The sequence below is a fragment of the Pistacia vera genome, unplaced genomic scaffold, assembly GCF_008641045.1.
Source record: "Pistacia vera cultivar Batoury unplaced genomic scaffold, PisVer_v2 Contig152, whole genome shotgun sequence".
Taxonomy (NCBI): domain Eukaryota; kingdom Viridiplantae; phylum Streptophyta; class Magnoliopsida; order Sapindales; family Anacardiaceae; genus Pistacia; species Pistacia vera.
In genome coordinates, this window is record NW_022195597.1 from 988,692 (window position 1) to 1,050,975 (window position 62,284).

At 33.8% G+C, this 62,284-nt stretch overlaps 5 protein-coding genes and 1 non-coding gene across 10 annotated transcripts in view; 4 read left to right on the forward strand and 2 right to left on the reverse strand.

The window, feature by feature from the left end:
• The first annotated feature begins 13,294 nt into the window (after positions 1–13,294).
• Positions 13,295–13,401, forward strand: LOC116124514. The gene has a single exon (XR_004127226.1). It is a non-coding gene; the product is annotated as a small nucleolar RNA R71 (small nucleolar RNA).
• Positions 13,402–32,820: 19,419 nt separating this feature from the next.
• LOC116124475 (protein transport protein Sec24-like At3g07100) lies at positions 32,821–41,252 on the forward strand. Its single transcript, XM_031410213.1, has 14 exons — positions 32,821–33,231; positions 33,633–33,698; positions 34,896–34,949; positions 35,034–35,206; positions 35,419–35,605; positions 35,726–35,871; positions 35,950–36,104; positions 36,425–36,506; positions 36,594–36,709; positions 36,842–36,940; positions 38,225–38,348; positions 39,272–39,549; positions 40,216–40,430; positions 40,548–41,252. The coding sequence occupies exons 1-14, from the start codon at positions 32,904–32,906 to the stop codon at positions 40,757–40,759; spliced, it is 2,235 nt and encodes a 744-aa protein (XP_031266073.1). The 5' UTR covers positions 32,821–32,903; the 3' UTR covers positions 40,760–41,252.
• Positions 41,253–44,539: 3,287 nt separating this feature from the next.
• Positions 44,540–51,151, forward strand: LOC116124477 (heterogeneous nuclear ribonucleoprotein Q-like). Of its 3 annotated transcripts, none has more exons than XM_031410217.1 (10): positions 44,540–44,766; positions 46,229–46,264; positions 46,878–47,328; positions 47,413–47,529; positions 47,785–47,925; positions 48,731–48,904; positions 49,115–49,322; positions 49,413–49,588; positions 49,982–50,067; positions 50,834–51,151. In XM_031410217.1, the coding sequence occupies exons 3-10, from the start codon at positions 46,912–46,914 to the stop codon at positions 50,985–50,987; spliced, it is 1,473 nt and encodes a 490-aa protein (XP_031266077.1). In that variant the 5' UTR covers positions 44,540–44,766; positions 46,229–46,264; positions 46,878–46,911; the 3' UTR covers positions 50,988–51,151. The 3 variants fall into 3 exon arrangements, with proteins under 3 accessions (XP_031266077.1, XP_031266076.1, XP_031266078.1); XM_031410216.1 differs by having other exon boundaries at positions 46,229–46,244; XM_031410218.1 differs by lacking the exons at positions 44,540–44,766; positions 46,229–46,264 and having other exon boundaries at positions 46,277–47,328.
• A 552-nt stretch (positions 51,152–51,703) lies between these two features.
• On the reverse strand, positions 51,704–55,972 carry LOC116124375 (DNA polymerase epsilon subunit 3). 3 transcript variants are annotated; one of them, XM_031410097.1, is made up of 3 exons: positions 55,575–55,968; positions 55,136–55,254; positions 51,704–52,132 (listed from the first exon to the last, which is right to left on the reverse strand). In XM_031410097.1, exons 1-3 carry the CDS (start codon positions 55,748–55,750, stop codon positions 51,990–51,992), a joined length of 438 nt encoding a protein of 145 aa, XP_031265957.1. In that variant the 5' UTR covers positions 55,751–55,968; the 3' UTR covers positions 51,704–51,989. The 3 variants fall into 3 exon arrangements, with proteins under 3 accessions (XP_031265957.1, XP_031265958.1, XP_031265959.1); XM_031410098.1 differs by lacking the exon at positions 51,704–52,132 and adding an exon at positions 52,600–52,722 and having other exon boundaries at positions 55,575–55,972; XM_031410099.1 differs by lacking the exon at positions 51,704–52,132 and adding an exon at positions 53,336–53,442 and having other exon boundaries at positions 55,575–55,972.
• A 1,729-nt stretch (positions 55,973–57,701) lies between these two features.
• LOC116124456 (probable calcium-binding protein CML48) lies at positions 57,702–60,747 on the forward strand. The gene is made up of 5 exons (XM_031410189.1): positions 57,702–58,363; positions 58,864–58,910; positions 59,691–59,866; positions 59,985–60,003; positions 60,293–60,747. Exons 1-5 carry the CDS (start codon positions 57,901–57,903, stop codon positions 60,401–60,403), a joined length of 816 nt encoding a protein of 271 aa, XP_031266049.1. The 5' UTR covers positions 57,702–57,900; the 3' UTR covers positions 60,404–60,747.
• A 1,464-nt stretch (positions 60,748–62,211) lies between these two features.
• Positions 62,212–62,284, reverse strand: part of LOC116124370 (glucan endo-1,3-beta-glucosidase 14) — a 2,462-nt gene continuing 2,389 nt past the window's right edge. Inside the window, exon 3 of the mRNA XM_031410090.1 lies at positions 62,212–62,284. This exon is cut by the window's right edge and continues 516 nt beyond it. The gene's annotated coding sequence lies outside the window, so the exon portion shown is untranslated.

The window sequence follows — 62,284 nt, forward strand, 5'->3', positions numbered from 1 at the left end:
CTAATAGAAATCTTGGTCTATTAAATCAATAAGTAGGAAACTATTTCCTTTTATATCACCATATAAGCATGATTCATTTTCTTGCCTTAGTTCAGTACCTCACATAATAGAAATCTGGTACCACACTAGTTAATCCGACCCATTATGCTTTCTTAAAATAGAATTCCTATTATACCCTCACATAATAGAAACTGGGTACAATGGAATTTCTATCCAAGAACTAAGACAATCAATTCTAAGTCATAAATTAGCATCCCTCACATAATAGAAATCTTGGGATCTCATTTTATGGCAAAGAATTAATTGACTCAAATGGAAGGCATAGACTATATTTTAATTAGGGAAGATTTAAAGTTTAGGTTTTAATTTAGGTTAATGTTTAAATCTACCTATACATATCCATAATATGTATCAACTAAATATAAAACATAAACCCAAACTACAAACCTAAAATAAATGTCATGCATCAAATTAAGTTTCACACCTTCATATAAATATTAAAACTTAACTATATACAGGCATAATAATAGCATAAACATACAAGCATATGCATGCTTCAATATAGCATTACATGTTATCAAACATGACAAAAGCATTATGTTGATATAACACACATATATCTATATATAATTATATTCAACATGCCCATCAATAGCATAAATTAAAAACAATTTATAACTTTAGGGTATAAGTAACATTTACCTAAATAAGTAATTATTCAACCCTTATTATAAGACACATGGCATTGAATCTTATCAAACACTAAGCTAACAATTAAACATGCTTATCTTATAAGACACAGTCATATTATAATCATAATCTAATTACTCTTACAAACACATATAACAATTAAATTGTGTTCACACTACTTTCCATATGTGCACAAAGACAATTTTACCCTTAACTCTTTAAGACACAAATTCTTAATACCCTTAATGTCCATTAATCACATATTTAACAAACCAATATAACATAACAAATTATGCCAATCAAGATCAAACAACCCTTTTGCACTTACTAAAAATATGCAACTATTTCTCATATGAACAAAAACATCTCCATGTATCCATGAACATTTTAATCACTATTAAAACATTCATTTGATTGTCTAAACAAGTATGCTCATTAATCAACAATAATTTACAAACTTGTCATGGCCAAAATGTCACATAATCAAAATCATGGAACAACATCAATTTCATCAAAATTGACATAGTTGCATCCATACAATGTCCTAACCATCAGAATCTTATCTTCAAACCATAATATTGACACAGCAACATTTAACACAAAACTCATTTGGCCAACTTCAATCAAACACTAAATTTGCATTAAATATTGATGTTTGTGCCATAACCTTCATGTCTTCAAACAAAAGTCATAAGAATTAATTGAAATAAAAAATTTCAAACCATAAGTCATGGCCGATTTGCTAGTCCACTAAAATGATTAAAAACAATTTTTTATTGCATATTAAGCATACTATGCATGGATTACTCAATTCTTACAAAGCAAGTTATCACAAAACTTCACAAATCAAATTTTGAAAAATTACAACTCCTTCTTCATCATATGAACATGAAATTTTTGGCAAGTTTAGACAAATAAGGATCAAATCCTTGGCTTGATACCATTTGAAAGATGGATGCATGAAGAATCAAGCAACATATGCTATAACAAGTATAGTCATAGTTTAAAAAAAATTTCAATCAAATTGAAAAATAGTAAGGTAGAACAGTTACCTTAAGTCCTGCAACCTTGGAGACTCTTAATTTCAAGAGAAATTAAGCAAAAGAGTATCCACACCAAGGGAAGAAGGATTGACAAGAGGGGAGTTAGGGTTCTTAGAGATTTTTTTCTCTTTTTTCAAATCATATATCATTTCTTTATATAGGAATCCTTGTAAACAATTCAAATTGTTTTGGAATCTCTTAAACATTTCATTTTTATGAGTTGTTAAATTCTTTAAATTATAACATTGGATTACATTTAATCACAATTAACATTTAACTCTTAAATTGTTTACATAACAATTTAACCCTTAAATGTTACAATTACAACCCTTGTAAAATCCAATTTAATATAAAGAAATGATTAATATAAATAACTTTATTACCTTGGTAGGTGCTAGCCAACTTGGATAAACAACTCTCTTTGGCTATTTCTTCATTCTCCTTAGTTTTTTTATGTTGACCTCTTAGGTTCACTGTGGCCTAGCCGTGGGCCCCTATCACGACTATTTCGATATGTTTTGTCATAACTCTTTATGACAAAAAATCACTGATTATGGTAGGCATCTAGCAATGCTCCTAACCCCTAAGTCACAATGAAGATATACTCCAACGAACCTTTACAATCATACATGTTGTATAATCAAATCCTTCCGTGTTTAATCTAATTAAGAATGGATTCATGGATGTCAAAATCCTTATCTTAATTTTAATACATCATACGGACGTGTCACCATGAAACAACCTATGTAACATTTTATTACCCCGGCCGGAGATTCCCTTTTCCAATGTATCTTGACATTTGTCTTGGAACTTGATATCAATCTATACCAAGTCAACGGTCCCATCTTGACTATCACTTGTCCTCACACATAAACAACACATGGCCAAATCGGCTTATTAACCATGGCATGATTAGCCTCATGTTTATACACCATATGAACCAATGCGTTTATGCAGAATCCAACGTGAATCTCAGGTCTAAGGATTAAAAATACCCTAGTACGTATGATAAATCATTGACTACATTTTAAATGTCCATGTGATTCACATAAATGGCCCTATTCAATAAAACGTTCACTAATCGCGTATCCATGCTAATGCCTGATATAACTTTTATAATCACCACACCAAACCATCACATGATATTCCACGGGGCATTCAGCATGCCACTATGTAATATTATTGCCCAATTAATATTACCTATGTAGGGAATACTTTGATGATTTGATCTTCTAAAGATTTGTATCATCCGGACATTTCACATGTAATACATATATATAAATGAAGCAATAAACCACATGTGAAGAACACTTTCTTTTATTGATAAGATAAATGTATACACAATATACATTCACAATATATACAAAACATAATGCCTTGGAACCGATGACACCGATTGGTTCTGGGCATACACTAACAAAACTCCCACTTGCACTAGAGCCAATCGTTGTGTATCTAATACCATCTTCTAAGATGATGATCTAATTGCTTTTGTGTCATTGCTTTAGTAAGTGGATCAGCTACTATCCGCTGAAGGTGTTTTCTGCACCAAAATTTCTCCAGCTTCAACAGCTCTCTCAAAATATGATATTTACGCTGAATGTTTGATTTTTGTGTGCTCTTGGTTCTTTTGCTTGTGCAATAGCACCATTATTGTCACAAACAAGGTTATCGGAAACTCATATTCGGAACCACGTCAAGTTCAGACACAATTTGCGTATCACACACCTTCTTTTGCTGCTTCTGAAGCGGCAATATATTCAGCTTGTAGTGGAGTTGGCGTGGTCGACTGTTTGGAACTTTTCCAACTAACTGCTCCTCCATTACATGTAAAGATGAATCCGGATGTAGACTTTCTATCATCCACATCTGATTGAAAATCAGAATCTGAGTATCCCTGGATTTTCAATTCTGAACCTCCATAACTCAGTATTAAATCTTTAGTCTTCTCAAGTACTTAAAGTTGTTATTAACTGCTGACCAATGTTTCTCTCCTGGATTTGATGATATTGCTCGCAATACTTACACAATAGCAGATATGGCCTGTACATGCATTGCGTACATAAGACTACCACGGCTGAAGCGTAGGGTATATTACGCATCTGCTGTCGCTCCTGATCAGTCTTAGGACTCATATCCTTAGAAGATGTAGTCCATGACCGCAAGGCAAAAAACCTCTTTTGGAGTCTTGCATGTTGAACTTTTTCAACATTTTCTCTATATACATGCTCTGAGATAACCCTATCAATCTTTCGCTCTATTTCTATAGATGCGAATTCCTAGGATGTAATTTGCTTCTCCCAAATCTTTCATTGAGAAAGCTTTTGACAACCACATCTTAACTTCAGTCATCATGCCAATATCATTTCATAATTAAATGTCATCTACATATAATATGAGGAAAATCATGACATGATCTTTTACCCACTTGTTACACCCGGTTCATCCGGATTCTTTATGAACCAAAAGTTTTGATTGTTTCATCAAATCGGATATTCCAGCTTCTGGAAGCTTGCTTCAATCCATAAATGATCTATGCAATTTGCACACTTTATGTCTTCAGCATTGGATACAAAACCTTCAGGTTGTTGCATATATGTTTTCCTCAATAAATCCATTGAGGAACGCGGTTTTGACATCCATTTGCCAAATTCATAATCATAGTGTGCTGCTTGCTAGCAAAATTCTGATGGATTTAAGCATTGCAACTGGTGAGAAAGTTTCCTCATAATCCAACCCTTGTTTCTGAGTATAACCTTTCGCTACCAGTCTAGCCTTATAGGTCTTACCTTTCCATCTACGCCAACCTTTCTCTTGAGACCCATTTAACCATAGGAACTATTCCTTCTGGAGGATCAACAAGTGTCCAAACTTGATTAGCGTACATGGATTCTATTTTCAGATTCATCGCTTCTAGCCATCTTCCAGAATCGATATCTAATATCGCCTCTTCATAAGTTTTAGGATCATCTCCATGATCAACTTCTCCACTGAAAAGATTCAAAATTTTCATGTAGAAAGCCAATATCTCTCTGGAGGTGAGATATTCTAGAAGATTACGGGCTGGACCATTGTGTCATGTGTGAAGGTTCTTGATCTGGTTCCCTATCTGGTATGATCGTTTGAGACTCTTCGAATATTCTTTGAGTTCCTTTTCTTCCTGCCCTCTTCTTCTAAGACTTTCTCAAGGATGTGCATTTCTACTGATTTAATTCTTTGTCAGTAGGGAAGTAATAATTCCTAAACTTTCTTTGGATTCCTACGACCTTTTTCAGATCTTACCTCCAACTTGTCTGTTTTAATTCTTGACTAAGCGGACAACCCCAGACCTTTAATAGTTAAGACTGGTGGTTTGCCATACCATACTCATTGGTGTTTTCGATGACTGATTGTGGTGCTTTAAATATGCCCTGCTGTTTGTAAGGCAACCCCCATAAGTATGGTAAGTCCGTAAAAGTCATCATCGATCGCACCATATCCAATAAAGTACGATTTCTCCTTTCAGACACCATTGTGTTGTGGTGTAAGGAGGGTTATTGTGTAATAATCCCTTTTCTTTAGAAAACTCGAATTCCATACTTAAGTATTCACCTCCACGATCTGATCGTAAACTTTAATACTCTTTCCAGTTTGTTTCTCTACTTCATTCTTGAATTCTTTGAACTTTCAAAAGATTCTGATTTGTATTTCATTAAATACAAATCCCGTACCTTGAAAATCATCAGTAAAGGTAATGAAGTAGTGAAAACCTCCTCTGGCAATTTCATTAAATGGTCCACTACATCGTATGTATTAATTCCAACAATTCTTTGGCCCTTTCCCCTTTATTAAAGGGTGACTTGGTCATTTTTCCTTGAAGACAAGATTCACAGGTCGGATAAGGTTCTAAACCCAATGAACTAAAAGTCCACTTTCTCCTAACTGGTTTATTCTTCTGTCTCCTATATGACCAATCTATGATGCCAAAGTAATTTAGGATTAATTTCATTTCGAGTTCGTTTATTAGTAATGGAATTCATTATGCTATGCCCATTTAATTCTATCACATACAAACCATTTGTATTGATAGCTTTGCCAACAAGTTTATTTCCAAAATAAACTAAACATTCATTTCTATTGAACTGTATACTGTAACCATATTACTAATACGAAACGAAATTATATTTCTAGTGGCTTTAGCAAATACAGACATTGTACAAATACAAAATGTGTCCTGATGGAAGCCTAAACTGCATGTTCCCATGCTTCGGCACGCAACATGTTCCTTTGACCATTCTAACATACTTGATCTTTTGCTAGAGCAGAACTATTCTGCAGATCCTTCAAACAACACAATGTGTGAGTAGCAGCTGATCTATATCCAGGTTGAATTGTTTGAACTAACATTTATTCACAATTCAATGACATAGCATTGGGACATACCTGATCCAGTCTTCGCATGCGAAGAGCTTTAGCCTTCTTAAGACTGTCTAGATAGAGAGGACATTTCTTCCCAGTGCCCACTTTCTTTACACTAAAAGCATTGGCCTTTTTCATTAGATTTATTGGCTTGGGAGCAGCTTGTTCTTAAATCCCTTTCCCTTGGGTTTTGTTCCCAATTCTTTTGAGATTTCATTGGCTTTTCTTCTTTGTCTTACTGGAAGGCTACTTAAACCTCCTGCCCTTTTGCCTTTTCTTTCCTGATCAAAAATTGTTGATCTCATTCACACAATCAGGTTTTCTCTCAATCCTTTGTGAGATTTTGATAAAGGTGTGCTTGGAGGTAGAGTTGGAGACCAAATCCTCCTTGAGGGTATCCGGCATTTCAATTCTCATGGCATGTAATTGCCCCAGATGTTAATCATTTCAGACGGTCTTCTGGTGACACGCTTCTTTCACTTCATTCCAATAAGTGTGAACTTACTTCATATTGCCTTATCCTCGTTCTCACGATACACTCTGCCGACGCGGTGAAATTCATTCAGCATTTTTTCATCTTTTCACACCTTTCTCTGCAGCTCTCCTCCCCGCATGCCCATATAAGAGCGAGCTTAAGTTCTCTTCTTCCTTTATTTCTTCAATTCTGTCCTCCCAGAAAGCAAGCAGGAGGAGGTTCGGCCGGGGTGTTTCTACTACGGTTGCGTTTTCTGACTTCGCTGATTATTTTCAGTTTCGCTCACCCATCCCATTGAATTAGCCTCGCCACTAACTGTTCTTTCATCCGGCATTTTCCACAGTAGATATTCATTCTCCTCCCTATTTTTTCCTCCGGGATGCTGCCAAGCCACATTCCCCAAAACCAAAATCTAATGAGTTTTGTTATTCTATCTTTTTTACGCTAATCCTATCAGCATCCCACTCTTTTCTTCATCTTCTCTCACGGATCACAGCATTCGGCACAAAATTTGTCTGGCTTCTTCATTTCTAGTGGTGGCCAATTCTCTATCACATTTTCATCCCCCTCCCCTAGCAATCTTGGTCCCTCTCATTTCCCTCAGTCGGCCCCTCTCTGTTCTCCCATCTCCGCCCTGCTTCTTTCGTGCCTTCGTTTCCCCGCTCCTCCCCCCCTCCGCCCTTTGTCCCCCCTACTCGTTCCATCTGTCCCCCTTCTGGCTTTCTTCACCTCGCCTTTCTTCTCCCCTCCCTCCTAGCCCTCTTGGGTCCCCTTTGTGCCCTTTCTCTCCGCCCTCCGCACCCCTCCCCCCCCCCAGTGCTCCGTGCCCATTAGCCTCCTCACCTCTCGCCCGCTTGGGCTCCTTCCTTTCTGGCCCCGGCAGACTTCCGGCCTCCTCCTGGCCCGGCTCGGCCTTCCTTGACTTCTGCGGCCGCTTTCCAGTTTCGGGTTTCCTTTTCGGTTCCTGTTGTCCTCTTGCCCCCTATCCGTCGCCTCCTATGTCTCCCTAACCTACCACTCCCCCTGCCCCCCTCCCCCCCCTCCCCCCTCCCTGTCTGCCATCCGCCCTTCCGTTTCCCCCCCTTCCTCTCCCCCTGCACCCTGCCATATCCCCCGGCTACTTACTCTGCTACCCCCCTCCCCGCTTCTGCATGCCTTCCCTATCGCCTGACATGTTCTCCACCCTGACCACCCCCGGCCCTGTGCTCTCCCCCCCTATATGCTCTCTATTCCTTCTCGGCCCCCTGTGCCCTCCCCATCCGCCCACTTGTCCCCCCCTTACTGAACCTATTTAGGGTATCAACGCTCACATTTAACCTAAATCCGGATTACTTCCCCGCCTTCTTGATCCGCCCCTGGCATGCCCGTCTCCAGCCCACCCCGTCAGCTTACATGGCGTATCGTCTCAGCCCCCTGTCTATTCCTCTTCCCCTTCATTTTCCTTTCTCACCCACCAATTAAACCCTTACATTGTGTTCCCCCCGTTTTTCTTTTTTGCACCACCCCGCCACTGCCCCTTCACATTTTAGCCCACAACCTATCTCCTCCCCTTAATGTGTCCCCTACCCTCCCCTCTTTCACACCCTCCCCATCTCCCTCACCCTTCGCCCTCCACGCTCCCCACCCCTTTTGCCTTCCTCCCCCATCTGCACCTATTTCTCCTCTGCCCCCCCCCCCCCGTCTGCCGCCCTTTCCCCTCTTCCCATTCCTGGACCTTGTCTCACCCAGTTGCTCCCCCACCATGCCTTTCCCCTTGTATGGCCCCCATGCATTCAGTACGTGACACACAACCATCCCACGTGGGGTTGCGTCCTTTTCGACACCGCGCCACTGACATGTCGCTCCATCCCCTTCTCACCCTCCCGCCTCTTTTCCTCACCCCACAGCCCTCTTGCCCCAGCAACCTTCCCCACCAGAACCCATTTGGCCCCATTCCACATCAAGCGCACCCTCCCATTGCCTGACGACAATCTTGGGGCGGCAACTACTTGTCCACCCCCCCTACAACTTCTGTTCTCAAAACAAAGTCATACGCAGTCTAGTGCACTACACCCTTTCAGAAACAATAGCAAGGCGACATTTTGCATTGTCCACTAAAATGATTCAACTTAAAAAAAATGTGTTATGGCATATTAAGCATACATATGCAGGATCTACCGTTACAATAAGCGAATATCACAAAACTCCACCCACAATCAATTTGAAAAATCAAGAACAATACCAAACAGCAATTTCATCATGAGGAAAACATGAAATGTATTGGCCAACTGTTTAGACAATAAGGCTGGAAACTTCCTGAGCTTGATACCATTTGAAAGATGGAGGCATGAAGAATCAAGCATTATCAGCGCTAACAAGTATAGTCATAGATTTTAACAAAAAATTTCAATCAAAATTGAAATAAGTAAGGTTCGACAATGTGACCTAAGTCATTAGCAACCTTGAGACTTGGGAATTTCAAGAGACAATAAGCACAAAGAGTATCCATCACCAAGGGAAAGAGAGATGTGACCACAGAGGGAGATTTGGGGTTCTTAGAGATTTTTCTCATTTTTTTCCAAAATGAATATATCATTTTCTTTATAGAGGAATCCTTTGTAAATAATTTCAATAATATCGTTTTGGATATTCTTAAAGCAATTTCAAATTTTTATGAAGTGTAAACTTCCGTTAAAATTATATACATTGGATACATTTAATAACAATGTACAATTAACTCGTAAATTGGTTACATAACACTTTAACCCCTTAAATGTTACAATGACAAACCCCGTTGTAAACTATTTGGATAATCAACTCTCTTTGGCTATTTCTTCATTATCTTAGTTTTTATGTGGAACTCTTAGGGTCACTAGCTGGCCTAGCCGTGGGCCATATCACAGGACTAGTTCGATAGTTTTGTAATAACTCTTTATGACACAACTCCACATGATTATGGTAGGCATCTAGCAATGCCTATAACCCCTAAAGTCAAATGAAGCTATACTCAACGAACCTTTTACAATCATACATGTTGTCTAATACAAAGCTTCGTTGCTAATCCTAATAAGAAGGGATTCATGTGTAATGTCACATCTTATCTAATTTAATACAAATACATACGGAACGTGTCCAATGAAAAACCTTCATAGTAAATTTTAGATAACACTCCCGGCGCGAGGCATTTCTTTTCCAATGTATCTTGACCATTGGTATTGGAACTGAATCCCATCTATACCAAGTCAACGGATCCCATCTGACTATAACTTGTCCGCACCATAAACAACACGTTGGCACAAATCAGGCAGATTAAACACATGGATGTAGATAGGCTACCTGTTTCCCACCATATGAACCTCTATGCGTGTATGCAGAATCCACGTGATATCCCCAGGTCAGGATTAAAAAAATAACCCTAGTCCGCATCTTATGATAAATCATTGACTACATTTTAAATGTCCATGTGATTCATCATAAATGGCCATATTCGATAAACAGTTCACTAACCGCGTATCCATGCTAATGCCCTAGTGATATAACTTTTATAATCACCCACACCAATACCATCACATGATATTCTACGGAGGCATTCAGCATGCCTACTATGTAATATTATTGCCCAATTAATATTACCTATGTAGGGAATACTTTGATGATTTTGATCTTCTAAAGATTTGTATCATCCGGACATTTCACATGTAATACATATATATAAATGAAGCAATAAACCACATGTGAAATAAGAACACTTTCTTTTATTGATAAGATAAAATGTATATACAAACTATATACATTCACATATATATACAAAACATAATGCCTTGGAACCGATGACACGATTGGTTCCTAGGGCATACACTAACAGCAACTTCTCAATCACTTCCGTTTTGGCTTGATCCACTTCAATGCCATTTTTTGAACTTCGGTGACCAAGCACTATGCCTTCTTAAACCATGAAGTGACACTTCTCCTAGTTGAGCACCAAATTTGTATCTTGACATCGCTGCAAAACAAGGGAAATGTTAGAAAGGCAATTATCAAAAGAAGAACCAAAAACAGAGAAGTCATCCATGAAGACTTCTATGAACCCCTCCACCATGTCACTGAATATCGGCATCATGCATCGCTAAAATGTGGCCGGTGTATTGCACAACTCAAAAGACATCCTTTTGAAAGCAAAGGTACCATAAGGATAAGTGAATGTCATCTTTTTTTTTATCTTCAGGGGCAATGGGGGTCTGATTATATCCTAAATAACCATCCAAGAAACAATAGTACAAATGCCCTGCTAGCCTTTTCAACATTTGATCAGCGAAAGGATGTGGAAAATGATATTTTCTTGTTGCTTCATTCAGCTTCCTATAGTCGATACACACCTTCTAACTCGTGACCGTCCTAGTCGATATCAATTCATTGCTTTCATTCGTCATTACCGTGATACCTCTTTTCTTTGGAACCACTTGCACCGGGCTCACCCAAGGGCTATCTGAAATAGGGTAGATGATGCCTGCATCTAAGAGTTTTACCACTTCCTTTCTCACCACTTCCTTCATAGAAGGATTTAATCTCCGTCATGGTTGCACTCTAGGCTTGACATCATCTTTCATGAGTATCTTGTGCATACAAAGAGATGGAGAATTGCCTTTAATGTTAGAAATGGTCATCCAATGGCTGATTTATGCTCTGTTAACACTCGAATCAATCTCTTTTCCTCTACTTTACTCAATTTTGCATTGATGATTACAGAAAAGGATTCTAATTCACCAAGATACACATATTTAAGGTGAGATGGTAAAGGATTTAGTTCAAGCTTTGGAGGTTCTTCTGTTCTTGCCTTTTCCTTTTTTTTTTTTTTTTTTTAATGTCAAAATCTTCAAATTCTGGATCTTGGCTTGTGTTTATCAGTTGGAGTGCTTCCAAATACCTAGCACACTCATTCTTCCTCGGCTCGTCTACCTCGATTGTTTTGGATTAGGCAATGCAAGCTTCTAGAGGTAGTTGAAGGGTGATCTCTTTGATAGTATCCACTATAAGTTTATCCACCAAATCCACACTAAAACATGAATCTAACTCTAATGGAAATTTCATAGCCCCGAAGACATTAAAAGTCATCGTTTCATCTTGGACCCTTAGGATCAACTTTCTTGTTGAACATCAATCAAAGTCCTCCCTGTAGCAAGGAATGGTCCTCCTAGAATGAGCAGTATTTCCTTGTCTTCTTCCATATCCAATACAACAAAGTCTGCAGGGAAGATGAACTTATCCGCTTTAACTAGCACATCTTCAATAAAACCCCATGGATGCTTGATGGATCGATATGCGAGCTGCAAAGATACGGTTGTGGGCTTCACCTTACCAATCCCTAGTTTCCTGAAAACAGAAAAGGACATTAGGTTAATGCTAGCACTTAAATCACATAAAACTTTATCAAATGTAATATCACCTATAACACAAGGGATACTGAAACTTCCTGGATCCTTGAGTTTTGGTGGTAGCTTCTTTTGCAGAATGGCACTGCACTCTTCTATAAGCATCACTGTTTCACCCTCTTCCAGCTTTCTTTTGTTTGAAAGGTTCTCCTTTAGGAATTTAGCATAACTCGACATCTGCTGCAAGGCATCTACAAAAGGTATGTTAATCTACAATTTTTTAAATACATATAGGAGTTTCATAGACTGCTTATCCCGGTTTTGCTTTCTAAGCCTCCAAGGAAAAGGAACAGGAGAGGTATGATGTGCCAACTCTGGCGGTATCTCTAGAAAAGGTAGCTTCTCCTTTCTTCTCTTTTGCACACTTTCTTGATGAAGTTCATTTTCTTGGCTCTGCACTTTCTCTTTTACTATGATTTCTTCATCAATATTCTCCTTAGATTCTCCCTTCTTCTCTGAAGGGTTCTCATCGTTCTTCCTTGATTCAACTTCTTCTATGGCTTTCCACTTCGTAAGGTGATGGCATTTGCTTGTTCGCGTGGGTTAGTCACTATATTGCTTGACAAAGAACCTTTAACTCTCTCATTCAACTTTTCTAAAATTTGTCCCAACTGTACTTCCAAATTTCCGATGGATGTTGCTTTGTTTCTAAAATTAGATTGTGTCTCATTCATGAAGTTTGTGGCCTTTTGCATGAATTTCCCAAACATATTCTCCAACTTTGATACCTCTGCTCTATTGGTTGAAGATTCACCGCTTGTTGATGATTTGGTACTGTCATTTGGTTCGGTTGATTGCCTTGATTGCTCTAGGAAAAATTTGGGTGATTTCTCCGTCCAGGATTGTAGGTGTTGGAAAAAGGATTATTCTGGGGTCTCTGATTTCCGGCCAAATAATTGACTTGCTCTAAAGATGAAGATGATGAAGCAAAGGTGTTCCCCACTTGGTAGTCAATGCTTGCATGGTTACTTGCACACAAATCACATTTTAATTGAGGTGCTTGAATAGAATTGACCTGCATACCTCCTAATTGTTTCTAAAGTACTACTAGTTGGGCTGAAATGGCCATGTAAGCGTTAACTTCATGAACACCCATAGACTTCTTCGGATGTATTCTCTCATTGGGTCTCTGATAGTTGTTACTTGCCAGGACTTCAAGTAACTCATAGGCTACTTCAGGTGTCTTATTTTGCAATGCTCTTCCAGATGCTGCATCCACCATTGTTTGCACATATGGAAGCAACCCATTATAGAAGGTTTGGATTTGCATCCAAATAGGCAAACCATGGTGTGGACACTTCCTTATTAGTTCCTTATATCTTTCCCATGCTTCATATAGTGACTCATTCTCATCCTACATAAATGATGTGATGTCGTTTCTCATCTTTGATAATTTCGCTAGTGGGAAATATTTAGTTAGGAACCTTTGTGCCAATTCATTCCAAGTGGTGATTGTTCCTATTGGTAGTGCCAATAACCATCCCTTTGCTTTATCTCTTAGTGAAAATGGAAATAATCTTAACTTGATGGCATCATCTGACACTTCGTTTGCTTTAAATGTGTCACATATCTCCAAGAAGTTAGCAATATATGAGTTTGGATCTTCATTTGCATTTCCCCCAAACTGTACCGATTGTTGGATCATTTGAATGATTGCCGGCTTTATCTCAAAATTGTTGGCTTGAACCGGTGGCCTAGTGATACTTGGACCACTACCATCAACCATGGGTGCTGATTTGACAAACATACATAGTTAGCAAGTACACTAGTCGCAAAAAGTAATACAATGATGAAGTAGAGTATCGATCCCACGAGGATTGCGTGCTAATTACTGATGAGAATGCAAAATGTCATATTTACCCCCTTAATGTCTTGTATTTTATACTTATTTGTTGCTTAAATGTACTCATTATTATTCTATTTTGATTTAGGATGCAAATGGAGGCGTTAAATGCAAAACGGAACTAATTAGGTGAATTCGAATAGTTTCAACATCGCTTTGTAATCTAGACATAACTCTCTCATCCAAGCTCCTATTGAGATGATTCAAAATGCTATGGAACCCTGAGAAATATATCTACAACTTTCATGTTTTGAGTTTGGAGAGATACTCGCTGCATCAAGGTTGTAATCGGGCTTGAAATTGACGCACCTGCACTACTGATGTTCTGGAACATTTTGCCCTATCATGCAAGTCAAATAAGCAGTTTATTATTTGAAGATTTGAAGACCTGTTGCACACAAGTTACAGCTGGACACAACACTTTCCTATTTTATTTTAGGACTTTATTTTATTTTCAATTAATCATAATCAGATTAGGACAAATGTTATTTTAGGATATTAGAATATTTTTAGGAGATTTAGTAGAATTCAAATACTTGAATTGGATATCTTTAAGAGGAGAGACAGATCAGATTGGGGGATTACATATGCCTCTCCTTCTTCCCTTCTGCAATTTTCTCTTTTGATTTTTCGTGATGGCCATGAGCAGCTAATTTTCATAACTTGGTCGAAGGAAACGGAGGCCTCGGAATCATTAAACTGTGAGATCTAATCTGTTTTTCTTTAGTGTTCAATATATGTTTTGAGTATTGGATGTTCTTTTATGCCTATTTTCATGATTGTTGCATTTAATTACTAGGAGGCCTACTAGTTTATTATTTGTTGCAATCTATTGCTTAATTAGATATCAAATCCGTTATTGTTTGATCCCTCTAATTTCTGAGTAAATAAGAGTTAAGAATTTGCTGCGTCAGGAATTATTAATTCTTAAGAAGAACACTCGACTGAATTAAATACAACCGCTTGTGTTTGTGTTGTTCAGCTTCATCGATCTCTTTAGTTCCTAAGGTTGCCACTAGATTAAACCTTTAGCACTTGCCTAGGGTTGTTTAGTAGTAAGATTAATTAGATTGCCTGTTTCCTAATTAACTACAGCTAAGGAGAGATAGAAAAATAGTTCCAACGGTGAATTCTCAAAGTAGCGATTGATATATGCTTGCATCGATGATCAGTTGTAAGATTCCGATGGTGGATGTTGAATTAGACCAAGGTTCGTTATTTTGATTGATTTCGATAGTTTAATTTGAATTGTTTTTCCTGAAATTGTTTCAGTTTTACTCAAACCCCCCCCCCCCCCCCCTCCCAGCCTTGTTCACATAACATAAAATTCGGTTAGACACTCTCCGTGGGAACGATCTTTACTCACACTACTACATGTGTTTTTAGGTTTTAATCTTGGTTGCCTATGACAACACACCAATTGCTGAGTTTCCTAATTCTATTACTAATTGAAGAATACAAAAATGTTGGAATTGTGGGGGAAAGTAAAGCTAGAATTAAAACACAAACTAATCAACACAAATTCAAATCAAGGCAAAAGAGGTTAAGGTTTGACTTCACTAGGATACTCTAGTTTAACCTATAATTTCTATTGCTTCCAAATTCACATGCAAGGATTATAAATCGAATTCCTTAAGTTGTAGAATATACCTTCTCAGGCTATATTCCCCTACCTATCCCTATTAAGCTTCTGCACCCAACAAAATAGTTCAAAGTCTATCAAGCTAAATGGAATCCTATAAAGATTTCATAGATCGCTAAACCTATCTCTAGCATTTGCTTAATCTACGGTGTTTGCTCTAAGAGGCTAACACATGAATCACTTCTCAGTCTCATCATGCTCAACATTCAATTGAATCAAAAGAAACCAACATCCAACTGCATTAAGAATGAGAATAAACACATAATCCAAGCAATAGAACTCAAAAACAACACAAATTTATAGATTAAACCATTGTAATCCAAGTTACATAAAAACCCTAATCCAAAAGTGAGTTAGTTCATGCTCAAAATAAAGAAAAACATCACATAAACAATAAATATGGAGTTCAACATATTAGAAATTGAAATAGGAATGAATTCTTCCTATTTTGGAGACCCAAATTCTTCAAATCTCCTTCTCCTCTTCCTCTTATCTAAAAATGTTGACCCCCCCAAAAAAATGAACTAAGTCTCTCTTAAATAGTCGGCCAAAAACCCTAGAAACTAATACAATACAAGCAAAACGCAATGTTTTACAAAAACATATTTTTGCAGTTTTCGCCAAAGCGAAGAAGAATCTCGCCGCAGCATCAATTTAAATTTTGTTGAACCATCTGACCCAAGGCTAGCTTGCTACAGTGAAGAAAGAACCTTGCCGCAGCAAACTCTTGCTGAACTTTTATGAAATTATGAAACTACCCTCCGCTTGCTTCTTCCCTTGAGTCTTCTATCTTTGAGAACCCCAATAGGAACAACCTTCACAGTGCTTCCAATCAGCATCAGAATTCCTCCGATTACTAAATTTTGCTTGATTCCGGTTCTAAAAACTCATTTTCGCTCGGTTTTGCTCCAATTGCACGTTCTGGCCTGAAACGTAAAATATATGAATTTAAGTAGCAATTCAGGCACAAAACTTAATAAGAAGTATTCGAAATCCTACAAAAAGCATAGAGAAAATAGTATAATCCTAGGATTATCAACTTGCAATGTTAAAAATGGTTCAACAAAGTTCCACACCTTTACTTTTACAATGTAATGAAATAATATTATGTTTTTAAAATATAACAAATTGAATGTTTGAATGTATGTTGTCAAATTCAAAACTCACGATTGTATTTTCAACATTAGTAATTGGAATATTAGAATCAGGATCTGCACATGGAGAAGCACCTGGAAAACATAGATTTAGTCAGCAAATTTAACTTATCATAATCTAAAAAACATAGGTAACCACTAATATGATATTTTTTACCTCTCTTCCTTTTTAATTTAGACATCCTCTCCATTCTATTTTCCTCGCATATCTCATTTACATTTACATAAGCATTTGAAGAACTTGTTGAACCCTTCTCTGTGTTTGATACACATTGTTTCTGTTTTTTAGATCTCTCATCTAGATTTGAAAATAATAATATTAGAATTAATACTATACCATGCAACAAATTATATAATAGAAGAGCTTAACCAAAAGGCAAAAACAGTAATTAAATATCTCATTTATATTTATAGAAGTATTTAAATAAATTATTGGATCTTTCTTTGTCTTCGATACACACTGTTTTTGCTTTTCAGATGTGTCACCTGGAATTCAAAATAATAATAATATGATTGAGACTATATTACACAACAAATTATATCATTAAAGAAAATAGAAATTAATTCGCTCAACAATTATTTCATATCTATCAAAAAAGTATTGAGAACCATTTAATATACAAAATAATTGTATGAGAATACCAAAATAAATAAGCTACTTATTTTTGTTCGGAAGTTTATTATGGATCATTTTGCTGTGAAGTTCATATGTCAAAACACCAATTTATAGTTGATAAATAACTAAGACAACAAAGATATAGATTGAACTCGTTTACTCTCTAGATAATGAATATATGAAGTTCTAATATTAAATACCTTTTTTCTTTTTGGAGATTGACTTTCTGATTGGCTTTGGAAATTTAGGCCTTTTTTTGTTCCATATAAACATTCTCAATTTTCTATTCTCCTTGCATACTTTTGTTCTCAAATCAACGATATTATTTTTCCAGAATCATATTCCAATATGTAGTTTTCAATCACTTGCAAATATAATTCCTGAATATATGACTGTATAGCTATTGCGTCATGATCCGTAAGAACCATCTTACAATCTTGTACTTGACCAAAGAAAAAAATATATTCTGTTAATTACATTCTTTTTTTTAGCTTTGTCGAGTCCAAATTATTATAATTGTATGCAAAAATTGATAACAAATGATTTACTAAAGTATTTTATGTAAATTTATGGATCGCAAAATGTTTTATTAAAACTTTATAGCATAGAACATTATGGTTTTGCAGCAAGATTTGAACTGAAACAGAGTTTCATCTGTACAGCCAAGCAATAAAATGGTTCGGCAACAAAGAGATTTCCAAACAAATGAGACATTTATTATTATAACTATGAATAAATTGTTGGTTCGGCAATGGTCTACCAAAAGTATATCATGCATTTGTTGATTTGACAACTGAGAATAACTTCGACTCTCACATTATAACCAAAAAGATACTTGCAACTATTACAATTATATTTATATTATGGTATTCTAATTAACTCCTTACAATTCTACAGGCCCATTATATATAAATAAATAATTCGTCAATTAAATTTTGATCTTAAGGAAATTATGATGAACCACAAAGTTTTCAATTTGTACTTTATTGGTTTTCCAAGAATTTATATAAATATTTTCAAAAATTAAAATCGTCAAATTTACCTGTATTGAAAAACTTGAATAATTTAAATTTGATATCACAATCAATATTCAATTTAACAATTGTACAAAAATAGTTCACAGAAAGAATATATTCATTACCTTTAATAGGAACTACATTGTAACTATAAGGAGCAATCGTTTCATCCAACTGTATATAGCTACATTAACGAACAATAAAATAAAGATGTAAGAGAAATACATCAATAAGAAGTACATAAATATTATTATGCATAAATTATTTAGGAAATGAAAGCAGTATGATATAAAGAAAAAAGAAAATCTAAACCTTAAAGTAGATCAAACACATCATACATAAGATAACAGCAGTCTAACGTTCAGATCTCTCTCTCTCTCTCTCTCTCTCTCTCTCTCTCTCCCCTCTCTCTCTCTCTCTTCTCTCTCTATATATATATATATATATTATAATATATATATATTTATATATATATATATATTATATATATATATATATATATCCATGCATATAACTCACCATTTATTTATAGGATCAGATTCATCTCACTTGCAATATTAAAGCAATACATTAATGAGCCAATTAAATTTTACAAAATAAATCATTAGGAAATTAATAGTTCGATATATTTTATATTGTGAAATCTTTATATTTTTTTAAACAATAATGAAACCATGAAGTTCATAATTAATTATAGTTGTAAATTATTAAAGATTTTGTTTATGTTTTAAATGACTACAATAAGTTTTTTATTAGGTGTAATTATATTTGGAGTTGGATATATTCTGCTTGGTTAAAACGTTGTCGTTTAACATGTTCATCATCTTTAAAAGCAAGTAGGGATTAAGGGCATTTTTTCTATTGATTCTGTATCACAGTTGCACTTCAAAAGCTTTCGTATGTATCAATAAATTGAAGTACATTACTTTACTGACTAAATTATGTTTTTTATCTACTCAATCACTGTCAACTCTGTTTTTACTTGCATTAACCAACAATTGTGGGAATTTCAGTTTTTCTTACTGGATTTTTTTTGCATCTCATTTTTTGTCTGATAATGTCACTTATAGAAATTCCTAGCACAATTACTTGTGCTAGTCTTTTGCAATTCCAAAAGCATTACAATATTGGTGACAATTTTGATTTATTACCATGCGATGGTTTTAAGTTTTTTGTAGCTTCGCATCTCACCCCCCCCCCCCCCCCCCCCAAGGTTTTTCACCTTTTTTGAATTTTTTTCTCCAATTAGATCTTGTTCCTCCTTTCTCTTCATTTGTCGCAGAAGTCATGATTTCTTATAACATTACACCCAGTCAGCGCCATCCCAATGCCTGGAAAATAGTTTTGGGTTTTGAAGCTTTGTGTTTGATGCATGATATTCTACCCATGTTTTATATTTTTAACTACTTCTATGCATTGAAAAAGAGGACAAATAGTCCATTCTATTTTATCAAGGGTAGAAAATGTCGAGGATTGTTAACTGGATTATCAAATAAAGTGCGTGGATGGAATGATAGATATTTTCTGTTAGGTTGCAAAAAAGGTTGGGGTGGATTTTTCCACAGAATGGACAAAAGCTAAAATACCCCACCACAATCTCGGTAAAATAGATGTGAACGAATCTGGCATCTAGACATTGGAGAATTTTATTCGCAATCAACAAACATTTGATGTTTTTGATATGTTGGAGAAATACTCGATTCTTCAATTCAAAAGAGGTATTGCAATTTTTTATATGATCAGTTTTCATTTATTTATTAACTGTTTCTCATATAGCTTTTTTTTTCCCCTAGTTATAATGGATATTGAAAAAGCTTTTCCAAATTCAACAGTTTCAATATCAACTTCTACGCCCAAATTGATGGGCCCTATTTCTATGGCACCATCTACATTTGAAATTGAGGATCCATATGAATATATAGAAGAATTGCCACTGATCAGGCGAAGCAAGTGAAAAATGGTGTGTGATGAGGAAGCTCAAGTTTCAATTCCTCCCAACAGTTTAAGGACAATGTCTAAAAAAGATCTTGAAGAACTTACATCAGAAGAGGTGAATTCTGTGATTTAAAATTGATGAATTTGGCTTACTTTTAGTTTATTAAAAATATTTTATATTATTATTGTTGTTGTTGTCATGTTTGTGGAATAGAGAGTTATGGCTTATTTGGAAATCGGGAGGCGATGGCTGGCCTCCGATAAAGTCATTGCAAATTTGGAAACAAACGAAAAAAGATTTGTTGTTCACAAGGCCAAAATCACAGAGGAAATAATGGATTTAAAGAAACAGATGGCAGAAGCTATGAATGAATCGAGGTTTCATAAGAAGAAATTATCAGTTATTGAACAATCATGTTCAAATGCAAAGTTAGAAAATGATGTTCTTGAAAGAAGGGAGAAAGAATTGTTGGACTGCAACAACAAGTTGAAATCTACCCTTGTTGCAGTTGAAAAGGAAAGACATAAAGCTTTTGATGTTGTCTCACGCATGTTCTTGAACACTCGAGAAGTCTGTTGTGATGCATCTAAGTCCAGATTTCCAGATGAAGATTTCAGTTTCGTAGAGAGTTTGATTTTGCAAGACGAAGAGAGAGATTTGGTAAAAGAGGATTGAAACGCCGACGTTTGTGGTAACAGCGATAACTTAGTTCAGACCTTGAGGTTTCCTGTTACTTATGCTTTGTTTACGGATTTGGTTCTTATAGTACTTCCGTCGAATTTTTTGGTTTAAATTTGGATTTTTTGGTTTTTGAAATGTCGGTTTTGCCCAAGGGTGATTCGATTTACATTTGAGAGATGTGGAATGATAACCTCGAAGAGGAATTTGCTTTAATTCGTGAAATTGTTGATAAGTATAATTACATAGCCATGGATATTGAGTTTCTTGGCATTGTTTTGCGTCTGGTTGGGGCTTTCAAGAATATAAACAATTATAACTACCAGAGGTTGAAAGATAATGTCGATATGTTGAAATTGATTCAATTGGGGCTAACGTTTTCGGACAAGAATGGAAATTTACCTAGTTGTGATTTGCAAGTGATTCGGTGGAGTTGTTGCGCCAATGCGGGATTGACTTTAAGAAGAATAATGAGAAGGGTATTGATGTGAATTGATTTGGTGAGCTTTTGATGTCAACAGGGATTGTGTTGAATGATGGTGTTCACTGGGTTACATTTCATAGTGGTTTATGTTTATATTTGTAAAAATATTCCCTGATATATTATTACTAAACTGTGTGTGGAGCTATTGTAACTGCTATACTTGGTTAATGACTGGTACACCCTTAAGAACGTTAATTTGGATTGTATTAGCAAATATTGAAATACTGGTATTATAATATTGCGAATCTATTGTTTAACCAATACAAAATAATTTATATGAGAACAGAGATTTGTTTAATGTATTTTAATATCAAAATACATGTGTGCATGGCTTTATAATCAAGTTTCGACAAATGGTGTAGGTCCAGGTTCTATAGTCATCTGATCAAAACATTCCAATTTGAGATCGATCGAATACTCCCGTGTCTTAAGATCAACAATGATAAGCTTAACATCGTCCATGATTTCAAATAAAGCATCAATCATATCGTTGCATTTTTTTCTTGTACCATTTAGATTTTCTATGTTGTTGCGAACATTGGGTAGTGTTTGTTTGAACTCCTTTTGTCTATCACCCATTGCCGCACCAACATGTTTAAAAAAACAATGAATTTCAATAAATATTTAAACATGCTGGAAATTCAAATTGTGTTACAACTGTATATATATAAAAATAATAGGATAGTATATTTTGTCTAGTTTTATAATACAAAATTTGTATTACCTTCTCTCTTGATGCCTTCCCATTCCAAGTCGCTCCTCATTTGTAGAAAGCAAAGTATCCTCTGCTTTCAAATCCGAAACTACAATGATTATAGAATTCATGACCTCAACCAACAAATGCATGCCTTCTTTCATTTTTGTTTTTGTAGTATTTATATCGGTAACATTGTGGTCAATGTTGCTCGAAATCCATTTAAGGTCTCCTATTTTTCCAACCATTATCAAACAAATTATAGGTAAAAGAGATAAAGAGAGTCTACAAACGTACAAAAGTTATATGAAAAAAAGTTGAGATTGATTCTTATATATACATACAGTTTCGAGAAGAGCTTAAATAAGAAGAGAAAACGAACATATGGAAAACAAACAAAATGAATGCAATGATTGAAGAACCCAAAAATATCCAAAAACCCAACCGAGGTGATATGCATTGACTTGAAACATTTCATTGATTTAATAAATGATTACATCTGGAAAACCAACAAAGAAATAGTAATAAATAAGTATAATGATAAAAACAAAAAAAATTGTTTGGATAGTTTCAAAAGAAACAATAATATATATATAGTTAAAGTCCATTGTTTCATACAACAGTTACAGCTTGATATTAGCATAACAATATGTTCAGTAGACCAATGGTAAGAATGTTATAGTTCAATGAATGATATAATGCTGCTTAGCAACATTATCAAACTAATTAATATGAAATTGTATATTAAACTAAATTGTTATTTTAATTGTGTGATGGTTTATATTAATCAAGTAAATAGTTTTTAAATTACTAATGACATTTTAGTTTTTCATTCCATTTATGTTTCGCCGGTTGGCTTATTTGAATTAATATATTTCACCTAATTTTTGCAATATTAACATAATGTTGTTGGGGTATTCAAAAAATTAAATATTATTTATAAAAAGTACACTTGCTATTTCAAAAACATCGATCCAACTGGTTTTCTAAGTCGACGGATTAACAGTGATTTATGTTTCATTAATATATTCATTTATCTGGTGTTTCTTTGTTTAATGCATTTTCTATTTCTTTAAGCTGTGTTTATGCCCATTGCTGTCCAACATGCTATCAGTGTAATCATTTCGGCTTTCTTTGTGTCGGTGTCGATTTTCTTTCGAAGCATTTGAAGTTTCATGTCGACATCTTTACATTGCGATTAAGTTCTTGTATATCTCATCCCTTTTTTCAGTATTGTTCTTGTTTTTGGTAGTAGTTATCATGTTTTGTTTGTGTAATCTATTGTTAAAATTTGTTTAATGTTATAGTATAAAGTTGTATTTGATGGGCATTCTACGAATTGAAGTTATTTCTATACAATTATAACACCTGTAAAAAAATTTGGATCAAGGGTTATTAAAAATGAAAACCTAGGTTTACCATTCTAAGAAATTAATACTTGAAGGGTCAAAAAGGGGAAGAAAACAAAAAAAAAAAAAAAAAAAACAAAAAAATTGTTACAACTACTTTTACAGAGAAATTTCTTGTTTCAGAATTTACATGTTTGAGATAACGATTTTTTTTTTTTTTTTTGGGTTTACCGTTTGTTTTTCTTGTTAACATGTTTTAGTTTCATATTTGATTTGCTTTATTATGTAATCTTGGTAGAATGGAAAAGATGAATCAATAATCAAATATGGTAGAATCACAAACTGGGGGGAAAGAAAATGCAAAGAATTTATCTTTGAAAACTAAACGAAAGAAAGTTGGCAGAGGTCCCTAGTAGGCGCTCTGCAAGACTGCAAGGAACAATTGTGGATACTCACAATGACAATGTTCAGCGTGTGATAGAATCGGTGGTTTTCACTTACAGCGACCAAGATGTCGAATTATAATCACCTCAACAGATGAAACAAGCTGAACCAAGTAATACAATTGAAAATTTGAAAGGCAAGGTTGACCATTTAATACATTTAATAAAAAATCAGCAAACCAAATATAGAGATTTGTACTTCGAATCCCAAAAGAAGGTATAGAGATTCTGGTAGAATATGATTTGCTTTTCTAGATGATTTCAAATGCTATATCTATTTAAGTATTGTTAATGATTTTAATGATTTTGTTTTCACTCAAATTCAGGTTGAAACCTTAACAAAAGAAAATCATCAATTGGCTTTGAAGCTACAAAATGCATTTGGAAAACTTGAAGCAGTATGACTTCTACAGATTATTAATCAGATACGTTGTTGTTTCACTTTTATAAACTCACAATATTTTTATAGCAAAATAATATGTCTTTCCACAAACTATATTTTATATATGAAATTGGTGAAATGAATTTGAACACTTGAGAAGATCAGAAAAATTGTGTTTATTTTGTTTGTTTGCAAACAAAGAAGTACACTGGATTATGTCTAGAATAGATGAACAAATGGAAGAACATAGTCTTGCCAGCAAATTCAACAGAAGTTCAAGATACAGTCAATGTATCCTCTCAACCAGCGCATAAGCATCAACCTCGTCGCAAAGGTAGACCCCCATCGAGCAAGAGAAAGAATATCCACAAATGAAGACCCAATTCGTTTATGTATTTAATCTATTCAATATGAAATGAATACTTTATGAAAATTTCTATGTTGTTACTTTTGGATTGCTTTTATAGTTTTTATGTGAACTTAAAAAACGTTTAGTTAGCTTTTTTACATGAATATTGCAATGTTATGTTGTTTCTTTTGGATCACTTTTATAGTTCTTTTCCTCTTTTGTGATGCCTCTAATATGTTTGTATAAAAATGGACTAATTATATTTTTAGCATTATCCGCTTGTACAATTGATACTATATTTGCAGACATGTTTTTGACATTCGATGTCAGTATTTCGTAGTGAATTATGCATGATATTTAATATTACCTGAACAATATTGAGATAAACTATTTAAACTTAAAATTTATATCGATCTTCCGTAATTTTTGTAATTTGTAATAATTTTCAAGTTTGACATTGTCTACTAAAACTTTTCTCACAATATAGGATTCATATATTTCTTTAAAATCAGTAACCTCCAGTTTTGAGAACAATCCTGTTCTCAAAACAAACATTTGTTCACACAATTCATTCAAAAACTTTGTTTGTTTAATAATTGAGAACATGATAATCCAATTAATTTCTGGATTACTATATCAAATAACATCAAAGTTATTTCGGCAATTCCGTCGGACATACTCACATCTACATTTTTCTTGTTATAACATTAATGAAAAATTTACTAAAATTAGATGGAGAATGTTCCTATTACCGGACCAACCATAAACATATGTTATACTTATTTTATTCATTTAAAACAATAACAAAAAATTTAATAATTTGAAAACTACAATTGATTAGAAATTTCATAGTTTCATTATTATTATTTTTTTTTAAAATAAAGATTTTTAGATATAAAAGTATATTGAACTATTAATGTTGTGATAATTTATCTTAAAAAATTGTATTTCCTTAATAATGTATTACTATCAATAAACTATAATTCAAACAAATCTGATCCCATAAATAAATATTGACATAAAATCACATGAATTTCAGGGGACAACATGCATTGAATTCTTTCACAGTAACATCTATGAAGTAAGTCACTATCTATTTCGACTCAAAATATCAAAACTAAACCATAACGTTCTATACTAATTGTAGTAAACAATATGTTGAATCTAGAATTATACCTTATTATTAATGACATTTTTGCATTTCTTTTGTTGTTACGCGTTATATAATTTGATGATATTTCATATTCCAAGCATACAACTTGATTGTTCGTAGAGTCAAAGGTTCAATTTTGTTATTCCTAAATGAAGGGTGCGATATTTTTTTTTTTTTTACACGAAATCGTTTGTTCACTGTTTTATACTAATTGTGGTTTAATGTTATATTTATTTATGTTGGCATCCATCAATCAAGATAAAGCATTTTCACAAATGAAGTCTCAATTACATTGTATACTTAATCTATCAAATGTGATATGATCACTTTATCAAGACCTCAAATTTTTTTGGGGATTGCTTTTGTAACCCCTACTACTGCTTTTAACATTCTCATCGTCACTTTCTTTCTGCTCATTTCCTCGTTCCCTCTCTTTCGATGTGTCTAACATGTCTGTACAAGAATTGTCTATCCTGTTTTTAGCATCATCAACTTCAACTCTTGCCACCATTTTTCCAAATGCATCTTTGATTTTTGGTGTCAATATTTCGTATTCAATCACGTCTGACATCGAGGATTGTGATCCATATTCTCCATTATTTGCCTGTTGTTTTTTACAAAACATTGATAACACTTCAATATTATGAAAATTAACTATCTAAGAATAAAAATTATACTGAACTTTTACAATTCTTGCAACTTATATTCATCCTCAAGATTCTCATCAATCGAAAAAAGTTTTGTGACAGTATAAGATTGGTATCCTTCCTTCAAATTCATAATTCTAAACTTGATTTTGAAAATGAACATTTGTCTAGACAGCTCACTCAAAACTTTTGGGATATTCTTCTGATCATTACCTTGTTTGTTCAACAGTTGAGAACATGATAACCCAACCAATCTCTTGGTTACTGTATCAAACAATATAAAAGTTGCTTTGGCAGTTCCATCTGACAGTCTCATTTCTACCTTGTATCTGTTATAACATTAACTAAACATTGTTAAAAATAAATGTCTGAAATTGAATATACTTCTTATTGCATTAACAATACATAATTATAAATAGTAAAAAATAAACACTGATATACCTCATCTGAGGAGATTTCGATTCCTTGTTGCATTTGTCACAATATAAATAGGTATTAATACTAGGAATTTTCTTCTTGCAATAAGTGCAGGAATTGTAACACCAACTATATCTATCATCAACTTCGGTTATCTTGGCCTTAATTGTATACTCCATCACCTATACAATTGTAATTTATGTTCACAAACAATGTTATAATAATCAGTTTAACGTTTTAGTAAATATTGTAGCTCATCAACATCATGCCACATGAGATTGGTAACATGTTTAAGTGATAATCTATTCTCAAACATTTCCTTCTCAATATTTGTTACCTGCTTCTCTGAAATTAGTAATCTAAAATATATTAATTTCATGTAATATATTTTTATTACCTTGGAAATCTTTAATCTTTGTTGAAGTAACTATTATGACAATTGGGTTGGTACTTGTTGATTGCAAATCTTCACCTATTTCTTCACAAAATTTTCCCCATAACGTAATGTCAACTGCTTCTCTGAAATTAATATTAGTGTAAATTATTTAAAGTGGAAGAAGAACATAAAAAAATTAACAAAAGAATTTACTCTGCCATCTGCAATCTGATGTCTCTTTTTTTAGTCTTTGTCAACTTGATCTCTTCAATTTCTCCTATTGCATTCAAAACTCCAACGATATCTGCATATAATTTATCATAGTTGATGTACAAAAATATTTCTCATGCATTTAAAATACAAATATCCAAATTAACTATACCTGATAATAACCTTGTATCATTTGTTCTATTTTGAAGATCATGAAGACCAACAAATTCAAATTTATATTTCAGAATAACAATTCTTGGTTCTTTTATTTCTTGTACAGTCATGATCATGAGAAATTGTATATGGTATATACCGTCAACGGGTCTGTAAGAGGGAGCAGATGGTATGACTTTTATATGTCTATCAAATATATCAACCCTTCATAAAGCTGATTTTTAAACTTTGCAATCCTATTCTTTGGTGTCGAGGCATGAATAACTTGATTATAAAAAACCAATGAAAATCACAAATTTAAACAAACCTGTATAAATCGGAAATACAAGTCTTAACATTATTTTCAGACTATATTTTATACCTGTTGATCAATCAAAATCATGTCAAGGCTCATAAGTTCGTCACCAATTTTTGAAATTCCTACATTCCCTCAATCTAGATACTCTTACAGTGACTATCCAATCATCTCTTGATTCATCAATATCTTTAAGAAAATTATTAGACATTGTTATGACTTGCCTGCAAAATGAAATTCATCCTTAATACAATTCAATAAAAGCAATAAAGATTCCCAACCGACATTTTACAACTAAAGCAAATGTTGTTGTATCACAATTTTAAATAAATAAAATAATGTTTCAATTTTATAATCTAATTCATACTATAAATATTTTTTATCACAATTTAATAGTATGCGGAATTTTTTGTTTGGTACTGAAATTTTAAACTCCAAGAAGAACTTACTGATTTACAATTGTCACTACAATATTGTTCATCAATTTCTTCATTACAATTATGTAGCTTTTATAGATGAATTCATAATCCAACATACACAGCATTGCAATAGAAAGATAAAAACAATTGAATGTATCACATTACCTGTAACAGGAACTGTATCTCAACTATGCCGGCAATTATTTTTTTTTTTTTTTTTTTTTTTTGGGAACAATGATCTAATAACAAAATTATTAGATCATTGTACTTTCAAGTACCTTTATGTATCTCTCTTAATCGTGTACCACAACATAAACAACTACATATATATAGCAAACACATTAATTTCAAGAGTTATGCATAAAACCTTTCACATCCAGATAAATACTCATCACCCTTCACATTAATTTCTCATTAAACATAATACATAGCAAATACAATGTATCAATCTCTTTCAAATAAATATCTATCCACAAAACTGCATCAACTTTAATAACACTTAATAAACAGCATAACAATAATAACAAAATTAAATAATGAATGAGATTTTTTTATTTTTGTAATTTTTTTATGTTGACAGTTGTAATTCTTATTTAAGTTGCATTTGATACAAACTTATACTATTATGTGACATAAACAGTACCATTTATTTCATCAACACTTTAACAAAAACACAATATTAAGAACGACATTAAATATCAGAATATCAAACATCATCATAATACCAAACACATCAATAAAAAGGGAAATACATTAACCCATAATTAAATCAAAATTCTGATATTGTAACCATTAATAGTAATATCACATTGAAAGTATCACATAACAGTACAATACACCCATCAATTTTGGATAAATATATATCTATAGATATTTACAGTGTCAACACAATGCACCTATAAAATTATTAATAGTACAAATCCAATGCATCAAAAAGGAGCAATTATAAAGCTACAAAACACGATATCAATAGACTAACACCATTAAGAACAACAATAAATATGAGAACGCCAAACATCATCAAAATACCAAACATATCAATGAAAAAGTAAGTGTATTAACCCATCGGGTTGCATGATTAGTTTTGTAGTTTGTTAATTACAATTTATCCGCATAAAATACCATGATTCAGAAGCCACACCTTTGATTTATTGAATAAATTACAATACAACAAATGGTTTATTACAATGCAAATCATAAACTTCATCATTTATAGACTGATATTGAAATTTTCAACTGAGAAGACATTGCGCCGCCTCAATTTTTTTATTAATATTATAGTTCGCTAGCTTTACTGATATAAACTCAAAGAGAAATTAAGCCACTTTATTTTTTATCAATATTATAGTTTGACATCTTTAAAAAATTGTCTAACAAATTGTATTGAATCTGCTGCCTAACCATTGTCCATAATTATGATTATTCAAAGCCTGCTATGGTCAATAACTTTACTGTCAAATCATCAATTTGGCCATAGAATGGTAATAAGGCAAATACCGATTGTGATATCATGATTTAAGAATGTTTGGAATTTCGATAGATCAAGGTATCATCGAGGCCTACATGCCATTGCCGAACCATAACCAGGATATAATTAATTGTATTTATAATTTGTTATAATTTTTCTAGGAACCCTACTAAACCATAAATTTGAATACTTATCCATGATCTAAGGATGACCGAAATTTGGATAGCTTCATATATCAGGAAGATAAATAATTCCATCTGTTCCTATATTAGTCGGTCCCAGGTTATTTTTATAGTTAGACCAAGTATTAGGCAGCTTGCCTGATACCAACTTAGAGAGACATTAAGCCACTTAATTTTTTATTGATATTGTAGTTCGACATCTTTAAAAAATTGTCTAACAAAAAGTGTGGAATCCGTTGCCTAACCATTGTCCATAATTATGATTGTTCAAAGTCTGCTATGGTTGATAACTTTACCGTCAAACCATCAATTTGGCTATAGAATGGTAATAGAGCAGATACCAATCCACAATTTTTCCATAAGGTATCATTGAGGTCTACATTCTATTGCCGAACCAGTATCAGGATATGATTGGTTGCGTTTATAAATTGTTATAACTTTTCTAGGAACATTGCCAAACCATGAATTTGATCAGAATTTGGATACCTTGATACAATTCCGTCTTTTCCTATATTGGTCACTTTAGGAATATTTCATTTGCGTAAGTCCAAAGGAAAGGATAGTAAATATTTTGTTAAAGCTACAACTTAGAAAACATTATAAGAACGTCAAGATGGTTAGACCTTCCGGATGCTAATGCAAGGCACACATACTGACAAAAGAAGTAAAAAATCGTCATCCATAATTGAGCGGCATGATTGCTTGGCAATTTGTTTGTTGTAATTCATTGGCATAAGATATCATGATCCGGAAAGCACACCTTTGATATATTACCTGAGTATTAATAAATACATAGATGATTGGGACACATACAGTTGAATACATCAAAATCACCGTATATTGACAACAACCAACAAATCTTTATACCATCAAACGTCAAACCGCAAATGTTCATGCAGACAAAATAACTTGCACAATAACAACTATCATAATCCAGCAACACCGAACTCAGAATAATTAAATCTCTTAATCACCATTACCATCGTGTCGAGATACTAACCATGACACTCCCACAGCACGAATCATTGACATCCACAATGACCAAATTTGATACAATAACATTCCATTTATAAATCACAAAATCGAACCTCAACTGCTATTAGATTTTGCTACCCTGTAACAACAATGCACCAAGCAGCACAATTCGATGATATTTGAGGGCTGATCATGTCACCTAAAAACAGAGTTAGCAAAAACAATACTCACACGAGCCTTGTTAACATAAAACAATCCATAAATGTTTCATGTAGCTTAGTCCCAAAACAAATGCTTACATATCGGTTGGAACAAACAAATAGCATGGCCGAAAAAACAATGCTTAATCTTTAGACAAAATACAAACCATAAACGTTTAATGTTACTCAGTATCAACAATACAAGGAAAAACTAATTGCCCCTCACATGAACATACCAACAACAAATTCTCACTGTTCGCCCAAAACTGTAAGCTAAAAATAAAATCAGCAAACATCAATGAACATATAATTCACACTAATTGATTGCAACCACAAACATACCAAATCAATAACCTTGTCGAAGACTTAATAAACAGAACTTAGTACGGAACACGTTGACCATTGTATGAACACATCAATTTTTTTCCCTGTAACCTGAAAACAAAATCAACGAATTCACATTTTATGCCAATTGATCAGCATAAGAGACGTGCCGAATCAGTGACTCTACCAAAAAAATAATAAACACAAATCCTCATTTCCTTGAAAACAAACTTAACAAAATGTAATCAATCTTCATGTTAACATTGTTAAAGAATAATTATTTATTCGTATAAAAACTGGTACCTAAAAACGGAAATGACAAAAGTTAATTAATCTTCATATTAAAATTATCAAGGAACACACTTACCATTCGGAAGGAATAACAGAATCAATCATTCAAATAAATTGGCCGAACAAAACAATCATTCAATCTAACAATAACCGTTAAAAAAGTTGGGAGATATACTTACAGTTTCGCATTAAAATAGTTAGAAGATATACTTACAGTTTAGAAGAACAAATCAAAATAACAACTCATTTGACAGTGTCAATTGGACATCCTGTCTTTATTCCATGTCAATTCACGAATCTTTGACCTGTAAACAACAACAAAAATATACATAAATAAAAAACCATCGATCAAAATGCACAACAAACATATTATTTTCACAAACTAAAATAACCTATAAACAATTAACAAAAGATCAGACATATTGTTGACACCAACTAACAAATTGCGATAATATACAACTGAACATGCGCCCTTTTTATAACCCCTTATTTAGACCTTTCAAATACCAATGCAATTAAATACGATTTCAATACGAAGAAAGTTTTCCAATGTCAATACAATGCACCTATATAATTATAGATAGCAATCCTAGACAAATGTCATTAAACGACAATTAGTAATAACAATCCAATACACCTATATACTTGTTATTAATGCATATTTTTGGAATGCCAATGTAATGCACTTGTATTATTATTATTATTAATTATTAATACATAACCTCTTTTTTTAATTAATTAATAATTATATATGAAGCAATAAATATCAAATCAACGTGTTAAGATAAAACAATTTGATTGGTTTGTCAATTCAATGTGTCAAAATAGAGTAATTTTAGAGCTTCCAAAATGTGTCACATGACGAACAATCTGCATGGGTATTAAACTTTATATATATATTGAAAACAAATATTATTTATAAAATGTATTTTTAATATCCAAAATCCCATTAATTAATCGTAGTTCAATAAATTATTATATTAATAAAAGTTGAGCAAAAAATAATATCCAGGTCAGCAGTCCATTTATTGATGTGGCGGAACTGCGTAACACCACTGGCTGGTCCTGCGTGGCGCTGTAAATCAGAACTTCGATATTCTCTACCCTACTCTCTTTTCCTCAGTTCTGTTTGTTCCCGAGAAACTGAAAGAAATAGACCCCTCTTAGGAACCATGGCGGTTCGAGCCACGGTGTCACGCTTTCCTGCGGACCCAGACGCACAAGAAGCTTCAGGCCTGCCATGGGGCGTCACGGTGACGCCTTTTGCAAGCAAGGACGAGAACGGCGTCAAGCCGGTTTACGGATCCGATGGGAATTTGCTACCTCGATGCGAGAACTGTTATGCCTATTTCAATACGTACTGTGAACTGGAGCAGTGGGCGTGGTCATGTGCGCTCTGTGGGACCCTCAACGGTCTCTCTTCTCAGGCCATTGCCAGATACTCTCATCCTCAGTCGTGCGCCGAGATGGTCTCTTCTTTCATTGATCTCGAGTTGCCTTGTAAGTCCAAATTGAACCATTATTTTATGAGAATTTCATCTCAGGATCTCGTTTGGGTAGAGAGAGAAATGTAGGCAATTTGTTATTCTTTTTCTTGATAATTAATGTGATTTTCTTGAATCTTACCTTATTGTATTTTGTGTCTGTGTGATTAATTTGCCTGATGAGTGGTGTTTTCTATTTGGATGCTGAGAAAATTTGGCAAAAATTGGAATGGGAAGAAATGAGGCTTTTTTTTTATTCAAGTAGTAATCATCAAAATAGGGCCACTCAGCTGATTTAAGCTTAGTGTGCGCATTTTAGGTTTATATTATGATTTGATGATTTTTTAATTTTTACTTGTTGTAACTTGTAAGTGGCTTTGATTTGATTAAAATAAGTCATATGTTGCCGTATTGCAGTGGAGGGATCAGAGGAAGAAACGATGCAAGCGCGTCCTGTCTATGTTGCTGCTGTTGATTTGTCATGTAAGGTTTTGTTGATTGCTTTGATATATTGTATAATGTTAATTTTTTGTTTTTCGCAGTTTGTTACTTGAGTTAATTAGAAGAACGTTATGATGCTAAGTGTTTGATCTGGGTGTAGTTTTAACTGATGAAGTTAAATGATTGATGTAGAGATGGTTTTTGTCGGTGTAACTTCTATAATACCATAGCTACTTAGATTTGTTTCAATTGTTTAATTAAGTGGGGTTTTTAACCTGAGATTACCTTTTTAGTATATATTTCAATGGAAGATATTATTAGTATATATCATAGCTCCAAAGGTGTTCAAACTTCTTGCTTTAGCAAGTTCATTAGTTTCTTATGAAATGCCAAGGAAGTTTGATGTTGGATGATCTGGAATGCTTTGATGCAGTTTCTGTAGATTGCTTGGATAGGAAGATTTTGGTTATATTAGATAAACTGACAGTGAGCATCCACATGATGTTTGCAGCTGATATTAAGTAGAATTGAGTTCAATTAGGACTCCTTGTATATTTGTTATTTGCTAAAAAATTTACCCATGTAAGTGTACGATTATTCTTGCTACTCTTCATGACCTCACAAGAACAGCATAATGACACCTACCAGGTACCTGGAAAATGCGTGATACTTGGAATTGAGATTGGAATACAATATGCTCGGTTACCTTCTTTTTTCTGATCTAAAAATAATAATAATAATAATAATAATAATAAATAAACAAATTCTTAGTTCCCCTGAGTGTTTGGCAGTGTTGGGCTTTTGGCATATCAGTATACCAGGAATTGAACTTCAAATAATAGTGTAGATTTTTTTAATTAATGAACTATACTTATTGAGTTTTAAATTGAACTTTGTCCTGATTCATTCTGCGGTATAGTCTTTGTTTGGACCCTGTGTTTTGTTTTTCTCTAATATGGTTATTTACTTTTTGGGACAGCGGAAACATATATAAATAGGATCAACAGCAGTTGGTATCTCATTTTTTTATACAGACTTGATATTATTTTAGAACCAGTAGATCAAAATAGGCTTTGAATGGGTGAGATTATTTCTAATATGCATAATTAATGCACCTTGGAAATGAAATACATTAGATGTGATGGTAATCATTTGATCTAATGTTTCACTGGTGTTGTCATAATTTTTGTTGTATATAATCCATACATGAATAATATATCATTTTTTTTTAATTTGCAGCTTCAGAAGAGTTTTTGGAACTTACTAGAAGTGCTCTACAGGCAGCTTTAGAAGGTATACAATTGACAATTCAAATGATATTTTGAATTCTGTTTTGCTTGAGCTTTTTCTTTAAGGTTGATTTCATTTTTCTCGCAGCTGTTCCACCCGGTGCACTGTTTGGGCTTGCAACCTTCAGCCACAAAATAGGGCTGTATGATGTTCAAGGGGCTATTCCAGTTGTAAAGAATGCTTTTATTCCCACGGATATAGAGGGCACCCTTCCAGTTGAGCTTGAAGATGTCATGCCTTTGTCTCAATTCTTGGCGCCGGTATGTTAGTCAAGGAATTTTCCACACCGAGTCCAACCACCAGAACTAACCCCCTCTGCGTCTCGTATTTTTGGTCTCTTAGCTGACATAAGGCTTAGTTAACATAGATGGTTTCTTATTACTCTGTGATTTGAGTGTTTAGTACCCCATTTGGTAACTAAATCATACTTGTGCTGTGTAACTTAATATCAACACTGTTTACTCTTTTACAGGTGGAAACTTTTAAGGACAACATCACATCTGCTCTTGAAACTCTCAGACCAACCACTTCGTGGGAGAGAACTGCCGGAGCAGGGCAAGGACTTGATGGAGTCTTGATGGGTGGACGAGGTTTTGGTGTGGCGATGGAAGCCCTTTTCAATTACCTTGGGTCAGAATATGGAAACACATTTGCTTTAGGTGTGTGACAAAGTTTGAAGCTGATTTTGTAACTGAAGACCATAATTGTGCCTGGTGGCTTTTGATCTTGTTCTTTTCCAGACCAGATAAACATTTGTTTTTCTTTGAAAATAACTGCAGCTAGAGTGTTTGCCTTTCTATCTGGTCCTCCTGATCATGGAGCTGGGCAGCTAGATACGAGAAGGTATGGTGAACAGTATGCTAGTAAAGGAGAGGATGCAGACCGTGCTTTACTTCCTGAACAGACACCATTCTACAAGGATTTGGTAAGTTTAATTTGGATTTTGGTTTTTAGATCAATAGCTGTGAATTTGGGAAATGTAGTATTGACATATATTTTACAGGCTGCTGTGGCTGTTCAAGCAGGTGTTTGTGTGGACATATTCGCTATTACAAATGAGTATACAGATTTGGCATCCCTGAAGTTTCTTAGTATTGAAAGTGGAGGCTCATTGTTTCTGTATTCTAGTACTGATGATTCAACACTACCTCAGGACATGTGAGTATCTGATCAATATAGTAAAACATTCTGGGATTCTATGATCTTTAAAATAGAATTGCATGATTAATTTTATCAGAAAAAGATGGTGTTACATTTTAAAATTGGATGACTAGAAAACAAATGGTTTAAATTCATTATTGGTATAAAATACAAATATATACATATTAGCTGCTAAAGTACATACAATGGCCTACGTTTAAAGGTGAGGTAAATGTACTTTATATACTTATTTAATGTAGACCACCTTTTGTAGCAAGAAGTAGTGCATTTTTCAAATATATTTTTGTGATAATCTCTTAAATATTATTCATGTGCAGGTATCGAATGCTGAGTCAACCATATGCTTTTAATTGTGTACTGCGGTTAAGGACATCTACAGAATTCAAACCTGGACACTCGGTAAGTAACTGTTTAATTTTATTTTTCTTCAGAAAGTGTAAATGAATATGGAGCATTTTATTATGATATCTGCACTATTTTTTGCAGTATGGTCATTTCTTCCCAGATCCGCAATATGAAAATGTTCAACACATTATTTGTTGCGATTCATATGCCACATATGCTTATGACTTTGATTTTGCCAATGCCGTTGGGTTTTCCAGGTTCAAATTATTATTTCTGTTTTTGTTTGCTTTCGCTAAATGTATCTGACATGCTTTAGAACTAATTGTTTTTTGTGATTAATTTAGATTATTGATTGCAACATTAAAAATTATCTCATCATTCTTTTGCAGACATGCAGCAGAACAGCCTATGCTACAGATTGCTTTTCAATATACAGTGGTTGTGCCCCCTGAGGACTTTACAAGTCCTGGATTGGGTTCTGCGAGTAGGTATGATTAATCTCATTGACAACTTTCTGAAGTTGGTAAATCGCTGTTTATCTTCTCTTTGATATTATTTTTAAAAAAGTTTTTATGAAATTTCAAGTTTATGTTTTTTCAAAGTACATCTGCAGAAGTCCTCTCTCAAATATTGTTTGTGGTTGATGCCTGTTTGCCATACTGAATTATGGTGTTTCGTTTATTATGACAATGAACCTTAAGGCAGGAACTTCTGCTTCAATCAGTAACTACTTGAATTTACTTTGGCTTAAAATCCCAAAACTCTAATGACATCAAATATTTCTGAGTGACTCAAAAATCTAATCCTTTAACTTGTATACTTTTTTTTTTTTTTTTTTTTTAAATCTCTTTTGTTGATATTATGCTTGGTTTCTATCAAAAAGAAATAAAGAAAGAGAAAAATTCAAAATGGCATGAAATTGAATGGTTCCAAGCTTTTGATCTTGTAGCTCCAACTCAGTGGAATGATGAAGCAAATGCCATTATTAGGAAGTGAGTGGGAACTTATTCAATGGGATTAAATTTTCAAACTCAAATTGCCTAAATTTTAGAAATCATGTAAAATTATAATTGGACTTAGCATTTTCATTGGTATTTTAGCTTGTGTCTTAATGTTTTTACATTCCGGGGATGCAAACAGAGTCAAATGTTTGGGTAGGAGATATTTGTAGTTTAATGCAGGTATAGGAATTCTTAATGCTATGGAAATCTCACAATCATATTTATCTGAAATTTTTGGCATTGATATTTTAACTTCAATAGTTCCTATTTTTCATTGCATTAGTTATTGGAGTCACCCTTTGGTGTTTATGTGTTGTAGTTCTTTTTTCCCTCAGACTTGATGTATTAATTGTATATGTGAGAGAAATAAAAAATAAATAAAAAAACAAAAAAAAAACATAAGTGATTAAAAAATAGACATAAGTGATTAAATGAAGATATATTTATTTAAAAACTTTGAAATAGACTAATAAACATAAGCTATCTGTTAGTATTAGTCTATTTCAAAGTTCTAAAGGAAAGAGAGCAAATTTTGGTTCAATTTTGCTGCTCATTTTATTAGAGAAAGTTTTTATTTTTTCCCCCACATTATTGTCATTGTCTTTGAGATAATGCGTTAAGTATCCACTACTCATACAGCCATCCTTGTTATGTACTTATTTGATTTGCAAACCTTTCACTGGACAATGTCTTGCAATAATTTGCTGTGATTTTAGTACCCCTCTTGGAGCTGCTTTTAGTATTAGCTTGATGTCATGCCTTTTTATGCAGAGGGAAGCATTCTCTTAAACGACGACTAAGGATTCGGACTTTGCAGTATGCAGCTGCTCAAAACATAAATGAACTCTATGACAGTGTTGATTCTGAAGCAGTTCTTTCAGTACTTGTTCATAAGGTATTTTTTCTCTGCCTCCATCATTAACCAGAAAAGAAAAGAAACAAAAGGTCCAGTTAATCTCATCTTTATTTGTTTTTTAATCTGGATACAATCCTTTGCTTCTGAAAACAAGTGATGCATAAAATCTTGAGAAATACTATGGTTGGCTAGACTGTTTCAAAAAATAATTCTTCCGATACGATCCTAACTACTATTTTAAAATCCAAAAAAAAAAAAAAAAAATTGTTGCACTTTTGGGGTATTCTATCCTAAACCCCTAATTGTTTTACAATTTTTAATCTCAGATTGGAAACAATTTCATATAAAATTCCTTAACCTAATTCCTAACTAACAATAACTTGATCTAATTAGCTTATGGCGGAAACTAAGCCTATTTTCAGAAATTTTGGTTGATCTCCATAAGGGTAAGTGTAATCTTAATTCGTAAATATCCTTTACCTTAATCCCTTATCAGCCATATCTCAGATTTTGTTTAATGTGGCAACGAAATCTCTGCTCTAAATTTGGGCTGAAATTCTAGATTTCTTTTTGGCAGATCCCACAGGGTGTGTCTCATATTGTATCAAATTGCTCCTGGTTCTTGATAAGTAGCAGTGAATTATTTATTTTTTTTTTTTAATTTCTCCACATATATTGGGTAAGAAGTTTGACTGAGTGGAGTTTCTATATATTTGGTACCAATGCCAAAAGTTTCTTGGTTATGAAAAAATGTTGACCGAATTTTAGATAGTGGTAAATGGCATCCATAGCTTTAGTGTAGTTTGGCTGCAAATGGTTACTTTCTTTTGGAATTTTGCCAGTTTAATTATTTTCATAATTTTTGGTTTAGAGAAGTATTAAGAAAGAGTAATTTTTTTTCTTGGTGCTGGACATTTTCACTAACTGTTGATATATACGTATGTATCTTGTTTACTGAACAGGTTATATTAGCCTCTCTGGAGCAAGGAGTTCGGGAGGGCAGGATGTTGCTTCATGATTGGCTAGTAATCCTTACAGCTCAGTACAACGACACTTTTAAACATGTTCAGTTCAGGAATGGAAATTCAATAACATCTCAGATTGATGTTGAGTTCTTACAATGCCCACAACTGCAGCGTTTACCTCGTTTAGTTTTTGCTTTGTTAAGAAATCCTCTTCTCCGTTTCCATGAAGAAGGTGTTCACCCTGACTATCGGATCTATTTGCAATGTCTTTTCAGGTATTTGGTGTTCTCAATATCTAAAGTGTTCTAAGTAATTAAGAGAGTCAATTTTATTTTTCAGATAATAGATATGCATTTAGTTGGTCACATTGTTTTAGAATATGAAATTTTATGGATTGTTTATGAAGTAATTCTGAGTAGGACAAGGTGTTGTATAACAATAGCATCATTAAACTCCTTTTGCTTATGTCCCTTTGTTACATTATAATGCTAGCACACTTCTAAAGGGAGATTTCATATTATGTGTTGTCAATAATATCTTTTGCCCATGCTAGCACTTAGCATTCTAATATCTAATTGAAGGTTGAATTTATGTAGTTTGGATCAAATTCAATTAATATTTCATGGGTTAGTTTTTCTAATGATTGGGCAGGGAAATATTTGGCCTTTTTTTTTTTTTGGCTTGTTCATTGCATACATGTTGTTAGCATTGAAGATCTTGTTTTGACCCAACTTAATCTCTTTCAGTTTGTTCTTATCTAGATCTTTATATTTATTTGTTTTCTGTTGTCACTTTATACCAATGTTGAAACTTTTTTAACTTTCACCTACACATTTTTATATATCTTGTCTGGAGGATGTTATGGAACTTTACATTAAGAAATAGTTGTGCTTAATTTATGAGAGCTATTTGTGATTCATTTGCCTAAAATTATGGTGCAGTGGTCTCGAACCGAGTTCCCTTCACCGTGCTGTATATCCGCTGCTGACATCATACTCTTCACCAGATAAACAAGTATATCCACGCCACTCGTTGAGTCGTGCTGCACTGATAACCAGTGGCAGTCCTATATTTTTACTTGATGTTTTTACAACTATAATTGTGTATTATTCTTCTACAGCAGATCCTTCAATTCCTTTTCCTCCGCCCCAGGATTGTAAGTTGTCCATTCCATTTCTTTATGGTTCGCTATAATGATACTGTTTTCCTCATCATTAGTGTCTTCTTTTTTGAAGAGTGTACTTTAGCTTTCGATGACATGCTTTCATCTCAGGTTTGTTGCGGACAACAATTAACAAAATGAAGCAAGACAGGAATATCACTCCCAAACTCATATTTATCCGGGGAGGGCAGGATGATGCCACAGTTTTTGAGAACTATCTTATTGAGGAACAGGATGTGGATGGCAGTGGCCTCACCAGTGTCATGGGTTTTGTTTCCTTCCTTGAAGATGTCACCCAAAGTGTGTTGGAATACATGAAATAGAAGTGCCATACCAGACCCCTAAGCCTTACAGAATTCCCATACAACAAATCAGTTAAACTTCCACATTCATTCCCTCTAGAAATGGACTAAACATTTAAACAAAGTTCATACATTGGTTCGACATTGTTTGAGCAATCAAGAAGGGGAAGATTCATTGGGTGGGATGAAGATGGCAACTGTTGTTTCTAGTGTAGCATTCTTTTGAGTTGAAAGGACCTTGACGATACAATTTATATAGAGATATAATCAGGGATTCAGGAATATACTGATCTTTTTTCTGTATAAGAAGTAGGAGGCGATGGCCATTGAAGAGTTATTTGTGTTTTTGGTTAGAAAATGAGTACAGGTAAGAAAATCTAACTGTACTAATAATAATAGCTCGTCCGAGGATTGATGTACAAAACGTTGCTATTTTTTTTTTTTTCTTTTTTTTTTTTTGAAAAATGATTTGTTTGAAATGAAAATGTTTGTAAGATAAATGGATTAGATGGAAACACCGTTTTCAAGTTGTATCTTTTTATAGCCGAATGTTGTAAATTGTTTGATGCAATAAATTATGTAATATAATATAATAAAAAGGTAAAAAAATTAGATTATTATAAGTAAGCCCTATAAGAAGTAAATTTATATATGTTATTTCTCTGGGTAAAATGAAAAGTAGCTCTTTGATAAAGATTTGAATCATCTACCTTCTCAATTTTATTAGGACGAAATTGCCCTTTCAATAATTCGACTTGTTAGCGAAGTACATCTTACAAAATGAAAAAATTACTTAAAAAAATTTAAATCTAGAAAAGTGTTAGAATATTAACTCTTTGTTTTTTGGGTGATTGTTATTGAATACAAAGTTCTATAAAAGAGAGTTTGTTCTTTACTTGAATCAACAAGAAGATTTATTTAAAGAACAAGATTCAACCTCTTTTAGAATTTTTTTTTTTCTTTCCTCTTATTAGTAGTGTTGAGTGTTAGAGAGATAAATGATGCAAAGGATGTTTTTATTTAAAAATCTTGTCAAAGGTCTTTCTTATTATAGCATTTAGAAGTAGGCTATTTCATAATTTGAGCCTTAATAATTGATTATTTATTTTTAAAACAAAAAAAAAAAAAACAAATATTTCTATCATTCAAATGACACCTTTTAAAATTTTTCTAACAAAGTGTTGTTTATTGATAACAAAAAAGTGTATGTTTATTGATAGATTAGTGTTCGTTGATTGATGAAGGGCGTTCGTTTATTAATACAAATGAAACTTGTGTCCCTCTTTTATAATAAATGTCCTCCCACCTAGAGGTGGGTAGGGACCGGTACCTTGCGGGCCCAAGCCTGGGCCCGTTTGGGACTGGTCCCAAATGGGGCCAGTCACCCATGGGAGGCCCATGAGAAAAATCAGGACCCAGACTAGGCCCTAGACCTAGTAGGGACTGGTCCCATGGGCCCAGGACCGGTCCCATGGGGCTCGGATAATTTTATTTTCCCCCCTCAAATTTTTTTATATTTGGGGGCAAAACGAAATTTTATAGGGGGTTTTTAGTATGTTTTAAGGGTAAAATTTATAAATTTTATAAATTTTTTAGACCTGGAAGATTTTTTTTAATAAATTTTGTAAAATTTCATTTTAACCATCGTAATTTATATTTATTTTAAATTAATAGGGGGTTTTATGTAATTTGACAGAGGACTATATTGAAATCCTCGGGCCCTCCTCCTTAGGCCTGGTCCTGTTTTAGGACCAGACCTCCTAGGACCGGAATAGAGGACCAGGTTTTGGAGCTGGGCTTTTGGGTCGGTCCCAAATGCCCAGCTCTACTCCCACCCAGTAATAATCCCCTTAAAGATGGTGTCTGAGAAAACTTCCCTTATAACCCATGTGTCATTTATTTGGTCACATTAAATAGAGTAAGCGGCCTTTGCCCACCCAAGGTTTGGCTTAATGGCCTTTTCGTTTTAAAATGATATTTTCTCACCCACAAATTAGATCCGTTAATAAATTTCCTTCTAAAGAAGGGAATCAAAAGTATGATATAAGTAAGGCTACGATGGTCAATTTACATTATGCATAAAAAATCAAAATTTGAAATTTGAAATCCGGGTTACTGTAGGTTTTCTTCTTTAATCAATTTTATAAAGCCTAGAGTTTTTTTCTCTCGTTTCTCCTTAGAAGGGCTTCTTCTTGATTAGTCATGGCAGCCCCAAAATCTAACAACCTCCAACAACCCTAGCGCCTCACCTCCATCATCTTCCGTCTCTTTTTCTCATTCTCTTCAGAAAAAGAAAACGAACAAAGCAATATCTCCTTTATGTAACTGGGAGCTGCCGTGGAGATTTCGCAATTTCTTTGTGGATTATTGCTATTTTGATGATTGATTGACGATCGAAATTGGGTTGTGATTGTTTGAGATTTCTAGTGGTTGTAGGTTGATTGTGTAGCGGTTTCAATGGCTGCGACAGTTTTCTATGGGCGATTGAGCTTGCTCTTTGCAACGAGGAATCATACCCAGTCAGGTGAGATTCTGGCCGAATTAGGTGGGAAGGTGATTGGGAGATGAGATATAAAACATAATAAGCCCTTGTTTGTTTTCCAAGAAATGAAGAAAAAGAGAATGCTTTAGGAAATGGGGTTGAGTAGAACCAAGAAAGTGAAAGAGAAAAGATTCTAACTTTCGCCCAAGGTTTCGCCGGAATCTAGTCGAACTCGTCAACAAAAACATAAAAGACTCCCAATTAAAAAATTCACCAAAGAAGAATACGATTATACGTTATGTTTGAACCCAGGTTTTTGCGAAATTTAGTAAAAAAAATCAAGCGCAATCTAGGGATTCAAGTTCAATTTATAGAGGGAAGAAACATGAGAAGCGAAAATAATAAAAGGAATGAGCTTCTTCATTAAGGGGCTTTTTTGCTAGTCTTTAGGGTGTTTTGTGAGGATTGGGAAAAGCTGAGAGGGGAGATTCGGTGGGTCAGGGTCGAGAGGAAGAGCAAAAGAGAGGTTGAGAAGAGAAACTAACCTGGTTTTTTTTTTTTTTTTTTTTTAAGGTGATGATAATGGCGGTGTACAACTTGATAGCTTGATTGCATGAATTATGCTTTACTGCAAAGTGTACAACTTGATTGCATATTTATAATTTTGCTTGATTTGTGTTAAAATTTAACATAGAATGCTAGTTGCAGTTCTAACTTGTGGATCAATCTTTCTGGTTGCGCTTATTAATGCATCTAAAGTAACTGGCAGCTTCTAGCCATCTCAATTCTCCAATGTGGATCAACAAAATAGCTTTCAGCCTCTTAATGTTAAAAATCTTCTAAATCTTTTCATTTGAATAATAAGTGATTTGCAGACAAAAATCAATTAGTCTTATAACTACGTATCTAAATGGAAAGTGTGAATTACAACAGTTTGGCCAACATTGAATTTTGCTTCAATTGAAGTTTTTTTGTGAATTAGAGTTGGTTTTTTTATGTTTATTAAGAAATTTAATAGTTGGGTGTATATCAGTAATTTTATAATTAAAAAGTTGGTATAAAAATAATTGACTCTACATGTAATAATAAAAAAAAAATTAAATCAAATAGGGATGGTATTTTCGTCTTTACGACAAATATATACTGTATTTAACAGAATTTACTAACGGAACATAACGGTGGGTCGGAAAGTGTCACTTTAAAATTTTTCGGGTGGGAAAGGGTCATTAGCCCAAACCTTGGGTGAGAAAAGGCCCTTTACTGCGTTAAATATATAGATTTACAAAAGAGTATTAAATATGCGAAGATCAATCATATCAAGTATCCAATCCAATCTCAATACACTAAACTCCTTTTAATCATTACTATAATTTAAGTTTGTCTATCTAAAATCGCTCTCACTCTCTCTAGGGTTCTTTCCCTCTCTGTAATTCCATCCAAATTTCTCAATTGGAAACCCTCCATTTTTACTTCATCATTTCAACCCCCACCACCAATTGTTTCCCTCTTCAAATTTCATTGCAATTATCAGCTTTTACTTCCTCCGGTACTTTCTCTCTCCATCTTTTTAATTTTGTTTGCTTCTTGTATGTTTCTGATTGTGTGCAGCTTGCGTTTCTTCACGAAATGGGTTATTTTGTTTGAATTATTATTTTTTTTTTTAATTGAAGTTTAGGTCTAGGAGAGGTTGTTTTGTCGAATATGAGCTGGTTGCTGCTCAATGGACACAATTGGGGTTCTGAATTATGAGACTTTTGTTTTCGTTTATTGTTTTCCTCTGGGCATGCTTCAGCCGGAAATAAATTAACTTTCAGTTCCTCAAGGTTAGATTTTTAGGAATGAATTTTGAGATGAAACAATCCTGCATGTGGTTGATTCTTTTCAGGTGGTAAAATGTCAAAGCGGGTTATAGGAAAGATAGTATTTTGGGACTGTTTTTGTAGTGTTGATTCCCTGCAAAATAAAAATTTGATGTTTTTGACGAAGCTGTGGTGGTAGACTTAAAATGTTAAGGATAGGATTTTAAATTGTCTAATGTGAGGAAGGGTTCTGCTACTACTGTCCATGTGAATTTATGGGGGGTCTGCTATTACTATCTAGGTTAATTTATCAGGTTGGTAGACTAACAAGAAAAGTGAAAGTTTACCTTCCTTTCTCTCTTTCTATACGTAGTAGCAATTGTCATCAACCTGTATAGGTTTCATCCTTCTCTTTCTTGGACTAGAAATGATCTTGGGTTTCAAATTGGATTTGAGCTTGAACTTTGTCAGGTCTTGCAAAGGCCTATGTGTAAAATGAGTTCAGTTTGGCAGTAGGCCTACTCAATGATCATGTCTAATTGTAGCCATCCAACTTTCATGTTTATGATTTGGATAGCTCCCACATTCATTGATTGGTGATTTTAGTTTAATTATATGTAGATATTCGACTGTATACCTTTATATTTGTGTTAGTATTTTATATGTGCTAATTCGTTTTAATAAACAGATAATATGTTTTTGCCTCAAATAGAAGTCTTAAGAAAATTGTCATAAAAGGATGGGGTGATTGATATACCAGTAAAGTAATTTCATTCTACTTCTGCAAGGTTTCTTAGTAATTCAAATGGCATAGGGTTCAATTTTGCCATGCTAATAAATTGAGCTTTAGAACATGCCTCTGTTGTGCAATTTGGAAACATGTAACTGTTGTTACGCTAATAAGTTGAACTGCCATGACACCTATCTATAATATGAATTCTTAGTTTAATTATTTGTTGTTCTTTTAATTGTTAATAGAGTACTTTATCTATTCTATTCTAGCTACACACACACACACACACACACATTGTTGGTTGAGTCTCTTATTCTCTGCTTGAAAAGTCCATATTTTTGTTAATCTTTTATCTTCATAAAACTAGTAAGTGGGATCTTTTGAATTTTGATTTTTTTTTTTTTACTGGTTGTCCAAAGCGTGTTATGTGCATCCCAAGTTTCTGATAAAAGTTATTACGTGTTAATCTATGACAGGAAGGTGCGCAGATTGGTATGTTTAGTCTGGAACTGGTATATTTTTGTGAGGCTGGACAATGTTGTCTTTTGATTCAACTGTTTGTTGCAGCAGTCTTAATCCTTCTTATTTCTGAATGACCCTAATAAAATCATGGACACATATTTGTTGTATCTCCTTGCATTACCTTGAAGCATAATAATTGTCTCCATACTATATTTAGTATTTGAATATTACTTCCTTATCTCTTACATGCCACTTCTTTACTATTCGCACTTTGTTATGGGGTTAAATAAACCCCCATTAAATGAACCTAATTAAAGCTTAACTTGCCAATATCTTTTGTTTTTTTCTTTTGGCTTTTTCTTGGCAGCAGTCTGTTCTGTTTTCAACAAATTGATTTCTTGATATTTTGCACCACCTTCATAAGCCTCATAATTATCATTCAGAAATCTCTTTTGCCTGTCTCTTTATTACTGCTACTAATGTTATCACTATACCTTTAGTTAAAAATCTTACATTGCAACTCCCTTGATTCTTATCTCATGACACTATATCAATTGAAATTCATGCTCTGCAACTCCTTTTGGCCATTCATATTGTTACCTCCTTTCAATTTGTGCATACTTCTTCCCATGAATTCTTCTGGCCTCTTTACCTTCTTCACAGTTACCTTGCAAGCTTGTACAATTAGATACCTAAGATGCCACGGGAAAAGGAAAATACATCAGCTGCTGCTGAGCCAGTGGAATCTGAAAAGCAAGTTGTCTCTGGTGAGAAGGTTGATCTTGATGAAGACAATGATCCTGAGGAGAACATGGAGGAAGAGTATGAGTATGAAGAGGTAGAAGAAGAAGAAGAAGAGGAAGAAATAGAAGAGGAGGTGGAAGAAGTAGTGGAAGAGGAGGAGGAGGATAATGATAATGCCAATGAAGTTGATGCACTGAAAAGCACTAACGGTAATGATATGAAAGTTGAAGATGAGGATGAGAAGAAAAAACATGCTCAGCTTCTTGCTCTTCCTCCTCATGGTTCTGAAGTATACATTGGTGGCATTCCTCATGATGCTTCTGAGGATGATTTGAGGAGTTTTTGTGAGACCATAGGAGAAGTTACTGAGGTAAGCTCTGGTTTTATAAGTATAGTACCTTGTTTTGTGCTTTTGTTAACACAAAGTCTAATTTTGTTATGTTTTTTACTACAGGTTCGAATAATGAAAAGCAAAGATTCGAGTGAGAACAAAGGCTTTGCATTTGTCACCTTTAGAAATGTAGAACTGGCCACCAAAGCTATTGATGAGCTGAATAATGCTGAATTTAAGGTGATATAACCTTGTGTGCATCATATCTGTGTTGCCTAGTCTCCACAATATATTTATGTGATGATATAAGGGCAGGTTGTATATTATTATCTTCAAAATATAACCAAGGAATTGTTGGCATGTGATATTTTGACATTTTTTTATTTTCATGGCCTCTTGCTTTCTTTCTCTTCTTTCTTTGGCCATTATTTTGAATACTTATCTGTAGTTTGTTGTTTTAACTGAGTGCCTTCCTATAATCTCTCTCTCCCTCAGGGTAAAAAAATAAGATGTTCTACATCTCAAGCAAAGCACCGACTATTCATTGGTAATATTCCTAGAAACTGGGGATTGGAAGATCTAAGGAAGGTTGTGTCGGAGATTGGGCCAGGAGTTACTGGTGTGGAACTGGTGAAGGTTAGAGTGATTTCCATTTCTCAATTGGTTGTTTCAAGCCCGTTTAATTTGATTTATGAACAGTTTTCAAATGAACAAATTTTTAGATCACATAACAACATGCACTTCTTATCAGATTTACGCATTTCATTTGAGGTGGTTAGAATTTGTCATTTTATATTTAGTAGATTGTTAGTGATGTTATAGTGGATTGACAAATAAGTTAGCAATAAGCAGATTCGTGTGCTATAAATATAAAGTCTCAACAGCCACAATCATTTCACGTTTTCAATTATTATATTATACTGTAATATGAACTAATACTCTGTATATGGTTAAAAAGTTCTAATATATCTTTTACCAATTAATTTTGGGATTGATAATTAATCTAATAATATAATACTAAAAAAGTGAATGAATATTGAGAACATTCTTTGAAAGTTGATAGAGATGAAAAAAGAGTCTAGGAGATTGAAGATCAATAACCCTTATGGAGATATGAGAAAGCAGTGAAATGGGTTTTAATCTCTAATAAAATGTCTTGAGAAAGATAGTCAAACATTAAGTGTTATAGAAAAGGAAATAAATATTTTTTGTTTTTTAATACTATTTTATAGAATATTAAGAAAACAACTTTTTTTTCGTTTTCTGTAATTGAAGTAACTTTTAGAATTCTGTACGAAAACAATTTAAAAAAATCTCCTAATATTTGGAGATTATTTTTTATTTTTAAATCTCTTAAAATAATAAACTTTTTTTTTCTTCCAGGATTTAATTCTTGTGAACTAATTATTTATTTATTTATTTATTTTTGGTTTGGTTACAGGATATGAAAAACTCAAGTAACAACAGAGGTTTTGCTTTTATTGAGTACCACAACCATACATGTGCTGAATACTCGAGGCAAAAAATGATGAACCCAAAGTTCAAATTAGGCAGTAATGCTCCGACTGTGAGCTGGGCTGACCCAAGGAATGCTGATTCTTCTGGTGCCTCTCAGGTATTGTTTAATCATTTTCCACTGGGGATCACATTTTTGTCAGACTACTACCATTCCATTCTGTTATACGAACTGTTAATTTTCCCTAAACTTTGTTTGCATGCATTCATGCTTTCTTTCCCATTTCTTTGAAATTACATTTTTAGATTTTGTTCTGCTGTCCTTTGCTTTCTGAAGTATGGGTGTGGTCATTCAACTTCTCTTATACAGGTGAAGGCAGTCTATGTGAAGAATTTACCAAAGAATGTAACTCAGGATCAGTTAAAAAAGCTTTTTGAGCATCATGGGAAAATTACTAAAGTGGTTCTCCCACCAGCAAAGTCTGGGCAGGAAAAGAATAGAATTGGTTTTGTACATTTTGCGGAGAGGTCTAGTGCCATGAAGGCACTGAAGAACACTGAAAAATATGAACTTGATGGTGATTGTTCTGAAAATGAATTAGTATAAGTTATTTTCTGATAGCAAAGGAATTAGTCAGTTATATTTGCTGATTTGTTCTGATTGACAGGCCAAGTTTTGGAATGTTCTCTTGCAAAGCCACAAGCAGATCAGAAGTCTACTGGAGGATCGGTTTCTCAGAAGCCAAGTTTACTTCAAAGTTATCCACCTCATATTGGTTATGGTTTGGCTGGGGGAGGCTATGGTGCTATGGGTGCAGGGTTTGGTGCTGCACCTCTTGCACAGGTGAGAAGATATCTATGGATATATTTTGTGCTTTAACAATTTTTGTCAATACTTTGTTTAGATGATATACTTTGTGTAATCTGAGTTCAGCCTTTGCATGAAGATTGATTGATAATCTTGCTGGTTTCTTTATGTTTTGCCATGGAGTTGTGGAATATGCATGTATAATTGCCCATTTTCTCATTGGAAAGTGTTTCAAGAACTGTAAGACTCTTGCTTGTTGTCTGTTGAGATGATTTTCTTATGCTGAAATGGGTTTTATTTTTTATATAAAACCTTCGAAGTTGTGAATACTCGTAAGACAGTGCTTGGATAACGGATTGCTCTCTTTTTCTTTTTTATTCTTATGTTCATTTGTAGCTTTGTTAATATTGGAAAGCATATTTCTTGCAGCCTATGATCTATGGAAGGGGACCAACTCCTGCTGGCATGGCAATGATGCCAATGCTTCTACCTGATGGGCGGATTGGATATGTCCTGTAAGCACAAACATATACCTTTGTCTTGCAACTTCATGCAGTCTTTAGATTTATATCTAGTACCTTCGCCCTATAACAAAGTGGGAGACTTTTGTATATGTTTTCGTCTTAGGATCAGAGGAAGAGAAGTCTTATGAACACCCTTTTATCTACCTCTCATTAAGCTGTAGTGTCCACTGCCCAGTGATTGGCTTGGCAGGTGGATGCAATCAGCTGCTATTTCAATGAAGCATCCTTTTTTCTTTTTCCTGGTATTGTTGGGCCTTAGAACACTCTCACAGGTCGCGAACCAGGTCTGCTAGTTCTGGTTGATTAGATCACTGGTTTGTATTGTTGAAAGTACTAATCTGGTTTGATCTTGGTGGCATTGTTCAGTAAAGTAAGATATTTTTATTAGGTTGGTTAATTTAGTTCCCCTATCAAAAACACAACTTTTGTAAGTGAGCTCAGAATGTGAGACATGGTCGGTGTGCTAGCGTATGGAATATGGTCTGTTGAATTTAGATGCATGGCTGATATTTGAATTTATGATGAATGACCTTGGACTGCTCAATGTAGTAATCCGATGCTCCAACTTAACCAAATCAGTTTGAATAATTATTGTAGAATGTTTGAATTTTCCATTGTGAAATAAATAGGTCTATCATATGCGTATTTAATAGTAATATTTTTCTGAGGAAAAGAAATATAGTTTGATATGAAACACTGATACCATGGTTCCATGTGCCTTTTTGACTGAATGCTGTTTATCTTGTCGTCCTTGTAGGCAACAGCCAGGAACTCAGCCACACAGTTTGCCTGCACATCATAGGAATAGTGGCAGGAGTAATGGCGGGGGTGGGAACAAGAGTGGTGGTAGTTCAAGCAGGGGGAGGCACAGCAATGATGGAGGTCGTGGGCAAAGATATCGCCCGTATTAGTGACATCTGTTAAATGCTTAAATTTATAGATGGGAATGTGTTACTACTAAAGCCTATAATTGTTTGGTATTTGATTATAGCAGCATGTTATTATTTAACTAAGTTAATAGTTGTAGAATCCTGCATACAATGTGATTATAATATATGGTATTAGTCATTTAGTTCCATTTTTCTGTGTCCTTTGATGCTGTGGTCATCTAGCATCTGATCATTTTATTGGTGGTGCACACATGTATATGGCATATTTTCCAGTATATGCATGTGATAGAAAATGTTATGCAGTATCAGTACTAAATTCCTGCCCTCTTTTCAACCTTATTCGATTGTCATCTCTTTTTGAAGGGACGGTGTAAAATAAATTGTTGAAAGAAATATTCCTGAGTTTACAAAATGCTTAAGATTTGATAAGCGCACTTCGAGACAGTCATAATCATTCGATATCTTTTAAGCTCTGTTTTAAAAACCGGACCGGACCGGCCGATCGAACCGGTTGGACCGTGAACCGGTAGTTTCTCCGGTCCGGTTTAGGTCTCAGGGGGGTTTTTGAAATATTTTAAAATTATGAGGGTTACTTTGTAATTTTATAGGGGTATTTTGAAGATATATCAAAAGTTTAGAGATTAATTGGTAATTTTATTGGGACATTTTTGGAATAAATAAAAATTGTAGGGACCAATTCCACTTTTTTTGGGGAATTTTTGTAATATATTGAAATTTAAGAGGTTAATATGTAATTTTTTAAAAATAAAATATTGCTGACATCATCGATCCAACCGACCGGTCCAACCGGTTGGACCGATTGAACCGTGACCCAGACAGTAAAACGGTTTACCCTCCGGTCCGGGTTTTAAAACAATGCTTTTAAGCAAACGAAACAATTGATAATTTTCATTAAAACTATCAACCTACTAAAAGTTACAGAGATGAATATGCCGTAGGTTTCATCTCTTCGGCAAGGATAACAGAGAACCGTTCATGCACATTCTTTCCCCCACCATCATCCTACTCTTCATTTTCTTCACTGTCTTTATCTTGTTTGGTTTTTTTACTTATCTTTGATGGCTCATCTTCGACTTTCTGTTTCTTTTTCTCTTCTTTTGACTTTGATGCTACTGCTCTCTTCCCAGCATTTTTCTGCCTAAATTCTGAAAGTAAACTAGATCTCGTAAGAACTTCACAAAGTGGGGGTGAAGAAATTCTGGAAACTGTTACCAATAAATTGGTTGAATCTATTTATATTTATAATTGCACTTTTGAACATGTGATTTCCAAGTTCCATAAACAGTATATTGGCAGGCCTTCAAGACCACTATAGCTGCCAACAGGTGCTAGCCACAAACATGAAACAGAAAGCATTGCAATAAATTAGCTGTTTGCAGAGAACCAACACCAACACAAAACTGTAGTTTCTAAGCTAAGTTCATGGCAAAAGAAGAACATTAAAAGGATAATCATGACTTGCTAAGCAAACATAGAAAGCAAGTTCCTGTCCTTTTAAAAATGACCAAAGGCTAGCGCAAACAGAATTGTTTTCAATATAAACTTCTTATTGACAACTCCATTAATGATTATGGCATAGATCAGAGACCTAAGGTATACTTTGGAAACTACTTGATTTCCCGAAATAATGTGATCAAATAGTAGATATCTTATCGTATCTAATTCGAAACCATTGTGGCAAGTGGTGCAAGCACGTAAACAAGAAGGATAACAGGTAGCCTACAATATTCAATTACTATAAAAGACAGAAAAAAGGTCAGTTACTTCTTCAATTTCGTAAAATAAATTATAATAATTGATTTTCACACCATAAGTGCTTAAAACACATAATAAGTATGGGCCATGGCCGAGTAAAATCGAGGGTCAATTACTTTCTTCAATGATATCTTTTGAGAGATTAAAAATTTGTAGGGCTCTAAGATAAACTCAAAAGCACTCTAATGGCCAAATATTCTATATGAAAGATCTTTACAGATCTTCGTTATTTTATTAGATTTAAGAAGTATGGCCTAGAGAGAAAATGAAGGAAAGCTTAAGAAAATTCAGCCAAAAAAAATTACTTTTACAGAAATCTGTGGAAGAAACCAATACTTAAATTTGCTAAAAATTTGGAAACGGTCATATGCTTTATTTTCCCAGCTTAGGAATATTTATAGATACCAATTTGGATGGAAGCCCTCTTATAGCTAACATATTGACTTTTACATGTTATACGTTTTAGTGACTTGTTGACATGGACAATTTATTCCGCTTACTACTCATCATTTCATTAGAAAAAGAACTACATACAGATACCAACTACTTGTCATATACACAAAATTTTAACTCCAACATAACCTGTCCCCCCTTATTCTTCTTTTGCAATGCCTTCTTTGTACAACTGGTGCTGATTATATTTCCCTTTTGTAGCAAATTTTACACCAATATTCACAAATATCTTTGTTGCCTACAATATCTGTTTCATAAATATATGGAGAAGACTATTCATTTATAAGGCATATATGCAGTAATCTGATTTGTTATCTCAAAAGATCATAATCCTAATAGCCAGAAAATAAAAAGTCTTGTTCAAAATAACCTTCAAATGCATGTTCCTCTTTATTGATTAATAAAATCTTTTCTTCAAACACATTTTCTTCTTCTTGATCTCTCAATTTACTTCAATTCTTTCCCTATGTAGTTACATACTGAAAAATCTATTTGCCTAGGAGAAGGTACATATGGCTTCTTCTAATGAGGTTGTGAAAATCATTCTTCAGATAGTGTATTTCATACGGGTTCTGATTTAGAAGATAGTGAACTTATTTTCTCCACTGTTCACTTAAGGTGCTTGATTTTCTTCTTCATCTTATTATTCATTATTTCCCCATAAATACAAACACGGCCCCAATGCAAGTGAATCCCAATACTGTAAGGTTTTGGTAGCAGTGTTACTTCTGATCAACATGGATAAGTACAGATATTTGTATGAATCTAAACTCTAGGAAAATAGGATACAAGATGGAGTAATTCAATCTTACCCCTCCTTTGAAAAGATATAACACTTTGGCTTCGTTAAAGGATTGATCTTTCCAAAAGGAAGAGGAGAAATAATCCTATAGCCATTAAAGGTAATGAGATTGCTAGGAAATGGGTGATCCATAGAGAAAACTATGAATAACAAGATGATGTAAAAAATCTGGCGGCTAAGAGCGCTGCATCAAGGAAAAAGGTTAACCATTTTCCAAATGAAAGCGCTTGTGAATCTCTTCCTTCTGATGATAACACTTGAGCTTGATTCTCTTAGATAATTTGCATAATAGCCACTGGAGAAGGCACTTGATACCTTTCTAAATCATAATATATCTGCTAATCTTAATCTATAACAAGAATGCAGGACAAAGAATAGAAGAAAATCAAAAGATAAAGATGTAGAACAAGTGTTTGAAGAAAAGACCACCTAAAGTAGTAAATAGGAAAAAGGTAATTGAAGTTTATTCTTAACTAAACATTTCCTCTTTTCCAACTCAGGATGCTTTCCAACTGAAGAAAAGGAAACCTTCGCAAACCATATTGAGAAGGTATAGTAAAGATAAGCATCAATTTGTCATGTGTATTGTATTACCAGTTGATAATTTCCTGCCTAAGACAAGGGTTAATAAGGGGGAATTGTGAGAGCTATAGTTCTATGTACATGTCAAGTAATTGTTATGTGTATAACATTCTTTTTAATTCAAACATTTACATATTGAGAAGAATAAAGTATAGACATCAACATGTAAGAATCAATATGATTGCCAATAGGAGAACCTTTCTTCAAATACTATGAAGGCTTTTCTTCAAATTTTGTTATCTATAAATGCCGCTAATGAAGAATAAATAGTCTAACACTTATAACTTCAACAAAAGTCTGAGCACAAGTTTCTTCCAGAGAATTCTCTAGAATCAATTCTTTTGATTGAACATTGTTTCATTTCCTACATTTTCTCATTGACCATTCTTATTAAACCTGATAAACTAGAGTAAATCATATATGAGTAAATCCGACCACAAAATAAACATGGACTGAAATAGGCCAGAAATCCTAATATTTCCTTCTCTTTTCAGACATACAAAATGACTAGCATGGAAAGGCATGGATGAAAATTAAAACTCAAATATTGACTAACCATCAAGGGAAGCTTTAAGAGGGCCAACGAACTCAGGAAAGTCAATTTCTTCAATTGCTTTTAATACATCATCAGCATTAATAGTTTGCCTCTTTGACTCCTTGCATATATCATTAGCCCTGCAAGTAATTTTCACCCCATAAACACTAGCTCACAACAAAAATTCATACCCAAATTCTCTTAACAAAAACTTTGTACTAAAAACACCAACGTCATGCTGCAAAAACCACATAAGAGCTTCCATATAGTCATCAAATCCCAAGCAGTTAACTTAATTTAACCAATATCCACTTGACAAACCTTCCAATCATCAAACTTTCGAAGAAAAAAATTGAACTTTTGCGATAAAATTTCAAAATATCCAAGATTCACCTAAGAAGTAAATATAAAAACTCTAAATGGGTGAGTTGAAACAATGAGATGGTTGGTTACTGCTTACGTGGCGGAGAGGTAGTGGATAAAGATACGGGCGCTTTCGGAGAAAGCGAGAAGGGAGTCTTTGTTGACGGTGATGTCGGTATCGGGTGAACACTCGTTGAGCTTATCCTTAACCACTCTGCGCACGATAGTCTTGGGCAGCTCTTCCATCTCTGATACCACTTTCTCCGTTTCCATCTCTGAAGAAACCTTTGATTTTTCGTTCAATTTTTGGTGGCTTTATGGTTTGACATTTAACAAAAACGCGATTGTTATAAGATCTTGTTTCCCGCCATCACTGTTGGGTCCTGGTGAAAGGAATTGGGCTTGGGATACTTTCAACCCAAATCTGGTTTGGTCTAGACTGGCCACATCGGCCCAAACTCAGGGCTACGGTGGAGGCCTCTGTTATTTGCAACGTCCGCCACGAGATTTTTGTTTTTTAGTTTTTTTTTTAAATGTTAAATTTAGAATTCAAGTTGTATATTTTTTATTTATCTAATCTTTTTTAGATTAGAATTCTAAACCAAAATTTAAAAGTTTTTTTCCTTTTTGAAATTTCTTTTTTATCAAAAGTTAATGTCAAAGACTTGAAAATTTCCTCTTTTATTAGTAACTTAATTGATAATCTTGTAGTTATAAATAATGAAATATAATACAACCGAAATGACTTATATATAATATGGTGAAAGCATTAGTAATTAATTATAATTGTTCATTGATTGATAAGCGTGTAATTATAAAAATAAATATATATTAGTTTCAAGGAATCCTAGTAGCAAAGTTTTACGTTCTCTAACGTAGCAAAATAACATCAACAAATTGATTACGGCAAGTCGACCCACCCAACTTCTTTTGGTTTTCAATTTCAAACATAAAATGTGGCTTCCTCATCAAACTAACTTATCACGCGCTTAACTTAAGTTGACCACCTCCCTCTCACACTCACGCTTATAAAATCTGCCTTACAATATTGTTGGTGTAACACTTTTATTATTATTATTATTATTATATCTCTAATCTATTACATAAAAAAAATATTTTATTTATATATATTAATTAAATATTAAGAATAATATTTTTATTAATTAATAATAATTTTAAAAATTATACTAATTTAATAAAATTAAGTATTTACTAAATCAAATAAACATTAAAAGATCTGAAACTAATATACTAGAATATTAAATTTTTATTCTAGTTTATGTTGTATATTCTTTTAATTTTAGTGTTTTTAGATTAGTATTAATTTATTTTGAGTTATTAAAGATTAATATTTGCATTTAATGAAGTTTTGTTTTTAATTTTTTATCATTTTTTTGAATTATGAATTTATTATAAATAACAATCAAATTAACATAAATAAAAAGAAAGAGAAAATAAAATATATTTTATGGTAAATGAATAACGTCACACCAAATTGGTGTAGATAAATAGTATTGCACCAAATAGTTGAATCAAAATTTGGACACTGGTGTCCCATTAAAGATACCCTTGGGATGGGTAGGGACTTGAGTGACGAGTTTTTTATAATAAAATAGAGTAACTTTAATGGAAATATCAATTATAAAATTTAACATATTTAAAGTTGTAGTTTTGAAACTAGTGAGGGTAACTTTAGTAAATTCGCAAATAAAACGCTAATCATATAATTCACGCATTATTTGCCAATTTTTGTATTTTATCAACCAAACCATATTATTCGTAAACTATATGTTTCAAACGATTTATTTGTGAATTATTTTTGTATTTTTCTCGTACCTAAATTTTTATCAAATTTTTACAAACGTATATTTTACCATTTATCGTATCATACTCATAAAATTCTTGTACATTTTTTTGTCATACCCATATATTTAAAATACTATATTGATTTTAATCAAGTGATTTATAAAAAATACTAAAATTAGGATTGATATTATTATATTTTTTAAAACGTATTATTGATAATATGTCGTATTAAGCTCATATATACTATAATTTTTCTGTATCTAAATTTTATAGTCAAATTTTTATAAATATATTTTCTACTACCGTAACATATTCGTAAAATTTGAATTACCCTTTTTCTTTTTTTAGCCGTAATCGTATTTCCTAAAAGGAGGGTCAGTATAATTTGCTAAAACGTGTGGGGGTTTCCCAAAAACAAAAATGAAGTTCATATGTAAGACATCCCTCCATTGAGTTTTCTTGCGGATTAAAGAGAAGAGAAGCTTCCACATAACCCCACCTTCACAAGTCTCTTGTCCTCTGCTCACCGCCTTCCATATTTAAATAAATCCCTTCAAGAATCATTCATCTGTTTTTCGAAAGTGAAAGTTTAAGACTTTGGTAGATTTATCACTTCAATGGAATCCTACGGTGGATCCTACTCCTCCCAACCCTATGCTCCCTCCGCACCCTCTTTGCCGGACTCCTACGCCCAGCCCTCTAACCATTCCTACAACACCAACACTTTGCCGGGCTCCTACGCCCAGCCCTCTAACCATTCCTACAACACCACCACTTCGCCGCCGCCACCTCCAAGCTACTATGGCCAACCGCCGCCTCAGCCGCCGTACCACCACCAAGCACAGGGTTATGGCTACCCACAGCCACCGGCGCCGAGTTATGGGCATAATTCATTTCCTCCGGGGACAAACCCGGATGTTATAAGGAGTTTTGAGATGGTTGATAGAGATCGGAGTGGTTTTATTGACGATAAAGAGTTGCAGCAAGCTCTATCTTCTGCGCACCAGAGGTTTTCTCTCAGAACTATAAAGCTGCTCATCTTTCTTTTCAAGGATCCGCATGATTCTTCTTTGCGAATCGGTTTGTTCTTTTCATCTTTCTTACTTTTCGGCTTTATCTTGGGTTTGAATTATGCAATTTTAATTTAGGGCATCTTTACGGAGAAAACCCTTCAAAAAAAATTCTATCAAAAAATGATAACCTACAATTATTTTTTTCGATCGAGGAACCAATGCACGCTTAACTGGATTTTTACATACTCGGTAATTAGTTGACAGTCTATTGAATGAACTGGGGTATTGCTGCTGATGTTATTTTCGGACTGAGTTTTAATTAATTGTATGCAATTATGACATGGTTTTTGAGTGGGATTACTTCTATGGGATATTTTCATATTGGTTCTTTATATGTGTCAAGGGTTTTGACTTTTATACAAATTCTCTTTCTCCTTTGATTACTTTGACCAGTTAAAGCAAATAAAAGCTTTGCTGCTTTTTTCTTTGGCTTTATAGTCGTTTGTTTCAGATTCACTTTGTTGAAATTTTTCCATGAGCTGATGTTAAGCTAAATTCCTGTGACAGGGCCCAAGGAATTTGCTGCATTGTGGAGTTGCCTTGGTGAATGGCGAGTGAGTGGTTTTAACCTTGTTGATATTTTTAAATAGTTTTTTTTTTAAGGCGTGGGAGAAATTTTGGGAAAATGAACATTTATGGTCTTTAAACCATTCTATTTCGTTTATCTTCCAACACATGACAGAGACCACAAATGAAAAAAAAAAAAAAAAAGCAATTTCGCTCTCTTTTGTAGGGAGATTTCCCATGAACTCAGTGGTGGTACATATCTAATTGTGCAAATTCTTTATGTCTTAATATTTTGTTTATAAATTAATTGTATCGATTCTACTAGACCAATTATTGCAAAATGAAATTTGACATTTTTGGTAACATTTAGGAAGGAAATGCTTTTGTTATAGCATTATTACAATGTTAGGCTATTGCAGTTGTTTGGCATGATGGTGCATGTATTTATCTATTTTGCTGTCAAATTTGTCTACATACTTGTATCAAATCTTACTAAGGAAGAAAACAGTAAACTAAGAGGAACAGTTGCATTGTAAATTTGATATTCTAGATGAAGGTATTGATCAGTGTGCTTCTAGAAAATACTTCTGACTTCTGAGGTCTTTGCTCATCAAGTTTCCAGAGACATTCTGGTCAATATGTATTGCATGCATTTTTGCCTTGGGACACCCTTCCCCTTGCACAGGATAACTAAAGATTGAGATGTACTTCAATGCCTATATAATTTCTTTTGACTGTCGTCTTTTTTTCAATGCCATTTTCTATTTCATGAAAAATTAAGTTCAATTTTCTGTGCTTAATGTCAAGCATGGAATTTGTTCTTGTAGGGCATATTTCAGAGATATGATAGAGATAGAAGTGGGAAAATTGATTTGATGGAATTGAGGGATGCTCTCTACAGTACTGGATATGCAGTCCCACCTTCAGTCCTCCAACTTTTGATGTCCAAGTATGAGAGTGGAAATGGCAGGAAAAATGAACTCAGTTTTGACAGTTTTGTTGAGTAAGGCTCCTATTTTATTATACTTGTACTTGTGCTTTTACTTATTTACTTATTTTTCTTTGTTTTTGAGAGTTTTAGCATGTTCTAATGACAATCTTTTGTTTTACTGGATATGCAGATGTGGGATGATTGTGAAGGTGAGTCCTCAAATTGCTACTGCATTTCTTTCTTTCTTTTGTTAGTTACCTTCTCAATTTAATTTTAATCAATGAATCAGTCTTCCCTAATCTTCGGTTATCAGAACAGTTTCTGTGATGTTCTATTCATCTTAAACATATGTGCATGTACAAAGTCAGAGCCCTGTTTCTAAATCTTTGTGCTTCTTAGAATGTTTAGTTTAAGCATATATTAAAATTAGATAGAATTACACCAAACTCTTTTAATGTTGATACATTATTTGATCATGTGAAGCTATTGTGGTTTCAGGGTTTGACTGAAAAATTCAAGGAGAAGGATTCACGTTACACTGGTTCAGCAACACTTACTTATGACTCATTCATGTCTATGGTCATTCCCTTCATTGTGCAATATGATTGACTTAATTGGTAGTATATGTTTTATAACCTTGAGTTCTTTCATTCAGTTGTATAATTTAAAGGAGAATTTGTATATTGATGAGTGGCAAGTGTGAATGAAATTTTAATGCAAGATTGAGTTAGGTTTCTCTTCTATGGAAAGCAAGCGTGACTGTGATTTCTTTGATTCATGCTCCTTTTAGAGAGAAACTATAGATGAAAAAACCAAATAGCGATTAGAAATTTTGTGCTGCTTAGACCAAACCATCAATTGATCCTGTTTTCCGTGTGTAAATTTGAAACAAAAATATATTTCTAGTGTTTCAAGTGATGTGTTTTTGAAGTTGGAAGAAATATTGGTATTGAGGTAGAAAGTTGGGAAGTATAGTGTTATTTGTGAATTAAACATGTTTAGCCAAATTCTAATATTACTCATTGATCATATGCCAGAATCCTCTAGAGTGCCACTTTTTCAGCTTTGAAATGATACGCAACATGGAAATTGGAATTATCATACCCCTTTTTTTCAATCATCAAATTCACATTTCACATAAGAAATTTAAAAACAATCCATTCTCATTAAGGTTCTTAAGCTGTTACAACCAATAAGTCTATAATCTTAAAAACAATACCCAGTTTATATTACACCAATGCCAATACCAATATCAAGATCAAGTTCTATTTTATTAGGCCTTACTTTGTTAAAGAATCGTATACTAATTCCTTATTGGTATGTATATTTATGTCTTTATTTTTTTAGATTACCCAGAATACAGCTCTCGGATGTATTAGCGAAAAAAATTTATCTGTTGTAAATGATCCTGCAAAGTTGATAAACCATTACTCCATTTCCAATCCACTGCTGCAAAATTAAAGCCATGCTACTGTTTTCCCCTTCACATAAATACTGCAATATGTCGATTAAAATGATCCCAAATTTTGAACAACTATTTAAATACCGTGTTTCTAGATAGTCAACTCAATCGACAGATTATAGATTTATAGTTCAACACCTTTAAAGGGACAGCCTACCATCCCCTGTAAATTAAATTATGGGTTCTCAAATTTTGAAGCAGCCAGCTCTCTTTTTCAATAGACATCATATCATGCACGTTAGTAAGCTACCAAACTAGCCAGTTGTTGATCTGTTCCAATAAACAAAATATTAAGATTTCATATGTTTGATGTTTACCTCGGGCCCAATATTAATTTGAAGGTCATTAAGTATTTCTTGGTAGTCATGTTGATGTTTTAATGAAAGATTAGTGTCAAAACACTTGGGTTTGATTTGCCAGAGAGAGACCACCACCATTGACGGCTACAACTACAACTACAAGCTTAGGCATATTGTGGTAGATAAGACGTCATTATGTTGAACAGTCATGGGGAATTCGTCTATGATCTGTCAACCTTATCCTTTTGCTGAGGCAGGCGTAACCATAAAGCAATAAACATAAGGTCCACGATGTTGAAACCCACTACCCCCCACCACTTTGATCTCAAGTATCAGCTGATGTTACATTTTTAACCATTTCCAACATTATTTTCACCCAGAAAATTGTTTCAGAGATTATGGTGGGATAAGTACAACAATGGTTGATGCTAGGAGTTCTCTTTTGGTGAAAGAGAATCAAAGATACGGACAAAAGAGCAAACCATTCAAAAACAAAGACAAAATTGATGAGATTGATATAATTGAAATTATATATTGTGGGCAAAAATGAATGCGTCAATGGGCTGCCGAAAGGAAAGACGGTGGCTGATAGAGAAGCCAATTTGGACTTTTGTGAAGGTTAAGACAGCGAGAATTTTTCAACTCTGGAAGATGCGCATGCATGATTGCAGTGGACATAAGAAAGAGAGAGACCCCTTTTCATATCTTTAGTAAACAATTCAAAAAAGT

Bases quoted from the DNA above. Each gene is read 5' to 3' on its own strand.
- LOC116124475 (XM_031410213.1), top strand. From the start codon at position 32,904: ATGGCGGTTCGAGCCACGGTGTCACGCTTTCCTGCGGACCCAGACGCA. The intron at 35,207-35,418 runs GTATGTTAGTCA...ACTCTTTTACAG, and splicing joins TGTCTCAATTCTTGGCGCCG to GTGGAAACTTTTAAGGACAA. The intron at 36,710-36,841 runs GTTCAAATTATT...ATTCTTTTGCAG, and splicing joins AATGCCGTTGGGTTTTCCAG to ACATGCAGCAGAACAGCCTA.
- LOC116124477 (XM_031410217.1), top strand. From the start codon at position 46,912: ATGCCACGGGAAAAGGAAAATACATCAGCTGCTGCTGAGCCAGTGGAA. The intron at 49,323-49,412 runs GTGATTGTTCTG...TCTGATTGACAG, and splicing joins TGAAAAATATGAACTTGATG to GCCAAGTTTTGGAATGTTCT. The intron at 50,068-50,833 runs GTAAGCACAAAC...TCGTCCTTGTAG, and splicing joins GGGCGGATTGGATATGTCCT to GCAACAGCCAGGAACTCAGC.
- LOC116124375 (XM_031410097.1), bottom strand. From the start codon at position 55,750: ATGGAAACGGAGAAAGTGGTATCAGAGATGGAAGAGCTGCCCAAGACT. The intron at 55,255-55,574 runs GTAAGCAGTAAC...AATTACTTGCAG, and splicing joins ATCCACTACCTCTCCGCCAC to GGCTAATGATATATGCAAGG. The intron at 52,133-55,135 runs GTTAGTCAATAT...GTTTACTTTCAG, and splicing joins TCTTAAAGCTTCCCTTGATG to AATTTAGGCAGAAAAATGCT.
- LOC116124456 (XM_031410189.1), top strand. From the start codon at position 57,901: ATGGAATCCTACGGTGGATCCTACTCCTCCCAACCCTATGCTCCCTCC. The intron at 58,364-58,863 runs GTTTGTTCTTTT...TTCCTGTGACAG, and splicing joins TGATTCTTCTTTGCGAATCG to GGCCCAAGGAATTTGCTGCA. The intron at 58,911-59,690 runs GTGAGTGGTTTT...TTGTTCTTGTAG, and splicing joins GTTGCCTTGGTGAATGGCGA to GGCATATTTCAGAGATATGA.